At 36.9% G+C, this 68,127-nt stretch overlaps 1 pseudogene; it reads left to right on the top strand.

Moving 5' to 3' along the window:
- The first annotated feature begins 37,006 nt into the window (after positions 1-37,006).
- Positions 37,007-66,404, top strand: LOC145660983 (glucose dehydrogenase [FAD, quinone] pseudogene; annotated as a pseudogene).
- The last annotated feature ends 1,723 nt before the right edge of the window (positions 66,405-68,127 follow it).

Below are 68,127 nucleotides of genomic sequence, written 5' to 3'. Positions count from 1 at the left end.
TCCAGTTCCTTTGATCATTCGGTTTTAAAGACCAAAAGTGTCTAAATAAGTATTGGCGCCTCTCTTCCGGAATGTCAGAACATTTATTTGGGCAAGACTTGTATTCGTTTGGTTGTATTTGCTTCTTCTCCACTCTTTCTTGCCTGTTTTTGTTCTGGCTTGGCCACTTTGCTTTAATCGTTTTTCTCTTTTTGACGAGTTTTCTTTTTAATTCTCAATCCCTTTTCCTCTATGATGTTCTTTTCTGGTATAAAAGTAATATTTCTACTTAAATCTTGATCCGTTTCCTAGCACCGCTTTCCTCATTGTAACCATCACCTGAATTCGACTTTGCAGCTGAATTTCCCGAAACCCTTTTTCTCTTAACATATATCTTCATCTGATGAGATTGGTGTTCTGTCCGACCAATCTGTTTAGTTTTCGGAAGGACAAGCCTGGTTAAATATGATATCATCGTCAGAGAAATAGTCTAAATAGCTCAGTCCCAAATTTGTTATTTTTCTCAAGTTCCGTCTCTCAATGTTCATCTCTCTCTCGATTCTTTTATAAAGTCCCCTCTTCATTCGGGTTTAGGATCTCTTCCTCTACTACTGTCTCCTGATGCGTGTTTGGATTTTTCATCCTTTCTTCGGCCTTCTCCACATCTTCGTTTAGGGTCCCTTCCACTGCTACTCTCTCCTGATGCTTCTTTGGTATACCATTACCTTCTTCAGTTTTCTCCTCATCCTTGTTTACGGACTCTTCCACTGCTACTGTCTCCTGATGTTTGTTTGGGTTTTTCTTCACTTCTTCAGTCCTCTCCTCATCCAGGTTTGGGTATCTTCCACTGCTACTTTCTTCTGATGCTTGTTTTGGTTTTCCTTCCCTTCTTCAGTCTTGTTCTCATCCGGGTTTAGAGTATCTTCCACTGCTACTCTCTTCAGATGCTTGCTTGGGTTTTCCTTCCCTTCTTCAGACTTCTTCTCACCCGACTTTAGGGTATCTTCCACTGCTACTTTCTTTTGATGCTTGTTTGGGTTTTCATTCCTTTCTTTAGTCTTCTTCTCATCCTGGTCTAGGACCTCTTCCACTGCTGTGAGTAAGGCCCCAATTTTCATGATCTCACTCTTTGAACAGTTAACTATAATTGGAATATGTCTCGTTTGGTACCCTCGGCTTCATGATTTGTTCTTCAACTTGCTGTTTGGTTAGATTTAAAATCTTCCTCCCACTGAAAGCAGAAAATAGCAAAAAAAGAAAGAAAAGAAAAAATAAAACGACCTAAAAATGTGATAAAAGTAATATTTTTTGTAAGTGGAGTGCTAAGTAATTCTTTTAAAAGCTTTGACTAATAGTACCTCCTGCCTAATAAATAAAGGTGGCTTTTGAAGTTGGCAGAAATCTTACATCCATTAAAAATTAGGTAGCTTTGATTTCCATTGACTTGAAAGTTCAGCTATAAATAGTAGGCACGTGGAAGTGTAAGTCGAAGCTTTAGGGAAATATTACTCTGCTATTGGTATCACGCCACTTTTTGAAATCGGTTTAATCTTTATGTAATTAACATTGACAATTTGTTACCTGGCCGGTGGAGTAGGGGCAACTTGCCTGCCTGCCAAACAGCATTGGATAGGTCAAACGTGAGCACGAACCTTGTTCTAACCGGTCATCCAAACTGAGGATCTCCGTGATATTCCTCAGTCTTTATAGAACGATCATTACAATACGAATAAAAGCCATGAAATATCGATAACACATAACTTCCATGTCGTGGGCAGGCAACATAGAAGACGCGCACTGCTACCGCACATAATAGAACGCAGCTGATGTCCGTTATGAGCAAACAAAATTATGTAAGTACATTTTGACTAGCGCAAACTGTTGGGGCACAAATAACTGCTGCCAGTACACCTGAGACAGTCGTATGTTCAAGCGCTACAGTGTGAAAGATTTACCAACAGTGTCAATTATCCGCTTGGCGGTCAGTCATCCGCCAAGTGATCACACTTGGATCAAGTACGTGCGGTGGGCAGAAAATGAACAACGAATAGCACTATGGTATCTCACCACAGGCGTATGTCAATGGAGGAATTGACGCACCAGTACAATGTGGGCCAATAAATCCTACAACAAATTTCAACCATGACCATGTAACATACTTACATCGGTTAGGGTATCATAGCCGTCGACCAACACTATTACAACAACATAGAAATAACATACGGGTGACATGGACAAGAGCGAAGGGATCATTGGACTATGGATCAATGAAAGAAGGTTATCTGCAGTGGTAAGTTCCGCTTTTCACTGAACCATGTCGATGAGATTGTTGGAAACAGCATGAGTATACGTCTCCAGGTTGCAGCATGGTAATTCAATAGGACGGTGGCGGTGCTGTTTATTGTCTGGGTCTGGGAAGCGACGCACAGGTATTTCTTTTCATAGCGCAAGATATAACAACCCATACCTCCAAGTCCAAGAGAACAGCGCCATATTCTGGCAGGAGAACGGAAGGTGTCATCGGGTTGCGTTTATTACATAATGGTTGGAGGAACATGAAAGTGAGTTTTCAATGCTAACCTGGACATCCATCGTCCAAATGTGCACCACTTGCAGAAACTGCTGCAACATAGACGGCTTGGATTGAACCTGCAGAATACAAGGAGTATACCTTGAGGAATCTATTCATGAGCGTTTGAATGCTTTGATTACCCAGGAAGATGAACGAATACGCTATTAGATAGTTTCCCCTAATGTAATGCTAGTTTAGTCTTAGTGTATAAAATAATCATTCCTAATAAATTGTCAACAATAGGAATATTTTATATAACATTTTTACTAAATTTTTAACGATTCTTTCACCATTCTGTATGCTGAACAGTTACCTAATGCAAAAAGCTGCGCTGAAATCAGAATTTTCGGAGGTATTAGTGTAAAAACATAAACTACATGCACACATAGAGACATCCTAAAAATGAATTATTTGAAGTCCTACGTGGTTTTCAGTGCATGAAACCGGAATATTGTTCTGCATTTTTCCAAGTAAGTGGTAGGAAGTTTAGTACACATTTTTAGTGATTGTTCATATTTGACCTTGACTTTTATCCAGTTGTACACAGGAAGTTTGTTAAACACTGAAAAATATGTTTACGAAACTTTGACAATCGTTCATTGAGCCGAAAAATGTCCGGGTTTTCAACGATATTCTCAACGTTTTAAAGGCAAAGTTTAAACTTCTAAGACCAACTGATATTCTTTTAAAAAATCTTCAGTCTACTACGGTGAATATCAAGCCATGTATGTTGACAGTAGTTCCCCGCAGATCATAAATGTATCGATCCTAGCAGGCAAGTCTAGGATGGATTACTGGTGGGGACAAAAACCGGTTTTTCGGTTTTCAGTTTTTAGAAAAACCGAAACCGTTTCCGAAAATTTTCAAAAAACCGGTTTCGGGTTTTTTCAACGAAACCGGTTTCGGTTTTTCTTTAAAACCGGTTCGGTTTTTCACCTGATCCGGTTTCGGTTTTCTTCAAAACCGATTCCGTTTTTTTTTTCAAAATTTGTTCTAATTCTAACCAGAATGGTGTTTCGTTGTTCTCCGGAAACCGAATCCAATTCCACAGAAATAGTTTTATGTGTTTTCGAAAAGTTTTCACCCAAACCAGTTTCGGTGAAAAACCCAACCGGTTTTGGAGAAAACCGAAATGTCGGTTTTTCGGGTTTCGGTTTTTATAGAAAGCGGTTTTCGGTTTTTATAAAAACCGGTTTTGCCCATCCCTGGGATGGATACGGTCATGCCGGGGCTATATGGAATGCCCCATCAAAGGGGTCCTTGTATAATTGACATACTAAAGTTAACTGCAAAGCAATGAATAAATAATTTCTAATAGTTCTTAATATAAACTTACTCAATAGGAGAAACAAAATCTCAGTTTAAATGTCTATTTCTGGCTTTAATGAAAATATTTGTGGAAGTGGATGCAACTTGTAGAAATTAATGTCAGAAAATCATAATTATTTTCATGGTTTGAGTTTTCTAGGGATTTTCTAGACTTTGGTTTAGGTTAGGATTATGCCCCCTAAGCCCGCTATTTACACCTAAGCTACAGAAAATAGAACTGCATATGTGAAATAAACAAATCGAAAATTAACGATGGAAAACATATAAATTTCTTTCAAATGTTACGACTTGTTTCAATATCAGCACGAATTATAAATTAAGTTGTAAAAACACAAAGCTCTTTACAACTGAATTTAACGTTTAAAACCTTTCCACGATTTTAGTTTATCTTGCCAACGTATTTTCTTTTTTTTCTGATCAAGGTATATTAGTGATTGGCAATTAGAAATCAACGTATACGAAACATACTTGTGCTACTCGGGAGGCTTATTTAAGCCAGAAAACACCGCAAGTTCCTTCCGGGAAATATTTTGTCTAGGAAGTCAGTTCTGCGACATTTGTCTCTTTTAGCAACATTTAGACACTTTAGTTAATGTTTATCTATCAAACCATTATCAGTTATTGATACTAAAACCAGCTTGGCGCTTGCGCCATTAGTTGATTCCGGTCATTGGCAGTTCTGGCAGAGAACAAAAACGAAGAATCAGAAGAACTGAGCAATAAGCTACAGCAATAGTTCTTACAAACCTGATTATAAGTTTATTTTCTGCCCGACAACAATTACCATCACTAGCAGGACTGGCCTTAAGCCAATTGGACCGTTTGCTCCCAACCGGGCTCTGCGCCTAAGGGGGCCCCGCGCTAGAGTCGTCTACTCTACTATCCAGTCTAATCTACTCTCCAGTGCCGTTTCAACAGAATATTAGGCCCAAAGCAAACAAGTGTGTTGTGGTCCCTATGACTAAATTTTGCTTTTAATACATGTAATTAAAACACGCCATTCTGCTGGCGAGGCCCCAAGTAAAGTGACTATCATACCGTTAAGATAGTTCTCCTACTCTCGGTTGTCAAATACACACAACAGCATATTACAATACAGGTATATCCATGGACTCCATAAGGGAGGGTACGGCCCCTCCCTAACAAAGCAAACTATTTTCTGAATTGAATGCTGCAGTAGTTTCTTTAGTTTTTTTTATGTTTACAACTTCTGTTGTAAAAATAGATATTATGTCCAGGAAGTATCCTGCCCACTCCAACACCCCTAACATTCCCCCAAATTTCCTTACACCTATCCCTGGGCGTAAAAATATTGTTTTCTTTGATTTTGTTTAAAAAAATATATTATTATTCTGGCTGCACACCCTCTTTCATTTTGAACACGTCATTAAGTAAAAGATTTTGGCGTTTTTACAGATTACGTCATGGGATACTACCGAGATATGTATCAAATAAATCAGCCTCAGTGCGACTTATTTGCATATCCTTTCTCTTATTATAGCTATATTAAAAATACAAAAGGGCAAACTTTGCCCTTTCCTGCGAAAAATCCCGTGGATTTTTTTAAATGACGTCAGGAAAACCGAATGTATACTAGTGCTTACCGAACTGGTGGCTGCTTGTGAAGGTTTGTCTTTTAACTGAAATAATCCAATGGAAAATATGTCATTCATCTCCAATCAGTTCCTTAAAGTTTGTAATCGTCTCATCACCATTTAATTTTGTCTGCAGTCGATGACGATTTCAAGCTGATTATACCTTTCATAAGTAGCTACCTACAATATTCTCACTAGCGTACATTAGGTTTTCCTGACTTTTTAAATGTTACAGCTGTTAAGAAATCTTTGAACCAACAAATTCATATCAATGTGCATTTCAGTATTTCTTACAAATATAAATTTATGGAAATATTTACTTCGCGATTGTATTTCTCGTAAAATTCTAGCACCATTACAACGAGATTGTGTATCTAATCCGTCAATTGCTTCCATTTTCTTGTAGTTATTTTGGGCAACGGCGCTTAAAATTGCACAATTTGTTGGTAAGAAGACGAAGAAAATATACAATATATGTGTTGATTTTATATAGATAATTATGTAATGTAAGTTATTGAAAAGAAGATAGGTTTTTGTCTATCGTTGCTATAGCAACAGAATAATATATATTCATAATAATAATAAGAATAAAAAATTAATGGTGTCTAATATTTAATGTGCTTGATTTTCCAGGCATTTAATTTACAATTTCAAGTAACAATAAGTGTGTTTAAGCGTGTTGACTTTATTGATTCGAACTATGGACATATGTAACGCCAAGATAGGTAAGAAAGAAATATAATAACGTAACATAATAAATGGTGGTTCCGCCCAGTACCTTGAGATTTGTTTGAAGGAAAATAAACAGTTTGAAACGACGTCAACACGGAGTATACTTTGTTAAGAAGTAAAAAGAAAATTTATCGTAAGATTAAAATGGATATACCTGATCAACAAGGGTTTGAGGATAATTACGACTTCATTATAGTTGGAGCAGGCACTGCTGGATCTGTTGTCGCCAACAGACTTTCAGAAAATCCCAAGTGGACTGTTTTCTTCTAGAAGTGGGAGGACAAGAACTTGACAGAGTCCTAGTTCCTGGGTTTCAGAATCTTTTCATAAGATCAGAAGTTGATTGGAAATATGAAACTGTACCTCAGGATAACGTTTGTTTGGCATTACAAAATAAAACATGTCCATGGCCTAGTGGGAAAGCACTAGGAGGAAGTAGTGCCATTGGTGGAATGTTGTACACTCGAGGAAATAAGAAAGACTAAGATCGATGGAAAGCTATGGGAAATCCAGGATGGGGATATAAAGATGTTCTTCCATATTTTATAAAATCTGAAAACAATAAAGAGTATACTAAATCTCCCAACATGGCACTAAGGGGTACCTACCTATTCAACATTTTGAACACACTGATTGTAATACTGCAGGTATGATAGAAGCTTATCAGGAGCTCGGAGTTCCATATAGGGATATTAATAGAGAAAGCCAGTATGGAGTGATGTTGGCACAAACTACATCCCATCGTAGTGAGCGATACAGTACTAGCAAAGCTTTCATTGAGACTATTAAGAACAGACCAAATCTCTTTGTTTCAATAGATTCATTTGTAACTAAATTCTTATTGATAAAGGCAAGAAACAAGCACAAGGAGTTCAGTTTTACAAATGGGGTAAAACGTACAACATAGTGGCAAAAAAAGAAGTTATTCTCGCTGCTGGTGGAATAAGATCACCACAGATCCTAATGTTGTTTGGTATAGGGATTAAGGAACATTTAAAGAAATTCGATATTCCAGTCACTCAGGATCTTCGAGTAGGAGACAATTTGAGGAATCACATTAGTTCCGTTGGAGTTTTATTTGCTCTTTCGGACTCAGTAACATATCCTCCCTCGTCCGAGTGAAAGGCTTGTGACAAACACGTTTATGTAATGAACCGCGAAGGTCCCTTGGCTACCACTAACAAAGGTACTGCATTAGCATTTATAAATTCAAAATATTCCAAAGAGGTAGATAACCCAGATATTTTGTTAGTTCAATACCCTTTTATTGATAAGTATGGAAATAATTCTATCCAATCCAAAACTTCTGAATTATCATCTACTTCAATAGAATTGCCATTGGTTCAACTCCATTATACGTGCGAAGCATAGGCAACATTTGACTTAAATCTGCTAATCCTCGAAGACTATCCTTTGATCTTTGCCAACCATTTTGACGATCCATATGACATGAAAATAATTTTGGAGGGGATAAAAATTTTCTCTTCAACTCGCAAATACGAAAGCAATGAAATCCATTGGCGCTCGATTGGTTACGGAACCAATGCCAGGTTGTGAGAAGTACAAATTTGGCACACGTGAATATTTCATTTGTGTTACACAGAAACATAAAATTCCAACTACTCATTATACAGGAACTTGTAAAATGGGACCTAAAAGTGACAAGAGTGCTGTAGTTGATAGCAAACTTCGAGTTCATGGCATTAAAGATTTACGTGTAATTGGCGAAGCTATTATGCCTGTCATTACCAGTGGCCTTACGAATGCTCCAACGATAACGATTGCAGAGAAGGGCTCCGACATGATAAAAGCAGACTGGTCATGCTGCTAAACTTGTAATTATCTTGATATATTTTTTGAGAGAATAAGTTCTAAACTAGGAATGATGTACTATTAAAATGAAAATCCGGACCTCAAAGGCAGAGGGGAGTGTCATTTGTTTCTGAAAATGAGTTATAGCCAGATTTGAAACGCGTGTTCTGATATCTATTATTCTTAGAAAGCTTGTAGTTGTATTATGAATACTTTATCAAATAGCAACAATAAAATTGGATATAAGTTCGAAGGCACTTAAAGGCAAATAGAAGTAAGCCACTTTTTTCTGTCTCTCCTGAAAATGTAATAAAAATTACTTACTCCCCTCTGCCTCTAAGGTCCGGAAATATTCTTTACTAAGGTTTAGTAAAATGCATACATTATTGAGAAAGAAATCAATATTACGAGTTTGTTTGTACGGTTGTTTCTCTAGTTTCTGTAAACAGATTTCGATCATGTGTATTACTATTTTTCTGTGCTTGTAGTCTTTTATACGGTTACACAGCACTAAAAATCTAAGATAAACCTCATTTGATCTTAAATATTCATGCAACACTGTTCGACCTTTTTGAAGGATATTTCATTCCTGAAATTTGCTACACTGCTTTCAGTGTATCTAATTGTAATCGAAGTAAACTTTTAGAATATAATGTATGTTTTAGGATACTATAACTGAAAGAAGCAAATAATTTATATTGAATACTTTTATACGAAGAATGTTCTTAAAATGTAATCAATGTATAAAAATACATTATGAATATTTACATTTCTGTTACTTTTCATTTTTTAGTTTAGTATCCCATTTCAACCCTAAATTATTAAGGTGAACAACTTAACGTAGAATATGCTCGTACATATAGGCTGGCTCTCATACAAAGCTGGTCTCTTCTTTCCTACACCAAAGATAACAATAAAAAGATTGTTTGTAATAACAGAAATCTTATTTTCAGATAACTGTGTTTTATTGTCGATTTTTGTCTTTATATATCAATCAAAGTATGTTCAAATAATCATAATCTATTATACACTAGATGATAACATGTGTAATGTGATATATTCTAAAATCATTTTAATGTTTTACATTCAGAACATGATGTTCTTTTCATCTGTCTATATTAATACCTAGTATATGTATACTGTGAAAAATTAAGATTGCATCTTGTCCCATTCTTTCAGCCTTATTTGTGAAAAAGAGTATGTATATTACTAATACACGGAGAAAAAATCAAGCTCAATTAGAAGATTTCGGCTACAAACGGCTTACTTGGCGCTGCTCCTACCTCCGCGCAAGAACTGCGATTCTATGCGGACACAACCAGATAATGTTGACTAAAGTACATAACCCTAGGAACACCAAGGTAGGTCTAGTTACATGGAACACCAACGGAGGGGCCTCTGAGGCCCACAGCATAAAGGTCATTATTTCTCACGGAAAATAATTTATCTTGTCTGATATGATCTTGGGATGTCTAGGACATCATATATTTCTCTCTCTCTCTCTATTATTATTATTATTATTATTATTATTATTATTATTATTATTATTATTATTATTATTATTATTATTATTATAAGTACAGTGTTGCCAACTATGTGTGTAATTGTTTAAGTTACCATTTTTTATTTATGTCAGTAACTATGCCCTATTTATTTGTTTGTGTAGAAAAGCTATCAAACAGATCAATAGCAACTTAGCACAGAGTAGTATGCCTACAAAGGCGGATTCTAAAAGCATTTTGGTGGTGGGCAGTGAAGTGGAGTAGAATGGAGAAGAGTGGGGTATACTTCAGTATTCCAATAAATTCAGAATTAATCTTTCATAATTCCATCCCTGTTATCCTTGGAATGCCAAAATTCTTTCAAATTTTGTTTACGCGAAAAGATAGACAGAGTGAGGGACGTTCATTGGACACTATAGGGGATGTCACCAGAGGGGCAGTGTTGACAACACAAGTTACAATTTTTCCGGTAGCACAACGTCAGGTCTTTGCACCTATGGAATGAACATGTAAAACGTAAGCAAACAAGCTACGACTTGTCTATTAGTTTTGTAAACTAACACCACTACATCATGAATATTACAAGGCATTCATTGCAAGACACGTATCACTGCTTTCATTTGTTCCATTTGACTTATCAAATAAAATGTTCTAATCACTGTCTTTTGCATCAAAATCTGACAGGATTATTTCCACCTTACTATATTCGAGCTCACTACATTTTATGTCAGATTCATTTAAAAGTTTTTAAAGTTCTTTCTCAATTGAACATTGGCGAAGAGCACGATTTGCCACTGTTCCAATGCTGCTGTAGATTCCCACATACAGTTACAGTCACAGGATAACGAACTCACAATTTCCTATGAAATATGCGTCTTGCGTATTCAGTCAGTGTTGCAGACTGCTGCCTGTAAATTCTAGGGTTAAAATTACTTGATAACACCAGAGGTGCAGCAGCATAGTTCTTTACAATTAACATCGAAATTTGATTTATATATATATATATATATATATATATGGGTGTGTGTGATGATAATGTGACGTATTTATGTGTTAGCAGGTTTGAAGGTATAAACTAATATAAAATAAAATATTTAGGTGCACAAAAATAATCAGAAAAGGTATATACTAAATTTTTATTATATGCAGTTGGCAATACTGCACCAGAATAATATCTCAGAGTGACCCTGCATTTTGTAATATCAAAATTGTTTCAAAGGAAAATTGAATAAATAGCCAAAACACTGGAATATAGCAATTATCATATGCAGTGAATAACCCCTTAATACCATCAAGGGGGGTCCTCCGAGGCCCACAGCACTTTCTTTATTTATAAATAGAAAAAAACACTAAAAACTAAGCAAGTATGTTTTATGATGAATGAGGACAAGCTTGACAATATCAATATTTTTCAGATTTTTATGCAATTAGAAATGTAACAAAATGTAACAAAAATAATTTGTGGTCCCTCGAGGCCCCCTTGATGTACCTAGGGATAATCATGATTTTCTGTAACTTGCATGTGATAACGGAGATTACACATGATTTCCGTCTATTTGCAGCTGTACAGATGTGCGTCTCTGTATTTTTGAAACCATAGGCTTTTGATGCTGCTTCTGTCATTAAATTTATAGTTTGATTGACGGCTTGCGTACGGCAAGGAAACAACATCACTGCAAATTCGTCTTCAATCGCGCAGGTTGGAATATTGTCCACTTTTTCTGCATCTTATAACGTCCTGATAATAGGAGGCTCTGTTATATCGGTCGCAAACCAGTCGATCATTTTGTGGTAGCAGTCTGCTTCAAATCTTAAGCGGGGAACAACAAATTCACGAATCTTTTTCGGGCCGTTTGCATCTTAGCAGAGTTTCCTTGATCCGTTTCCAAGCTACGGCCCTTATTTCACTGCTAGGGTCAGAAATCATCGCTAAAAACAAATTTTCGGGATGCACAAAGAATCCATTTCTTTGAATGATAGTGTGAACTCTTTTCTTGTATCCATGGGTAAAAACTTTGAGGAGCAGATGCTATTCCATAGATGCCTGGGTCCTTCTGTGCATGAAGACTGTTGACGAATCCCAAACCATATCGGTGGGTAGACAAGAATGACATATTCTGGCAGAACTTTAAGATTGTTGCTTCAAATGTGGGTGCTAACGTAAAGTCGTGGAATGCTGCAAGGAAATGTTAGCCACCGTGACTGTACTACGGGATCTGGTTTTCTACTGCCTAGATCTGAGAGGCATATTCCTGATTACACAGCATGGCAGTTTTCGAATAGATACTTCTGATCAGTACTGTGATCGGATGCTTTCTGCATCTCCATTACCCATACTACTGTAATTGGGTGAAACCTCACAGCTTTTGTCTTTTCGCAGCCTCCTAACTGGGCACCTATGAGTCCCGAGAAGGTGTTTGGCCCTGTTGTTACACCATCCAAGATATTCATTATATGTTCTAACGGTAATTCATTTGTATTTAGCATGCAAACAAAATGCTGGACTTCTTTATTTTTCTTTTACGAGACACTACAACACAATTCATTCCTCCAGTATTTACTGTTGTTCTATGGCACCCAACAGCTACCAATTGACACATATCGACTTCCTGTTTTCTAAAAATTACATTAGTAGTTTGCATATTTCACTTCCTTGTCCTGGCTCAGGGGTAAAGTGTCCTAAATAATGTGATCCCGGTTCCTCCAAAATGGTTACATGCAATTCATATTTTTCACCTTCATAGAATTTTTCACCTTTCGTCTCCTGGTACAATGTTTTGTCCTTTCGTCCATCAAAATATATGCTCTTAATCTTTCCCATGCTCGTGGGTTTTCTCGTTTCCTCCCACTTTCTTCATTCCACCATGTCATTCATTTCTCATCATCACCGTCTCCTTTAGCTTGTAAAACTTAAGGTTTTCATTTCATTTTTCTCTTAATCTTTCGTTCTTAAGATCGCCTTCTTGCAAAGATTTGCATAATTACTTTTTTTCTCTAGTAACTTTATATTTGTCTATAACAAGCGTGACATTGTCTATAGTTCCATATCCAATGTCTTTTAAATCAGATGAAGCGATTACTGCTACTACATGTATTGAAGTTTTAAAGTTCGATAAGCAGCGGAAACGGTGCAATGGAGAGATATTCGAGTCATATGTTAACCTTTATTTGAAGATTCGGGCTCAAAATATGAAGCAGATATACTATCAGTTTCGATCCTTTCATGGGACGAATCTTCAGATGATAGAGCTTTCCTTACTCGTGTCAGGATTCCTGAAGAGCCAAACTCACGAAGATCCGTTGCACTTATTTTCAATTTAGCTCCTCTTGTAGCTATTTGTTCTTTTCTTGCATGATTTCTTTCGAGCAGGGCAGTAATTTTATATTCTACTTGACCGATAACAATTTGTCTCACACAATTGCTTGTTTCTTCAAGGGCAATAGGCATCATGTCTTTAGGAATACGTCTTTACTAACTCACTATTTATACTGAGTATTTCTTGCTCTGAGCATTTCTTGCCTTTTATTGTAGACTGTCAGAAGCCGTCACAGACGATGCTACTGTAGAGTGAAGTGGGTTGCGGTTTTAACAAAATCTTAAATTTTCAAGGCGGATGCGGCAGGGTAAGGGGTGATCCGAACAATCCCAATTTTTTGTGCTAAGTCTGTGTCATGGGTAGCAACTATTGCGCACTACCAATTTTCAAATTTCGAAAAAACTTTATTCGACCCACTGTGATGTCCAAGGAACAGGAGGAGAATACCAAGCTGTTATTGGTCCCCTCTACTAGAAGGATATGGCCTCAAAAGTTCATCTTGATATGTATCAATCGTTGAGTAACCGTTCAATTTCTGATCCTACTGTGAAAATTACAGTTGCAGATTGCTGAAAGGTCAAACTTCATTGTTAATGAACTTCGCTGAGGTGAACCTTCAATAATACTGACCCAGAAAACACTGATGTTATCCATGACATAGTATTACAGAACCAATACATTTCGTGTGCTATAGAAATTATAGGCATTTTGTATCAGAAGTTACAATATATTTTATTTGGTATATCTTAGATCCTATACAGAGAGATGCTTCAACTTCAAAGGGAAAAGTACACCTAGAAAGAACACTGAACTCGCTGCCGACTCTGTTCAGCATTCAGATTTGGGAACCTGTCTTGCTAATATTTTCCTAATGCTCTGCCACATATTGGTATCATCAAGACTTCATCAGTGTAACAGTACGGCCTCAACTTGTTTTGATTTCTCCAGACAAACTTTTCTATAAGAAAACGTAAAAGAGAGCTCACTTTTGAACACATCATTTATCTTTATAAAGAGGACACAACCAGGTTTTACCCCAAAAAATCCTTATTCATTGTATGGTTTACATCCACTAGTTTGAACGTGAGACAAAACCGATTTGAAAGCAGTAGACAACACACTTCATCTCCTCTCACAAAATACGTGAGATTGTTCGGGGAAAGGTGATGTCCAAGGTTTTATGAAACTGAGTGCATTCTTGTGTGATAGACTCTCGTAAACAGTGATACTATTGAAAGCTATTACAATGTTTAAGTGAAAAAATACTAGCTCGTCGTGAAAATCTTTCTATAATGGTTGTGATACACCAAGACAACCAAAAGTCCATAGCTGTAACAAGAAGCTGGGAGGAAATGTAATGTCATACCAAATTTAGTATTCTCTAACTTTTTTCTATCCCATACTTAATAATAATAATAATAATAATAATAATAATAATAATAATAATAATAATAATAATAATAATAATAATAATAATAATATATTTGATTTTGAGTTTAGCATACCTTTCAGCAGCGAGGCTATATAAGAATTGAATCTACAGTTTAACATAAGCCCCGAACAACATGAGCTCCCTCCGGAAGTCGAACCCGGGTCTCCCACAACAAAGACAGGTATAACAATAATAATAAATTTGTTTATAAGTTTAGCGCTCCTTTTAGAAGCGAGGCTATATAAGGAGTGAACATATAGCTTAATTAGGACCCCAAAGAACATGGGCCGAAAACCAAACCCAAGTCTCCGACGCCTAAGAAGGGTATAATAATAATAATAATAATAATAATAATAATAATAATAATAATAATAATAATAATAATAATAATAATAATAATAATAACTGCGTTCTGGTAGTGATGAAGCAGGTATTAGGGCTCATGGTGAACTCCGGATTTATTTACAGGTTTACTAAAATCTTATGAATCGATGAAAGAAGTGATTTGCACTAAGGAGGAATCAAATTGGGATATATAGAAAAGGTTTTACGCCTGTACTCCTTCATAGTTTTAGATAAATTAGAATGTTGTCCATCCCCTCCATGCAAAATATATAATTTAAAAGTGTACTGCAAAAATAACTGAAAAATTACAAAACAAAAAGTAAAAACATCGAGCAGGATTCGAACCAGGTTCAAAAGTATTGCATCAACATAAAATTAAACTACTTAGCACGTGTAACCTCCAGGGTGTCAAGTTGCTGTTCGGGCGTCCATTTACTTGTAACCGGCTGGAGTTCAAGTCGCTGTTCGGGCGGCCATTTATTTATAACCAATTGGAGTTCGGGGTCACTGTTCGGGCGGAATGTATTTATAACCGCCTATAGTTCTGTTCGCTGTCCGGGGCTCGTGGTACTACCAATAGGTATCTTCCTGATACTTTAACTTACCTGGACAGGACGATGAAGAACCTCTCCAAGAAAGGTTACAAACTGTTTCCAAATCGCTCGTCGGTCTCAATAATGAGATGAGCATTAGGCGCCGAGAGGTTCGGGCGTCTTGTCTCGAAAACCTCACGGACGATCAGACGGTCATCCAGACCATAACGCACACAAACATCACTCATACAAACAACGAAAACACACTGGATTAAATGACACTATACTTATTTATTAGAACACTATTCTATAAAAAAAATAGCAAAGAGGAATGGACACAACACTGAACACTGAGGATGTATAACAATTTTAGTCGCTGAAATCACGCTTTGCCCTTTTCAGGCAATATAGCCCTTTATATATATATGATTATGATTCAGATATCACCACAAATGCTTCTCTCACACCATTGACACACTTGGGGGGTTAGCACTGGGGGAAAGTTGTCTGGATCGTCCCACGATGAATCCAGTTGTTACGCTGGACAGTCCTGCAGCGTAAAGGTGAATCTTCAGTGAATAAACGAGAAGAAGATCTCCACAGTGGAATACTGATATTGGAGGGCGCGTATATAACTTTTTAAACGCACAAGGTCTGCGGACCTGGGATTTCACTAGTTGGGGCTAGCCGTAAGAAATCGTCCTTCACCGGCTAAATAGCTTGTGCCCCTTCACAAAACTTAACCAACGCAAAGTGCGTGGTGGCTGCGTACAACACCGGAGTCGAACTCCTCGAGCATCCAAGCTCAAGCTACGGGTTGCAATGGTCAACGGAAAAGTGTTGGCAGTTCATTTCAAAAATCACTCAGTTAACTCACCTGTATGCACATACAAACACAATATAGAAAACAATTTATATTAAATTTTAGTCAACTGCCCATAATGCACTAGACACGGCGATAACACTGGCGTGAAAAAGTACAGATAACGAGCTGTAAAAACTGTGAGGCTGGTGCCACTTTGGCTACTGGGACATCTGGTCAGCCCGTATTTCTCTAATCTATTGTAATGTTTCCATAAGTGATTAAAGAAAGCACTTAATTCAGTTCCAAATAACTGCAGAATATATACTGTGCATATAATAAGTCAGGGAGAAACACTGAAATGGTTAGTCACTAACTGAATTGTTCTCAGCAAAAGCAATGTTTTAAATATATATATGAGAAAACGATGAAAGACTTCTTTGTCCAATTGTGTGGGAAAGAAGCAATTCCCACCAAAGAAAGAACTTATGTGCGTTGCAGAATAAAGTATAAATCGAAAATAATGATCACAGTCTTTACGAAATATACAGAGTGTCCACAAAAAATCCTTCTATAATCTGGTAGCGGTTATATATGGTGTCCGAAAGTGGAACGACCTGTCAAGTGCACACGTAGACAGGTTGAGAACCCTTGGCCGTATGACGAAGTATGACTAAAATTAGGTTTTTCACCTGAAATTTAAAATTAGTTAGTTGGCAACACTGTCATATGGTGTGAGACTTACGTGCATAGACGATGAATGGTTTTTCACCTGAAAAAGGGCTATTTAAAATAGTTAAAGAACTTGTCCACTCACTACAAAGTGATGAGGTTCCTGCATGAGCAATGTCCAATTCAAGTGTTCCATGAAGTAATAAGATCCTCTTGAACAATTGATGCAGTTGGGTTTCCTTATCTTCCGTTTCTTCACATGTTGAAACCATGTTGTCTTCCTGTGTGAGTATCCTCCATGGTTCTCCAACGATGAGTTCATGAGGGGTGAAGGGGAGATTTTTTTTAACACTGGTGTGAGAAGCGAGGTATGGTTGAAACACCTGTATGATAACTTTTTTTTTAAAGTTCGCAGAAAGCGTTTGTAGGGCTATTAAAATTCTTACTTTTTTTTTTAAACACACAAATACTTCTCGTAAAATGTTTAAGTGTTCCGTTTCGATCACTTTATTTGAGATAATATGAAGTAAATACGTTATAGGGCTATTTAAATGCTTTTTTTAACACATAAATACTTTTTGTAAAATGTTTAAGTGTTCCGTTTCGATCACTTTATTTTGTGTAATATGAAGTAAATATGCACACTCAATAACTATTCAAGAAAACATCGACTTAAAGAATTATCAAATATCTCAATAAAAATTAGTAAATATACTGGTATCTGTATTTAAAATATCAAAATGTGAATGAATAAGCAAATAGCAAAACATTTTAAAGGTACTAAAATATTAAAATTATTGTTAAGGTTTCGATATCACTATAATATATTTGAAATTATTGAAAAAGTAAAATGAATGAAAATGTAAACACATGATAAACTGACAATATGTAAACAAAATAAGATTTTCACCTGTATGTCCTTTTTTTTTAACTGTGCCTCGTGTTGTTTGGCAGAAAAGAACGAAAAATCGTTTTTCAAAAATACAAAAAATAAACTTAAGTGTCAAAGATGACGTTCATAGTGATTCCAAGAAATAAGCATGATTTTGCATATAAAGAAAAAGATCGTGATTTCGTTGACATGTATGAAGAAAATTCGCCACGCTATAAGATCAAATGCCATCTGCTCGTCGTGAAAATCGAGATTTTAATTCAATAATGCTCATTACAACAAATGGTTTTGTTCTGAAGCAAAGTTATTATTAGCTTAGGCCTAGAATAATGGTTGTTGTTCACTTCCAAAAACAAACATTGTAGGGTTACCAGAATAGATGGGTATTATCTGCAAAAAAAAATTATTAATAAAGCGTTGAAAACTATTCAATATTGATCCAAGTTTTTCGAAGGTCTGAATCAAGGAAGTTGACTCACTAGTCCAAACATTCCTGAAAATAAATGGTCATTACGTCATGAATTGACCAAAACCATAGGTGGGAAAAATGTGTAATACTACACGTACTTACACACGAAATATGCCATCGACACCTGCGAGGCGAAACTAGAAACGAGGAAGGCCTGCAACCATAGGCACTTACAAAATGTTTCTGCAAAAAACTGAAATATAAACATTAATATTCAGTAAACTACGCGTATGTTCCCTGGAACATAACATACGTCTTCCACCTAGAAAAAGTGTGTAAACACACAAAATACAAATGCTTTCGTAGCATCGTAAAGATATGTCACTATAAGACAAAATGCGTGAGACCTGTTAAAAGAAAAACATGAGATACAAACAAGAATATAGTCAACGACATTACAACTTTCTGGTCGGTCTGAAACATCCAATTAAATTCCCTACAAAACAGTTATGTCATACCACGACAGTTAAACTTTCTTAGGCATCTTCGCTAAAATATTCAAAATGGTTTTATTAACACATCAAAATTCAAAGTCATCGAGCATACGAAATAATTGACAGAAAATAATTTTCATAAATCATTATGGCTTCATGCTGTTGGAAAGAAAATAAGTTTATTATTCGGGATCTATATCGAATTCGAATAGTTTCTAGGACATACTGGAACTAAAATACAATTTTCTCAAAATTAACATGAAAAATAAACATTACAACATATTAGCATATCAGTACACTATATAGTTACGATTCATAAACATTAAAATATTTACTGGAATATGACTAAACAATAAAACATGCTAGAAAAAATCTAATCTAAGAATACACATATCTAGTTACGAATTACTATAAAAATGAAAACGAAAATTTAAAAGTAACACTGAAAAAGAAATTCGAGATTGATTATAAATGTAGTATTTCATGTTCTACGCATGAGATTACATACTAAGTTTAAATGACAAATATACAAGTCTACATATAATTAATAACTAAAAATTTTCTCTTCCTGGGCATCTCGATGCATTATTATTATTTTTTAATTCTAAAAAGAAAATCAAACATTAATTAAGAGTCATGCGTATGATAACATTTAAGAATTTCGAAAGTGAGAAGGGGTCCTAAAAGAATTTTTAAAATTTTAAAACACAATAAAAATATATTATAACGCCAAAACATCTTCCCACTGGCTAGGAATACGGAAATCGCGCCAAGATTTCAAATTGCTTTTAAAATGCAATTCCCCTACGTATGTGATATGTTAATTATTTACTAAAAAGTCTAAATTCAAACATCTGAAATGAAAACAAGAAAAATTAATGACATTAAACTAATAGTAAGTCAGTGATAAGGTTTGCAACACTCATACACAGCTGACTGAGGTATGAAGTACTACGTTGAGCAAAGACACACACATACACACACACAAAGAATCAATCAGCTGTGTGTCGTTCGTCATTCATCGACATTAACAGGTGATCGAAAATGCAGCGATTATCTTATCAAAATAAAGAAAGAAAACGTGTTATCTGCTCTTTGCCGAACAGTTAAAAGCTGGAAGCAAAAATGAGTTTAAAAGAAATGCGTAGTTCTTCTTTTCGTATCCAGGTATTCTGATCAAAAGCTGAAAGCAAAAAGGAAGAAAAATGAATACATGTTTGTCGCCTAAAAATACGTCACTCTCCTAGGAGAAAAATTTGTATCAACACACAAAGTCTTGATTACTTTTTTTTTATAATTGCTATTTCTACTTTGATAATTACGATTTGTTCGTCTATTCCTACAATGATTACTACTACGTACAAAAATACTCTTAATGTTGTCACACAAGTTGCGGTTCCTGTCTAGTTTGTGATAACTCAGGTTACGCGGCCGTGATTTACGACTCCTTCTGTTTCTATTACTGCCTTTTCGAGTGCGGTCTTGGTTCTGATTCCCTTTAAATTTCGTATTGTTTACGCTCCGGTCTGCGTATCTTTGCCTATTGCTATAACGGTAATCTCGTTTGCGCCTTTTCTCTCTGTGGTTTGTGGTAGTTATTCTTGTGCGCTTACGACCTCTGTCGTATATAATCATATGTTCATGGATTTCACTACTTCTACTACAAGTGGCGTCAATAGATTCTGAATAGATAAAATCGTTACCAGATTTGTTACGAGGTTGGTTTAGGCTACCTGTCTCTGGTTGGAATTCAGATTTCTGCGTTTCCTTTTCATTAGGAGTGTTAGTCTCTAGTTCAGGTTCCAATTCCAATATTTTGTTTACACTAGGAATATCAGTCACTAACTGAGGTTCAAATTCCGGTGTTTCGTATCCAATAGGAACATCTGACTGTAACTCGGGTTCGCATTCCGGTGTTTTGTTTTCAGCGCTCTCTGTTTCTTGGCTGTTTTCAGTATTTACTGTTTGCTGACTATTTTCACGAAATACGTCCCGTAAATCGTCTATCTTTTGCCCTAATTCGCTCTTCACCTCAGCAAAAGTCTCTTTAAAATCAACTTTCCTTTCCTTTATGTATCTCTCAATTCTTTCATTATTTTTTATCTAGTTTTCGTTCTAACCTAGCAAAATGCTTTTGAAAAACTGAAGCTATCTTAGTAAACAAATCTGCTTCGTTGTATGCCATCTTGAACAAGACAAAGCTTAAAACATACAATTAGAATAAAATATGCTATCACAAAACATATTATTAAAATCACCTGAAAGAGAACTTTTTTTTTCAGATTACTAGTTCTATGCTGGAAAAGAAGTGATATATTAAAATATTTATCTTATGAGTATTCGAGCACAAACGGTCACGATTCGGGTCGGTAGTTCGGGCGCCATTTATTTGTAACCTCCAGGGTGTCAAGTCGCTGTTCGGGCGTCCATTTACTTGTAACCGGCTGGAGTTCAAGTCGCTGTTCGGGCGGCCATTTATTTATAACCAATTGGAGTTCGGGGTCACTGTTCGGGCGGAATGTATTTATAACCGCTCTATAGTTCTGTTCGCTGTCCGGGGCTCGTGGTACTACCAATAGGTATCTTCCTGATACTTTAACTTACCTGGACAGGACGATGAAGAACCTCTCCAAGAAAGGTTACAAACTGTTTCCAAATCGCTCGTCGGTCTCAATAATGAGATGAGCATTAGGCGCCGAGAGGTTCGGGCGTCTTGTCTCGAAAACCTCACGGACGATCAGACGGTCATCCAGACCATAACGCACACAAACATCACTCATACAAACAACGAAAACACACTGGATTAAATGACACTATACTTATTTATTAGAACACTATTCTATAAAAAAAAAATAGCAAAGAGGAATGTACACAACACTGAACACTGAGGATGTATAACAATTTTAGTCGCTGAATCACGCTTTGCCCTTTTCAGGCAATATAGCCCTTTATATATATATGATTATGATTCAGATATCACCACAAATGCTTCTCTCACACCATTGACACACTTGGGGGGTTAGCACTGGGGGAAAGTTGTCTGGATCGTCCCACGCTGAATCCAGTTGTTACGCTGAACAGTCCTGCAGCGTAAAGGTGAATCTTCAGTGAATAAACGAAAAGAAGATCTCCACAGTGGAATACTGATATTGGAGGGCGCGTATATAACTTTTCAAACGCACAAGGTCTGCGGACCTGGGATTTCACTAGTTGGGGCTAGCCGTAAGAAATCGTCCTTCACCGGCTAAATAGCTTGTGCCCCTTCACAAAACTTAACCAACGCAAAGTGCGTGGTGGCTGCGTACAACACCGGAGTCGAACTCCTCGAGCATCCAAGCTCAAGCTACGGGTTGCAATGGTCAACGGAAAAGTGTTGGCAGTTCATTTCAAAAATCACTCAGTTAACTCACCTGTATGCACATACAAACACAATATAGAAAACAATTTATATTAAATTTTAGTCAACTGCCCATAATGCACTAGACACGGCGATAACACTGGCGTGAAAAAGTACAGATAACGAGCTGTAAAAACTGTGAGGCTGGTGCCACTTTGGCTACTGGGACATCTGGTCAGCCCGTATTTCTCTAATCTATTGTAATGTTTCCATAAGTGATTAAAGAAAGCACTTAATTCAGTTCCAAATAACTGCAGAATATATACTGTGCATATAATAAGTCAGGGAGAAACACTGAAATGGTTAGTCACTAACTGAATTGTTCTCAGCAAAAGCAATGTTTTAAATATATATATGAGAAAACGATGAAAGACTTCTTTGTCCAATTGTGTGGGAAAGAAGCAATTCCCACCAAAGAAAGAATTTATGTGCGTTGCAGAATAAAGTATAAATCGAAAATAATGATCACAGTCTTTACGAAATATACAGAGTGTCCACAAAAAATCCTTCTATAATCTGGTAGCGGTTATACACGCATGGCTATCGCAAGAACTACAGAACACTCGTTCAGTTGTATTGATCGAGAACGGACTCCTTAACAACCCTTCTTTTTACCATGATCTTTTTTTTTGTCGAAAAGTGGTTGTTTTTTTGTTTGTTTGTTTAACGTTTTCTACATTATTGCTACGGTACTGTTTTGTATTAATAGTATCATTATATGATGTGACAAAAGAGGAACTGTGGATTTCAAACAGCAAACTCTGACGTGTGGTCGTAAACTTATTTGTTTTTCATTTCTTCAGTTCCTTTCACCTAGAATGCGCTGTTGCCAAAGCTATAATTTTGAGGGATTTAGAAAAATCTTAGTGCAATTATATCTTGGAGAAGTGTACAAAAAGCTATTTACAAGACGCACCGTAGCAGCATGAGCAAAAGAAATATGACCATCATTCACATGCTTATAATAGTTTTACAAAAACGTTATCCACATTCGTGTTCAGACTTGTGTCTTCGCATGTCAACCATTCTGAATGATTCTATGACCACCATGTGTTGCCAGTGCCTAGAAGGCTATTATCACTATCATGGTGTTTCTAGTGCCTATGGTTAAAGTACATAGGCTTCTATTCACTACACAGTTTAAAGTATGTTGTACCTGTGGATTTTTATTTTTTATTTTTTTACTTTCTACGTTTTATTTGCAAATTCTAATTACATTTCTCAACATCTAAATTGATTTCAATTGTTAAATTTTACTTTCTACACTTCGTTTCCTAGGTTGTTTTTAAATTTTCCTTTATGCTTTCTTAATTCTGTTTCTGCATTTTTTAATTTTCAGATTTACATTTTTTGTTTTAATTTGTATTTTAAATTTGTTTCTACATTTTGGTTTCGGTTTTACATTTTTGTTTTTAACTTGTTCTTTAAATTTTGAACTTGCGTCTTTCATTTTCTTTAACAGTTTTGTTTTCAGCTTTATATTTTTGTTTCTTTTACTTTTGTTTCTGCATTTTATTTGCAGTTTTATATTTGCATTTTTTTATCTTGAATTTTAATTTTGATTCTGCATTTTTATTGTTTTATATTTTTAATATTTTAGAATTTTATTTTTTGTTTTTCTACTTAGATTTTAGAAGCAAAGAGTTTCATGTAATGAATCGAACGTATGAAGAATTACATTTTTCACTTTCAGTTTACATTTTTAATTTTTAAACTTTATTAAAAATTTATTTTAAAAAGCATTAATTTTCCAAATCACATTTAGTTTTGTAAACATACATGTTTATTTTTAAGAAATTTTCATGTAATGACCTAAAGTATAAAGAATTATATTTTACAAATTAAAGAGTTTCATGTAATGAAACGAAAGTATGAAAAATCGCATTTTATAATGAAAGTAATGGAACGATAGTATGCGGAATTACATTTTACAATGAGTTTCGTGTAATGAAACAAAAGTATTAAGAATTACATTTTACAATGTATGAGTTTAATGTGATTAAACATGCATATTAAGAATTACGTCTCAAGTTTTTATTTTTCAATTTACATTTTAGTATTATTTCTTACATTTTAATTCTTAACTTGGGTATTTGATTTGCAATATATTAGCAATATATTAAAGGAAAGTATGAATCATTGTAATTTGTTTACTATTTGGAAGTTATGGTTTTATTTTTATGAATACAGAAATGCAAATACGTTGAACAGTAACTTTTAGCAATGTTTATTTTATTTATTGTTTAGCAACATTGAACAGCGAATATGCTATACATTAACTTATCAATTCGCACTCAGCAAGCCTTATGTAAAGAGAAATAAGGAGTTTTCTTTGAAATGATCGAGTTAAATAAATATAACGACAGAATGAAATTATTTAATCGTTCAAATCAAATATTGTTTTCAATTTATCAGAAATCGAAACCCTGAAAAATGTCGCAATTTTAACAACAAGTTTGCTATGAATTCATCTACTAGATAGGAAAAGTTTCTCTATTAAGCGAGTAACAATGTCGTGATTCGTTGAAGCTATTGCAGCATATTGTATAAAGTTGTGTAATATTCTGAAAAGTTCGTGAATTTAATATGTCATTACCACAGTTTAATATAGTTAAGCGTTGTACTAATAAGACGCTCTTGGTAATATTACTATTAGGAATTACTTTAGAAAAATATCTTCACGTGGTTTTCAAAGCATCTGGTTACGATATTACAAACTAAGTGCGTCAGGGTACGAGATTACATTATCAAAGCTATAATTTACATGCAGCGAGCCGGCGCAGTCACTATAGAAAAATCATCGATAACATAAATAAGTCCTCAGTTGTATTTACTGGCCTTTGTCATTTAAACTTATCAGGAAATACTAAGGAATTTACGGTTAAATTTTTAAGCACATCTTTGGTAAACTGAAAAAGTAAAACGAGTGTCTGTTAGTTATTAGAAACACACAGCGATCTCTTGGCAAAGTAACAGCTACATCTTCGGCAAAGAGTGCAATTACAGGAATTATTTTAGAAAGTACAAACGGATCGGGAAACTTGGGCAATTTTCGGAAAACTTTGGAGGAATTCATGGCATTAGTTAAAATTCTTCAAATTCCTCCGGTTTTCTATGCATATATTAGAGCGAGAGAATTGATGACAATTCAGTACAAGGAATCACCAATAAAGTGTCGATGTTCCTGATTGTGATTTGTATCTGCGAAATTCTTGTCACTATTATTGTTGTAGCGTGAATATTGGATAAACGCTACAGGACTTGTGAATAGAAGTATCGGAAAGTACACCTGAGTCTCCAAATAAAGTTACATCTTCCGCAAAGGAAAAAAGTTACGAGACTTTGTAGTTTCGATAAGTACAAAGGAATTATTGATAATTTTCAACTTCATCTTTGATCGAGAACTCAGTTAATTAAATTGTAGTACATAGTTAATATATAACAAGTTCTAAACAATAATTGAAAACTATAATTACATATTTTGTGGAACACTAATAACAATTAAACAATGGAAGGCTGTGCTGTAATGTGCACCATGTCACCGCAAGAAACGCGTGGATACGAAAACCCTAACGAGGGACGCACTGGAATTCTGTGTTTGTGAGGGTAAGCAGAGCTATCAATTCAAAGCTATTGCAACATAGTTCTTGCATTTTGGTTGTGTACTGACTATTGTATTCAAGAGTTGTAAGTCTGCAAAGGATATTGTTGACGTATCACGTAGGCTTCTTTCGTCAGAATAATATGAAGAATTTAGCCCGCGAAAATATAATGGAATTTGTATCTGCAGGGAAAACTGATGGTTTAAATGGGTCCGATGAGTTTATAGGTAATCTTCCGGTGTCTAGCTCTAGTTCTGCACCAGAATATGTAATATATGTTGCTGGAACGGATGAATATTTTCGTATTGTCAAAAGTACATCCAAGCATTATAGTTATTTTGGACTTATAGAAAAAGAAGTTACAATTGAACATATGCGCACAAGTGGAATTGATGATCCTGAAAAATAAATTCATTATGTATTGAAATTTGCCAAGAAAGATATGTTAAATGACGTAGACGATCACATGTATGTTGCCATGATAATAGAAAGTTGTGCTTCGACAATCAAAACCCCAATATACATGCCTTAGCGACAAAAGTCACAATTGAACTCCAATGTTTTCCTAAGAATATTGTCCTTGAAATGGATATGGCTGATCATTAAGTTTGTAAGTTAAAAAATCATCCTGAACGGTTGTTCAAACAAGTAATGTATTTCTGTGTCAATGCTAAAGTTAACATAGACATCCGAGATGGGTATACCATTTATGATGCAATAAAGTTCGAAAATAAACTAGTGCCTCATTACCAAATTGTTATATATGAAAAGAACAAGTCTGAACACGAATGTAGGGAACGTTTTGTAAAACGTGTTACAGGCATGTGAATGATGATCACATTTGTTTTCTTCAGGCTGCTATGGTGGGTCATGTAAATACCTATTTGTATATCATCTTTTATGTAGAAACGATGTTGCTTCCTAACAATTAACGGGTTAAGCAAGAACATCACGTGAATTTCGTGAATTATATTCATGCCTGCTACAATTGTAAGGAGACAAAATTCTGCTTTGTATGAGGAGATAAAAATAGGTCCCACTCGTTTGATTTCCAGGACATTGATGGATTTGTCAATCACGTATTAATAAAAAAGACCATTGTACTTTCTCATAATAAGAGTAACTATGATATGCAGTTCTGTGCTAAAACTTTGATAATGTGCAATAATCCTTTACGTAGAATGATAATGTCAGTGTAAAAAATGTTGACATGAGTTTATGACAAAAGATTTATTTCCGTTGTTTGTTTTTGTATAAGGGAGTTAAACTGTCGAGCCCCCCAAGACTTTAGGTATAACTGGAAATTAATGAAAGGAAATTTCCGATATTTGTTTAACACTTTTAAAACCCAAAATTATGTAGCATATCGCGGAATAGGTTACTTTGACCTGACTCTCAAAGCACGGAAATGCGAGTCGCAACTTATCGCCTGGCACCAACAACGTGCTGCAAGTGGTGAGCAGTATGACTTGCAAAAGGAGATGGTGAAATATTGTCAAAATGTTGTCAAAATTTTAACAGAGGCTGTAATTATGTTTTGAAATTTAATTGAGGAAAAAAACGAATGATATCCAATGTTTTATTTCCTCCACTACTATTGATAATTTAGCAATATTGACTTACTGTTCATTATATTTACCCAAAGAGATTATTCCAATTATTCCACTCTATCGGTTCGACCATCGTGATCGTCGAAGCTTAAAGGCTTCGTACTGGTTACGGTACTTAGGACTTCAAGGGGTAATGGAATCCTTCATGCCGGGAATTAATTGGAAGAACGATTTGAAAGGAATAAGGTCGATGGATTTGAAAGTAAAACAATCAAGTTTCATGTGTGTTATTTACACGGGTGTCCGAACTGATATCCAGCACTTCGCCAAGCGAGTTTGGATTCCATCTCGAAGCAAGGTTCAACGCTATAACACCGGTACGAAAGAACCGCCACGAAACTTGCATTTCTTAAAAAACTAAATCTTAATGTCATTGAGATGTGGGAATGGGAATGAGACAACCTAGTAAAAGACGACAAAAAGTTACAAGACTTTATTCAAACTCAGTGTATCAATCTTGTTCATCACCTGGTACCCAAAAATAGTTTTCATGGTGGACGTACTGAATGTATGAATGTCTTGTACGAATGTAGTAGCAAAGAGACCGTAGCATATTATGATGTAACATCGTTATTCTTTTGGGTGATGGTGTGTAAACCGTTGCCTGTAGGTAAGCTAAATATATACATTGGGCCTGACTTCCCCGAGAATGAAAGCATTGAAGGGTTAGTGAAATATATCGTATTGCCCCCTAAAGACATACTTTCTGACCTACCATATACGTGTAATGGGCGGCTTATGTTTGGGTTGTGAGGTATGGAGGGAAATACTGACAATTGCAGGCATTGCGTCAAATAGCGTGCCTTAACTGACACGAATTGTACCCAAGAACTGCATAAAGCGTTAAAGGCCGGATAAAGAATTCTGCAAATTATTGAATATGGGAATATGAACTGTTTGGATTTAAGGAGGATAATCTGTTCAAAGAATGTGAATTCCTTCCTGAAAACGAAGAACGAATCTTCAGGATTTCCCTGATGGTGTAAGACTACAGAAGACAAACAGAAATACATAGCAGATTATTATGCCTATGAAGGCATACAGTTAACGGAATATAACATTGAATCCAACCCAGACCTGAGGTATATTTTCAAAATATTCCTCAATTCGCTATATGGAAAATGGGAACAGGGAACGGATTTATCGCAATCTGTGATTGTTGATACTCCAGAAAACATTTTGAGCTACCTATGGGCAGCACAATATGAGTTGCAATCTGTATTATCCATTGGAGAGCGACATCTGGTTGTAATGTATAGAAACATTGAGGAAAAAACAAATCATGGAAGTTCTCGAATGTTGTCTTTGCTGCGTTCATCACCTCGTGGGCACGTCTAAAACTTTACGAGTTAATGACAGCTCTGATGGTCTGTTGTACTGTGACACCGTGAGTATGATGTTTGTACAACGACGTGATGCAAAACCTCCACTTTCCTTGGGTTTATACCTGGGTAAACTAACTAACGAAGTTCCTGAGGGGTGGGAAATTAATGCACTCATAGAATTGAGGCCAAACATTACTCGTACCATTTCAAACCTGTTGGGATGGGGAAAGTAGATTATGTATTTAAAATTAGAGGAATAACTTTAAACCATCGGACGCGTCAAGAAATTAATTTTGATCATTTTTATAATTTAGTTCGGATAAAGTTGACAAAAAAACAGTTAAAAATGCTCAGGGAGGATTGTACGAAAGCCAGAGTTTCTCATCGTCTCCAGGCCCGAGAGTAAGACACATCAAAATGTTGTAAATAAAAGACGCCGACTGAATCATGACAGTGAACGGATTATAGATATTACCATATGCCTATCAAGATATTAGCTGTATCGAATGAATGGCATTAGCTGTTTTTGTGTGTTTTGTGTATGTGTATGTATGTTTATTTTTGTACGTATGTAAGTAATTATGTAGTTAGTAAATGTGTGAATGCGATCCTAACATATTTACATAGTCGTGATATTCTCAGATAAGTTACGTTGACAAATTTCATAAATTTTTCATGACTCTTTACATCCCGTCGTTCAACACTTCTACGTGTATATAATGCAAATAAGTAAATGCCTTATTTAAAGAATATTGTATATTGTAAATATCTTATTTAAGAAAGTTGTATATATATAAATAGTTAAATGCCCTTATTGCAAATAATATATAACTTTACTTATATGTGAATAATATTATATATATATATATAAACAACGAACAACACAATAAAAATTTCTATAATGTCTTTCTTCCTATACCTATATACAAAGAATTATTGGTATTATATTCATAAGTATGTGTATTCTATATAAGATAAAGGAAGAATACATGTGCTTCACAGAGCTTCATGTCAAATATTTAGAGATAATACGTATAAGTTGATTTACGTTCATTAATAATACTTTATTGCTATAAGTATGTGTATTATGTATAAGATAAAGGAAGAATATATATGCTTCATGTAGCTTCATATAAATTTATTTATACCTATTTGTAAAACTTTATAAATTACACTTACAAAATTTTAGTCGGTTGGTACAATATATCAAACAAACTGTAAAATATCTTTAAATGAGAAACCTATAGTTTAACATGAATCACTGATGTCATAATGTCTCCTACGTGTGATGAACTCTTTATAAGTATGTTGTAAGTATGTATTTATTTCATATTATAAGTTAGATATTTTTATTAAAATTATACTTTTACCTATTATACTTTTTGCCTTATCTTGGAGTCAGGAATCACCTCCGAAACGTTGTCGGTGTTGTTTTGAAACACCCTATATATATATATATATATGAATTCAGCAAGTTCTCGAACACTGTTAGATTCTTTGCTACTGTCAATATTGTTTATAATGTTTATTTGATTAAAAATATCTTTACTATAAAAATAAAACAAACTTAGATTGACAGGGAATATTCAGTGTATAATTACGAATTACGAGTCGGCCTATAAACTGTGTTTCAATAACTAATGGCATTAATATTTTGTTGAACAACTTAGCTACAATAAACAGATTACATTGCAATTTCAAAATCAGTCAAGTTCACCGGTCGTATCTGTTGATAAGAACTGAGTGCTGTTATGAAGTGTTTTTGCTTTGTCTATCAGCAGGTGTTCAGAAATGTTTCTTGTTTTCATTTGTGATAGTTGTTTTTGATAGTACTTGACAAAAAGGAATGGGCAATAAAAAGGTATCCGGAAAAAACAGCGCAAGGTCAGAAACAAAGCACGGAGAAAACACTGTAAGGACAAAAACAGCGCATAAAAATAGTGTGGACGAAACAGCGCATGATCAAAAACCGCGCAAGGACAAAAACAGCGCATGCAAATACACCGTGGACAAAAACAGCGCATCTACAAAAAACCGCGCCTGTGCAAAAGAGTGCACGCAAATACAGCGTAGACAGAAACAGCGGATGGACAAAAACCGCGCACAGAGGAAACAGCCAAAGGAGAGATGCGGCGTGGACAAAACCTAGGAGTGAAAGAAAGAGCGCGTTTTTAATTAGTAATTTGATCTTAGGTACTTCTTACATTATTTTCAAATGAAGTTCGACACATGTCAATATATTTGACGGTTCTAGATCAAACCGCACAAACAATACCAGCAATGAGTGAAAACAGTGAATGCAAATAGAGCGTGGACAAAAACAGGGCATTCACATACAGCGTGGACCAAAATACGGCATGGACAAAAACAGCGCACAGACAAAAACCGCGCACAGACCAAAACAACGCAAGCAAATACAGCGTGAACAAAAATCATAGATGAACATTTTGCACTAGGCTCGCTAACGCTCCTCGAGCTCAATCTTTCCAACTGGGCTGGCGCTCACCCGGGCTGGAGATCACTTCTCTCAACTGAGCTCGCATTCACTCGGGATAGCGCTCACTTCCATCAACATGGCTCGAGCTCGCGATAACTTCCCTCAACTGGCCTCGCGACCACTTCCCCAAACTTGGCTCGCAATCACACGGGCTTGCACTCAATTCTCTAGAAGGGGTTCGTGCTTACTAATCCTAACTGGGCTAGCGTTCACTCGGACACGCGCTCACTCAGTCTCGTGCTACATTTCCTCAACTGGGCTCGCGTTCGGGATCATTTCTCTCAACGTAGCTCGCGCTCACTTGGGGTCACAATCACTTCCAAAAGCTGGGCTCGCACTCACACGGGCTTGCACTCAATTCCCTCTAATGGGCTTGTGATCACTAACCTTAAGTGGGCTCGCATTCTCTCGGGCTCGCGTTCACTTCTCTCAACTGAACTCGAGCTCAATCGGGCTCGGAGTCACATCCCGCAACTGGGCTCATGCTCGAGGTCACTTGTCTTAACTGGGCTCTCACGGACAAACGAGTAAGCCCCTGGAGCTCATTAATCTCGTTAACGTTAAAAAAATTATAGACTTACAGTGAAAAAGCTATTCCATCAGCACTGTTCATTTGAAGGTAATGTTTTATAGTTAATTCTCTTCAGCATAAAACAAGTACTCCAGAGGTGCTATGTGTTGGCGCCCATAACGTACTTGAACACGAAAAATTGAGATAAAGTCGGAAAAAATTCCATCCAAAAATATCTTCCATCAAATTTCACCTCCTCTGGCGTGGCCCCAGATAAAACCACACAATCCAAATCTATCGTGAAAAATACTATAAAGCTAAAAACTGAGTGCACCAAGTTTCGTTTTTATAAACGGAATAGATATGAAGGGAATGGTTGTATACTAATATATGTATATACAAAACCGGAAAAATGACTTAACCTATAAAGAGGACACAACATAAAGTGTAAAAACGCAATACTATTTATTAAGATGTAAAGAATTGTGCAATGTTTGCTTTCAGAAAGGATGTGTATTGTGGGCCATGCATGCGCTGTTTTTGCCGTAGGTGTCCAAACTCGCGAGCCTGACACTCGTGCTCAGCCGGGCTATGGGATCAATGATTGAACGCGAGCCCAAGCCTCAATGATATAAATGAGCGTCAGTACGAGTGAGAGTGTGCCAGTCAAGAGAAGTAATCACGAGCTGATCCAAGTTGAGGGAAGTCTGCGCGAGCCCGAATGAACGCGAGCTCAGTTGACAGAAGTGAGCGCGAGCCTGAGTGAACGCGAGCCCACTTAGGATTAGTGACTGGAAGCCCGAGTGAGCGCAAGCCCATTCGACAGAATTGAGTGCGAGACCAGTTTGGGTAAGTAATCGCGAACCCAGTTGAGAGAAGTGATCGCGAGCTCGAGTCCGGTTGAGGTAAGTGAGTGCGTGTCCGAGTGAATGCGTGCTCAGTTGAGAGTTGTAAGTGTGAGCCCAAGTGAGCACGAGCCCAGTCGAGAGAAGCGAGCGCAAGCCCAGTTAAGAATACTGACTGTGAGTGCAAGCTCGAGTGTGTTCAAGTCCGAGTGAGTGCAAGCCAGTTGAGGTAAGTGATCGCGAGCCCAGTTGGAAGAAGTGTGCCTGAGCGCGAGCGAGCCTAGAGCAAAATATTCATCTATGATGCTTGTCCACACTGTATTTGCATGCGCTGTTTTTGTCCACGCTGTATTTGCATGCGCTGTTTTTGTCAATGTGTGGTCTTTTCCTAACGCTAGTTTTGCACACGCTGTATTAGCTTGCGTTGTTTTTGTCCATGCGCTGTTTTTGCCCACGGTGTTTTTACACGCACGCGCGGGTTTGGAGATGATAGTTGGCCAGCAAGGTCTCTCGAAAAAACAATTCTTTCCAAATCGAATTCTAATAATGCAGATAAGTTGGGCCCTCTATTCAAACATGTAACTGTAATTTGTTTTTAAAATCAGGCAGTATCTTCATCGCGCGCACCAAAGTCGAAATTTCGTCAACTTCTTAAAAAATCACACTTTTTGGAACTCCATGTATAAAATATAGTTTACTAATTACTGATAATTACCTTGGGTAACTAATTACTGAACTGAAATTTCTTCACGACTAAAGAAGCTAAGAGCAGAGCTGGATTAAACCATCTGGAGGCCCGGGACTAGAAAAAATATGTGGCCGCTGCTGATCTCACCTAACATTTCTGTGAAAGTCCAGTAGGAAAGTTAACGGAATATGTTTCATATCTTAGGTCATATTTTATTTTATGATGATGATTGTATCTTCATGATTCTTTTTACATAGTCAGTTGAGATTTTGATCAGAGTGGAGGCCCCTGTCCACCTGGAGGCCGGGGCTATAGCCCTACTAAGCCCCTCCCTTAGGCCATGGCTAACAGTTTTTCTTCATTAGAAACCCAGACTGCAAGGAAAGTAAAAGAATTAGTATAAAGGAAGAAAGAGTGTAGCCCTAATTGTAACTGCTCAGCACCAAGATGTCACCACATCTAATGAGATTTGTTTGGACAAAGAGAATATCGAGACTGTTAATAGTCCAGTCAAATTACATCAAAAAAGGGCCAAACTTAAACACTTAGAATAAAAAGATGGGACCTTTTGAAATTTGTTTGTGATCTCTTCCTCATTAGCCTCCAGAAAATCCCCCCCAAAAATCCAGTTGTGGGTTTTCCGCTATTTTGAATACAGAGTCTCTCTCATGCACTTAGTTTATGCCACATAACTTCTAAACTAGTTAACGTAGAAAGTTCATTCTTTCTTTATGCTTCGAATATTATAGACAATGTAACAAATTATTATAAATTTTCTCCAAGTAATAATTTTTGCATAATTTTAGGATAAAGTGAAAAATTGGGATCTGTATTAGGGGACATATTCTTTTCATTGCCTCATACAACTTAACAGAGTAGAAATATTAAAAAAGTGCTCGAATAAAAGTAGTTGGAAATTTCATAAGCCATAAAACTATGTGTATATACTGTCACTATATACAATGGCAGAGATGTGCAATGAAGCTTTAAAGGTAATCGAACGGCGCACAATTTTTGTTGAAACATATGAACGAAACATTGAACATGAAGAAGAAGAGACTATTTAGTGATTTGAGACGGATTTCATTGCAATTTCCGGTAAGTATCAACAGCTTTGGAAGTCCGGCTAGTTTAATAAATAGTTTTTAACCGCCACCAGGTTATAGAAGTATTTTTTTGTGGACGCTCTTTATATTCGTAAAGACAGTGATTATTTTTCGATTTATACTTTATTCTGCGACGGAAATAAGTTCTTTCTTCGGTGGGAATTGATTCGTTCCCACGCAACTGGACAAAGAAATCTTTCATTGATTTTTTCATATATACATTTAAAACATTGCTTTTTGCTGAGAACGTTTCAGTGAGCGACGAACCTTTTCAGTGTTTCTCTCTGACTTATTAATATGCACAGTCTCTATTCTACTGTTATTTGGAATTTAATTAAGTGCTTTATTTAATCCCTTATGGAAATATTGCAGTAGATTAGAGCAGACCATAGTAGACCGGGTGTTCAAGCGACCGTATGGCACCAACCACATCCCTTAAGCAGTTCCTTATCTGTACTTTCACACGCCCGAGATATCGCAATGTCTAGTGCGTCGTGGCCAGTGGACTAAAATTAACATATTCTTGTCCGTATTCTGTTTGCATGTGCGTACAGGTGATTTAATTGAGTGGATTTCAGAATGAACTGCCAACATTCTTCAGTAAACCATTGCAGCTTGTATCTCGAACCTTTGCGTTCGAGGAGTATGACTCTAGGTTTGGAAGCTGTAACTACGCACGTTGCGTCGAGCTTCAAGTATGACTTTGTGTTAATGGGCACAAGCTATTAGCCGGTGAAGGGCGTTTTCTTACGGCTAGCCCCAACTAGTGAAGTCCTAGGTTCATATACCTAGTGCTGTAAAAATTTATAAATACGCCCTCCAACATTAGCATTCCACTTTGCAGACTATGTAATTTTACCGAAGACTCACGTCGATTCTTCAGGACTGTTTGGAACAGCAACTACATTTCTACGTGGGATTATCCCGGCAACTTTTCCCCCAGAGCTAATCCCCCAAGTGCATCAATGGTATGAGAAAAGCATTTATAGCGAAATCTCAATTATAATCTTCTATGTATATATCAGAGCGACAAAGGGCTACAGTCCCCAAAATTCAAAGTGCGATTTTAGTAATGAAAATAATTATATAGGCTATATATATCTAGTGTTAAGTGTTGTGATCATTTCTCTTCGTTCTTCTTTTAATAGTATTCTAATAAATAAGTATAGTGTCATTTAACCTAGTGTGTTTTCGTTGTGTGTGCGAATGATATTTGTGTGTGTTATGGTCTGGATGACCGTTTGATAGTCCGTGAGGTTTTAGAGACGAGACATACGAACCTCTCGGCGCTTAATGCTCATCTCATCATTGAGACCGACGAGCAATTTGGAAACAATTTTGTAATCCCTTCTTGGAGAGGTCCTTCAACGTCCTACCCAGGTAAATCCAGATCTCAGGAGAATATTTACTGACAGGACCACGGAGGACAGACTACGATCAGGCGATTACAAATAAATGGTACCCGAACAGTGACCCGATACACTTGACGGTTACATATAAATGGCCGCCCGAACAGAGAAGACAAATCGATTACAAATAAATTGCCGCCCGAACAGAGACAACGAACCGATTGCAAATAAAAGGCAGCCCGAACCGAGACCCTACAATCGGTTAGAAGTTCGTAAACAGTTGCGTCGGCAGGGGTTGTACAAGAACTCTGAAAGTAGACTTTCGCACTACTTTTCTGTATGTAAGCCTACGTGTCCATTGAAATTGATGTTGAGATAAACGCTTCAAAAAGAAGATGAAATCTATTGAAATATATTTTACTGATGTTATACTACAAAAAAAATCAGTTGCAGGTTTTCCGCCTTTTTGAATAAATAGCTTTAGTCCAGTGCAATCACAACAACAATCTATCAAACTTAAAAATTATTTAAAAAAGATTGAACTGTTAGAATATGTTATATGCATTGATATAATACTAAAAGTGTCCCAAAACTCTAGTTTTCCATAATTTTTGCGGTCAGGTATATGAGCAATATGTGAGGTTTATCACCAAACACTATGGTAAATAAATTATTGTATTGGATGGCCGACCTAGCGTAAAGGATATAAAACAGTGGACATAAACAAAGAAATCATGAATACATGTAATAGTTGACGATAACATCCACGTTGTTCGTTTATCTCAACAGCAATTTGTTTCTAACACAGAAAAAACCCGAATTGATATCACTTGTGACGAAATATCTCGAGAAATCTGGTTGTACCGTACATCAATCACCTGTAGATGCACACACACATTAGTTGTGTTAATCACAACAAATCTTGCAAAATTTCGCTCATAGGTAATAATGGGAGAAGGTTCAGATATTTTAGTTCTGATGGTAGCACTCGAAGCACCTAAGAGTTCCATGTTTATTCCTGATATGAAGCCACCAAATAAGATATACAGCAGTAGCAACCTTTAGAGAGCTTTGGGCGATATGGTGAACTGCATTTTATTTCTGCATGCCTTCACTGGTTGTGATACAATTTCTGCTCCACACAGTAACGCGAAGAAATTTGCGTACAAAATACTGGGTAAAAATTAAGAACTGCGCCAAGAAATGGATGTTTACAACAACCAAACATCGTCTGCTGATGTGGCAGCTGCTGGAGAAAATATGTTCTTAGCGTTATATAGATGTGCAGAGAAAGAAAATCTGGGTACAAGATTCTGCATGTACAGAAAGATTGTATCCAAACAACGCATTAGTGACACTTTCAACTTAGCAGTACTATCTCCAACAACAACTGCTGCAAATTACCATAGTCTCTATGTGTTATATCAAGTTAAGCAGTGTAAAAATAAAGAGATGACTCCAATTGAAGGCAGCTGGAGAATTTCCTGTTTGCCTTCTTCCTGTAAGATTTGAACAAACTGTTCCAGAAGATTTGTTAAAGTTTGTAGCATGCAACTGCCAGACGAACTTCGGAAACAATTGTGGATGAAAAAGAAAAGAGCTAGTTTGTACACCATTTTGTGGGCAGAGTAGTGGGCACGGATGCTACGTTAATTGAAGATGCAGATGAAGGGTGTAATGATGAAGCTGTCACCAAAACCAACTTCTTTGAGAAGAAAGTTAAAGAAAACTGTGGACATTCAACTGCAAAACGCCATTGAGAAAAGTAAGTCTCAAAGTACACTGGTATATTTAGAACTTTTGTTCAAGTTCATTTATTATCTCAAGGCGTGGTCAGGTGCTCGGTCAGATGACTGGGTGGCTCGAATTCAGAAGTGTCTGCGATACTCAGATATTCAAAGGCAACTGTGTCAAAGGTGTATCGTGAGCACCTGGCTTCCGGTAAAACCGCTCCCACACGGGCAAACTGCCGCGGTCATTGGCGTGTCGACGACAGGGGTAGACGCTGAGTGGACCGAATCGTAACAGCCGATAGTCGGATCACAGTGTGTCAAATTGCGGAGAGGTTCAATGCAAGACAACAACGCTGTGTCAGCAGCCACACAATTAGCAATCACCTGCTCGCCATGGGGTACAGACCCATCGATCCACGTGAATATCCCTTCTAACAGCACAACACAGGAAACAACGTCTAGCATAGGCAAAGAAACATTGTTCGCTAGTGGTCTACTATACCACGCTTAATTGCATGCATCGAGAGTATGACCGCGACCGTTCGGTCTATTTAATGGACGGGTTAATGGACGAATGGCAAGAATGTAATGCACCCCGCCCGTAGTTCCTCAACACTTTATGTATTCTCGTGCACGAAGTGCACCGTCAGAATTTGTCCCCTAATTCTGACTCGCCGAAGCGATGTAACCCCCGTCTCTGATGGAGTGGGATACGCCCACTGCGCGGCCAGACCGAAGTCCTGAGTGCCTACCAGTAGACCTACTGGTTGAGGCAGACTGCTAGCGAGTCAGTCCTACCATGCTCTGCAGGCATGGCGCCCAAGCGTTTCAAGGCAAGCTCACCTCCCTCATACGCTCACCGTTACCCAGATTCCTTGGATTAGCTCCCGCATGATACCGAATCCCACGGTTTGACCACAGCCCGGCAGAGTCCAACCCAAATCCGGGGCCCCAGGCAATGCCCGAGAGGGCTTGTTCAATCCCGGCCCTGCCTACCTGTATCGTTCAACTGGCAACCGCCTTATCGTGTAGAGGTACCACGCACACGTCGAGATACTCCCTATCTCATCCTGGACCCAATGGTACGTGTTACGTCACCAATTGAGTTTGGTGCCGGCTAACCAACACTCCCCCCCAGGTAGGGTCAAAGGGCAAAGGAACACTGCCTCTAGACCGTAGAAATGTGGGAAAAGTTCTCCTGGACAGTTTCACATTGGTACATACCGATGAACCGGTAAGGGTGCGTCGCCAACCGCAACAGGAAATGGATCCATCGTGACAGCAGGGAACTGTGCAGGCCGGTGGTGGTGGTATTCTCATCTGGGGCACGATTACGTGGACTGAAGTGGGTCCCCTAACATGTGTAACACAATCCCTCAAGGTAAACGCTACCGCGATATTCTGGACGACCATTTCATGTCATTTGCCCGAGTGCTACATCCAAGTGGTGACCTCATCTTGTGCAGGACAATGCGCCGACCCACCGCTTTAGGATGGCAGCAAATTGATTTGATGAGCACTCCTCTGATCTGGCAACAGGGTCATCGGACCTCAATCCGATCTAACACATCTGGAACGGCATGGAACGAAGCTTTCGGCTGTGGGACCTCTTCCAACTAACCTACAAGCTCTGTGGGAGACTTTGCAGCAGATATGGATTGCGATTCCACAACCACACTTCAGGCATCCTCGTGGAGTCCATGCCGCGGCGGGTAGCCTCCGTTATCAAAGCGAAAGGTGGTGTTATACTCTATTAGGAAGCTGTCTATAGTTCAACTGGTGAACAGTGTAAATTGTCTTCCCTTTTATAACTACAATACTTTTAAGTTTAGCAGTTTAATAGAAGTGCAGAAGAATCTAAGCACAATTATAAAAGCTAGTACGTATAGTGAAATAGTGTAAATCATGAAACAGAATATGATGGTATTTGCTGTAAAACGCACCCCAAATAATTCCGGTACGTACATTTTCCTTCATTTTTAATAATTAATTCCTTGTTTCAATCTTTTTTTATTATTTTTAATTTATATTTTCAAACACTAATAGATGAAGCTTTGAGGTACACTGAACTTTTGATAACGCCAACGCGGAGAAAGTGATCACTTATTATATATCCTATAATATTAGACGTATAATAAATAACAAATAATAATTTTACGTTTATTGGCTTAGGAGCTATAAGGCAAAAACTACGTTCTGGAGAAAATTTCAAGATGGCGTGCTGCTTATTTAAAATGGCGGGGAACCTGCAACTAGAGTTTCGGGACTCTTTTAGTATAATATCAATACATATAAAATATTATAACTGGTTTAATCTTTTAAAAAAAATCTTTAAGTTTGATCGATTATTGTCGTAATTCCACTGGACTAGGATTATTTATTCAAAAAGGCGGAAAACCCGCAACTGATTTTTTTTCAGGATAACATCAGTAAAATATGTTGCAATAGATTTCATCTTCTTTTTGAAACTTTTATCTCAAACATTAATTTCAGTGGGCACATAGACTTACATACAGAAACATAGTGCGAAAGTCTACTTTCAGGTTCTTGTGCAACCCTTGCCGACGCCACTGTTTACGAACAAGCTATTTATTAAACTAGCCGGACTTCCAAACCTGTTGATGGTTACCGGAAATTGCAATGAAAAGCCGTCTAAAATCACTAAATAGTCTCTCTTTTTCTTCATGTCAAATAATTCATTCATATGTTTCAACAGAAATTGTGCGTAGTTCGATGACCTTTAAAGCTTCATTGCACATCACTGAAATTGTATATAGTGACAATATATATACATCGTTTTAAAGCTTATAAAATTTCCAACAACTTTTATTCGAGCACTTTTTTCATATTTCTACTCTGTTAAGTTGTATGAGGCAATGAAAAGAATATGTTCCCTAATACAGATCCCAATTTTTCACTTTATCCTAAAATTATGCAAAAATGATTAATCGGAGAAAAGTTATAATAATTTGTTACATTTTCTACAATATTCGAAGTATAATAAAGAAAGAGTGAACCTTCTACGTCAATTAGTTTAGAAGTTATGTGGCATAAACTAAGCGCATGGGAGAGCTCTTTATTCAAAATAGCGGAAAACCCGCAACTGGATTTTTTGTAATTTTCTGGAAGCTAATGAGGAAGAGATCACGAACAAATTCCAAAAGTCCCATCTTTTTATTCTAAATGTCTACCTCAAACCTTATTTTGACTGCACTATAAACAAAGCACTGAAGGAAACATACAATCATAATGTTCACCAGCACAATCTGAAATGCGATTAACACTGGCTGCTACAGCGTTAGCAAGCGATCGGTTCAGTTTATCGAACAGAGCAACCACAGCAGTTGCTTCCAGTGTCTTACCAGACTTGGTTTAATTGCAGAATTAGACACGTCCTTGATTGTAGATAAAAGAGAAAAGTAGCAGATAGAAGATCATTATAAATTGATTTGAAATGTCACTTAAAGATATATATATACTTTCATGATAGGAAAATGAAACTCTGAAAAGATAGGCAATAAAAGATACCGCAGAATAAGGAAAGATCATATATCCATACCTGAAGATACTGATGGTCAGTTTATTGGCCATGTTTCGCCTAGAAGTGGATCTGCAAAGAATATATCTGAGAGAATATTTTCTTATTTAAGTAATGAAGACTTGGGCTTAACTGATCTTGTTGCAATCGGCTGTGATGGCACATTAACTAATCCTGGACCCAAAAGTGGCATTATTCATAATATTGAGATCAAACAAGGAAGACCACTCCAGTGGTTCACTTGTTTATTACATTTTAATTACCTGCGTTTCAAACATTTATTTGAGCATCTAGATGGTGATACTTCAGGCCTCAAATCATTTTCTTGAAAAATCGGCAACAGTTGAAACACTGTGAGCAGTTTCCTATTATTGGTTATGAGAAAATTCCATTCGAAGGTATTTCCGCTAAACAAAGAACAAAGGTACTTTCTTGATAGTGTGAGAGCTAGAAACAATCGTGAGTGTCCAAGATATCATGCAGTAAAGGATCCAGGCACTGTACGTCATTCAATGTGACTAACTGTAGCCAATCGTATTTTGAGATTGTATATTTCGACGAAAAGATCCTTCATTTGAGCTGAAAACATTAGCTACATAGATTATAAAAATGTTCGCACCAGTTTGGTTTGATGTAAAGGAAAAAGATTCTTCTGTAATGATGGTGAGAAATATGTGTTTAAACTGCTTCAGACATCACGGTATCTAAGGGAAATCTTACTAGAAATTATCAATCCTGTAATATAGCCGAACGTATTCTCTGCGCACCGGGAAAATCTTCTTGTGAGTATGGCGAAGGATGAATGTTTACGAGGGCTAAAATCTAGAAATCAACAATCATTATGTAAAAGAGTGAGAAACTTTCTGCCACCTGATCTTAATTTTCAAGCTACTGACTATACAGCTTGACGAAAATTTGATCTCAATGCGTGAACTGAAGATACTATATCCGATTTCGATTTCCTTCCCTTCTGTGTATTGTTACATGCCTACGAAAAAACTACCGCCTATTAGAACTATAAGAAGGAAACTATTTTATACAGTCTGTTCCAAAGATAGTACAATTTTTGTCAATTTGACGAAATTTTGATTTCTATGTACTAACTGAAGGTATTGCCGATTTCGAAACCAAATTATGGTTACAGACTTGGATAGACGGTCCAATGTTTCCGCACTATAAGAATTCGAATTTTTTTTATAAAAAATCCTTTTCAACCTACTTTATTATCCAGGTCAGATTATATTAAATTGCATACTCAATGTGGATCATACTCGGTTCGTTCGGCATGAAAACAAAAATCTATTCCTACATAGCACAGATCTTTCATCTTCTTTTTCAATTGAAGACAACTTGTTGATTACGACATAACGAGGTCGTCCTGCCGTGTTAAGCAACAGGTGCAGACTGATCCATATAGTCACACTAGCCCTGTGCGATGTGAACAAATATTCTCACCATCACATGTTATGGATAAAAATAAGTTTACAATATCTAACATGATAATAAGTATATAGCCTTGATGCCTAACGGAATTCAAATAATGAAAATGTAAATACAGTGAATAAGTTTACAACAGAAACAGGAAAAATCTTTAAATTTTACGTCCCATGGTTATGCCGGCTAGCCTAAAGGAGACGGTGTTGACGAGAAATGAATGGGGGAATAAAGAATGCGGGAGGAAACTTCAGAAGTCCGAGAAAACCCACGCACATGGGTTTGTCCACCACAAAGTTACTTGGCACAAGCTGGGATCGAACCAAGGACCCCATGCACCAGAAGTGAACGCTCTATCATTGAGCCACCGCAGCCCCAACAGAAATAGGAATAAAAGTAGGTCATTAGGCAGGTTTCACACTTTATAATAAAATGGAAAGCTCACTATTGGAGAATTTCTCAACATAGCAGATACCAATGTGTGATGGATTGAATGATTGCGTTATTTTTGAATTCTTATTTTATGTTTATAAATTAGAGAACGCAGTATTTTTCGGAATGAATCCCTGATCATGGCCGCATTGGGTAGAACTGCAAATTCCTTGTATTCTGAATTAATTATCTGTAACAAATAACTGAGTGAAATGCTCACATTCTTTGTTTACGAAGTTGGTTAATGAAGTTGGGCGTAAACATATTTTGGAGACCTTTATTTATTGTCGTCAACGATCACATGAGAGTGCAATAGACTGCATAGATAAAGTCTGTGATAGTTATACCATTGTTAATGGTTTCCTACACGAAAATGTGGTGAAAACACAATATTAAGTAGACTGAACTCTCAGTTGAGGTGTTCTATGTAATAGGGGCTTATACCGGCATAGTCCCTTTTTAGGGACATTGCATTTTTAAATTATTTGGTATTAATTCTATAAACCTGCAAAATTTCATTCCAATATCGTAAGTCTCGATGTTGCTACAGTGAAGGAATAGAGGTAGTCGTGAGACGAAAGCGAGTGTCTGCTGCAATTATGTTGGCGAAATTGTCGTTTGAACAGCGTCGAACATGTCGCAGTGTAATAACACGATTTCGAGTATAATCCCTAGAAACAGAAGGAACAGTTAAACATTTTGCTCCTGGATTACCATGAAATTTGGTGTTACAGTGAAAAATGTATTTCTTGTCAGAGGTCATTCTTGTAACCAGTGTGATAGAAATGTTGATTTGTGCTGCCTGAAAGCGGTCAAGGATGAAAAAGTACTTACCCTCGACAAGTATGTGGAATTGGTCAAAGCAAGTCGAAAACACCCCTATCCTTTTATGGTAAAATATGGAGCACCAGTTATCAAACAATGAAAGGATGGATTCACAATTATAATGAAAACTAAACCATCAACAACTCGACATCCTTTCAAGATTCAGTTTTGTGTACGACTTTGCTTCAAACCATCAGGTGGTATTCTAGCTGCTGATGCATATACTGGTGCGTATATGCCGATTAAGTACTCTACTCGATCGGGCTGTGACGTAAATCTTGCAGATACTACGTTAGGAAGTCAACCACTGCAGCCGAACCCAGCTAAAGAACGAGACGTACGGAGTTTGTCCGATTTCTGGATCCAGATGCTATTGCTTGCTACGACCAAGTATTTCATCAAGTCAGACATCGAGGATGCAGAGGATGATCAAAGTATGTTTTACCACCCCTACGTAATGCATAGACTGTTTCCAATGTCCAGGTCTGTTACATGTCCAGTTTTTACATAATGCATGGACTATTTTACACTGGCCTGCGAAGATTTTTCGGCAAAAGTAATTTTATGTGATATACGTTAGATTTTAGTGTCCTTATGTAAAAAATAATAATACCAGCTGTTTCGTATCACGTACAGATTTGTCAAAAGTCCTTCTCGTATTTATGCTAATGGAGCTTCGTTTTTGTAAATAAGGTTTGGATTGAGTATATGGAATGCAGGTATGGACATGTCTGAGATAAAATATTGTATGTCCTCTGTTTTGCAGCGGATTAGGTAATTATCAAGTAACACCTGAACAACAAATATAACTTGGCCAGACAAGGTCAATACACCAAGTTCTTTTGTCTAAGAGAGGATTCTGGGAACGTGTATCACGCCTTTGTCTACAAGTTACAACGTGCACTTGAAGTCCATTCGTGAGTGAGCTTGTGTTAAAAGTGACAAGTGGCAGTGATGTTCGGAGGCGAAAATATATGAACAATCCAAACTCTTTCTGTTATATTCGTGGCCAGGCCCGTATCCACGAGGGGGTAGGGGGGCCGGGCCCCCTTAAACGTTGGCTGGCCCCCTAAAAGTTTCACGGTAAGCTTGCAAATGAACTATAATATGGTGATTAAGTATAATGTGATTCGGTCGGGCCCTCCTAACTTCTACCGCCACCCCCCTAAATTTTTGGGCTGGCTACGGGCCTGTTCGTGGCCATTATACAATTAAAAACCAGAAGCGAGATATTACGCCATTTATAAAAAGCTTGTACTCGTCATATTTTAACATGAAGTTAGGTGATCAGGACAAGAATTTCGCACCTCATATCGTGCGTCAAACTTGTTTAGAAAACCTGCAGCCATGGTACAAAGGGTTGTTGCCATCAATACCATTCGGAATCCCAATGGTTTGGCGGGAACAAAGAAATCATCTTGACGACTGTTATTTTTGTGTATGTAAAGTGTCCGGTTTCAATACAAAAAACAAAAAGCACATTGTGTATCCGAGCCTTCCATCAGTCATAATCCACATGGACACGATATTCCTGTCCCAAAACTACTAATACAGTTACCAGAGAGTGTGTCTTCGTCATCTTCACGTGCAGAGGATGGTAATGATAAATTTATACCGGATGTTGAAGATAAATCTCCATGTCTTTATAATCAGTGTGACTTAAATGATTTGGTGCGTGACCTAGGCCTAACTAAAGGAAAGAGTGAACTTTAAGGATCAAGATTAAAAGAGAGAAATCTTTTAATTCCTGGGACAAATTCATACTGTTACAGAAATCGGGAGGAAGAATTCGGGCAGTTTTTTGTTCAAGAGGAAGAACTTGTGTTTTGCTCTGATATCCCTGGCTTGATTCGTCGCCTTGGAATAGTTTACCAAGCAAAGGACTGGTGTCTATTTATTGATTCGAATAAAAGAAGTCTCAAAAGTGTTCTTCTACACAATAGGAATAAACTTGCTTCAGTGCCAGTCTCATCTTCAACATCCCTTCGTGAAAACTATCACACTTTATCCATGGTTTTGCAAAAACTGAAACACAATGAACACAGATGGTTACTTTGCCGTGATTTAAAAGTGTGCTGTATCATATTGGGACAGCAAGCGGGTTATACAAAGTTCCCGTGTTTTCTGTGTGAGTGTGACTCTCGGGACAGTCATAGACTCTGGTTAGTTTCTTAGTGGCCCAAGAGGAAACAGTTGTGCCAGGAGCAAAAACATTGTAAATCGTCCATAAATTGATCCTCAAAATAAGTTATTGCCTCCTTTACATATACAATTGGGAATTATGACGCATTAAGTTAAGAGTTTGGATAGAATAGTCCTTGCTTTCGGTACCCTCTCAGAAATTTCCAGGACTGTCGGATGCCAAAATTAAGGAAGAAATTTTTGATGGCTCCCATTCGGAAGCTTATGAAGGATCCTACATACATTACGATGATGGGGATAATATTAAAGACGACAACTACCAACAGAGTGTCGAAATCATGCTGTACAATTTCCAGAAATTAGGTTGCCATATGATCTTAAAATTACATTTCCTGCATAGTCATCTGGACTATTTTCCTGCAAATTTAGGAGCATTCGGCGAGGAACATGGCGAGCGGTTCCATCAAGACATAAAGAAATAAAACGAAGATATTTATCAGGGGATATGGGACGGCTGCATGATGTCAGATTACTGTTGGTGTCTAGTGCAAGATAACCCTACTCCGGAACACAAACGTAAATCAACACCGAGTTCATTCACATCAAACCGCAGCAAAAAATATTGTTCTTATAATGAGATTCATATATTCTAGCAATAATTATTAGGGTGTCCCTTATTTAGGGTAATTTCGTGTTGCGATATGCACACCCCCCAAAATGTATTCTATGTGACCGTAAACAAGCATTAGTGAAATAGCAGCTCTCTACGAGAACGTTAACCCGTGCCGACTTGACGACAGTCATGAAATGACGTTTCCACATTATAATATAATGTAGAATTTCCAATCGTGATAACAAAGAAACTAAAAGAGACAGAGTAACGAAACTTTGCACAACGCAACTAGAGAATGGACTACATCTGTTCGTGTATTGGCGAACATCATCGGATCGACAGTGTTGCCAACCTAAGAGAAAGTTATATTTTGTAAATGGAATGACCTAAATTCGATATCATCTTTGGAAGCAGCAACTAAAGTAGAGACAAAAGAGATGATAAACACAGATCAGTGTTGCAAACTTTTCAAGAAATCACGTGAAACATCTGCTAAATACAAACACCGTTGGCGCACACAAGAAGTGAGGTACTAACGTTTTGTACACCTTAAACCAGATATTGACCAGAACTGGTACGCTGACTGTAAGTCTACAAGGATCCACTGAACAGTGTTGCCATCAATATAAGAGAAAAGTTCAGTTTGTAAAGGGAACAACAACTTGGAAAATGTCACTAGTGCTCTATGGTTTAAAACCTATAATGAAAGGCGATAGAACATGAGGACTAGTTCCGTGGCTATGTGAGATCGATAAGTCACGTACTGACCGAGATATACGGTATCTTGTAAAAGCTGACAAGGAAGGTTTATAAAAGATGGCAACGCTGCACAGTGGGTTGGAATACCAACAACCTGGTTAAATATGAGAACAGCGTGCAATTTGTATGGGTTCATGTATTCGTGGGCTTTTGAGGTCGCCGATGACGATTATGACGTCAAGAGTAAAACAAACTGCCGCTGTGCAACGTTGACATCTTTTATAAACCTTACTTCCCTCATTTAACAAGTTACCGAATACCTCCGTCAGTACGTGACTTATCGATCTCACATAACCAGGGTACTACTCCTCATGCTCTACTCCCTTTCATTACATGCTTCAAACTATACAGCATTAGTGACCTTTTCCGAGTTATTGTACCTTTTCCAAACTCAACTTTTCTCTTCTATTGATGGCAACATTGTTCAGTGAATCCTTGTAGACTGAAAGTCAGCGTAAACAATTCTTGTCAATATCTGATTTAAGGTGTACAAAACGTTTGTACCTCACTCCCTGTGTGCGCCGACGATGTTTGCATTTAACAGTTATTTCTCGAAAAGTTTGCAACACTGATCTCCATTTACCATCTCTTTGTCTTTATTTTTATTGTTGCTTCCAATGATGATATCCAATTTTGGGCATTCAATTTACAAAACATAACTTTCTCTTGGGTTTGCAACACTTTCGTCCGGTGATGTTCGCCAATACACAAGCAACGTCGTCCATTCTCTAGTTGCTTCCTGCAAAGTTTCGTTTTTCTGTCTCTTTTAGTTTCATTGTTATCACGATTGGAAATTCTACATTATATTATAATGTGGAAATGACATTTTCATGACTTTGTCGTCAAGTCGGCACGGGTTAACGTTCTCGTAGAGAGCTGCTAATTCACTTATGCGTGTTTACGGTCACATAGAATACATTTGGGGGGGGGTGCGTATCGCAACATGAAATTACCCAAAATAAGGGACACTCTAATAACCATGTTACATTAAGTAGTTTTTTTTTATTTGTTACAATTTGATCATGTTCTATTCACATTGCAGATATTGTCTATTATGGTGAACTTTGTGTTGAAATTAAAATAGTATGAAAAAATTGATTTTATATAGTAGCAAACTGTAGGCCTATGCAATAGACAGGAACACAAACGCTAATCAACCCCGCGTTCGTTCACATCAAAGCGCAGTACGAAATAGTGTTCTTGTATTGAGATTCATGCATTCCAGCAATGAACATGTTATATTAAATACAGTTTTTTTGGGGGGGGGGGATACTCGTTACAATTTGATTATGTTCTATTCACATTTCGATATTTGAAATTAGCATCCCTAAATTAGGTTAAATCACCTCTTCAAACTTTTGCCAGGAAAAAAAGTTTTACTTAGCAGGCCGGTGTATTGTTACACATATATTGTTATGTTTACTCTATATCGTGTTCCTTACTTTACAATTAGTTTCTTAATTCATTTTCACAAAGTGTATCACACAACCGCTGCGATACATATATGCGAGAATCCTGCAAAGTCGTTTCCTCTAAAAAGGGCATATGTAAGTCTTTTTAAAAACATTCATATTTATGTTATAGTGAAATAAACTGTTAGTTTCTTTGTATTTTATAGAAGAAAAGAATGAACCATGTTTCTATTGTAGAGTGGACATGTACAAACGTTAAATAAAAAATATATCTATGTTTGAAATGTTTACACGTAATTTTCTTAAGAACATGGTTTCCTGTTATGCGCTCTTCTTACATGGAACTTCTCAATTATCGTATGATCTTTCCCGTCACACTCAGCCAAATAGTCTTGATGCAGTAAAAGATTCAGTCAAGCAGCAAATGTTACATCTTAAAAATATTTCTACGTATTCAGCATTAGTGGAACATATTGAAATTTTACGGTTGGGTGTTCAAGACCACAGTGTTTTTAATGTGGGGGATCGCATCTTGTTACAAAGTTTTGGGTACGATGCCAGCGAGTGGTTAATGGAAATAACCATAGTAAACGATATCATGTAAATAGAAAACAGTATAATAAGAATTCGGCTAGTTCTAAGAATATTACGAAGTGGTTTCGGGGCTGAAATTAAAATTAATTGGTTTGGTTAACAATGCTAAGAAGTCTTCTTAATAGACAACTCTAAAATGATCGCTGCATTTGTCTACGCATACATACTTGGAGGAACATTTCTTAGGAGCCTGAATTCCTGTGTGTCTGTTCCCCTTCTTAATAAAGAGCAGATCCTCGGAATAATAAACTTAAATGTTCGTTTAACATAATTACTGATAAATTTAGTGGAGTTAATGTGGACAATAATAAAACTGAATTGGAGTGTGCTGTTCACATACCTTTAAGATTTCATACTCGTGTTTACAGATTAAAATTCATTTTAGTATCGCAATTGAGACCAACCTTCATCATTGATATACTAGACCTTACATTTATAAATGCATCTACAGGTCTTAATAATAATTTATTACATCTAGGTCTTGAAAGTAGAACAGTGATAAGTCTTCTTCACCTTCTTCTTCCATCAGTGGAGATATACAGTTGATGAGTCTTGACTCTTTTAACCAGGGATCATCTTGTAGTAAGAACATGTTCCGGTGTCACGTTTCTTCGTGCAGACTCTATGATCTTAAGTGGGGATGCGTGTGGTGAAGATGTGGATGTTGCGTACATCCGAGTGTTGAGCCATCTTCAGTTAGCATCGTTGGTATGAAACACAACTTCCCAAATATGATGGAACCAAGTGAACGAGTTGTTTTCATGGTTACTAAGCTACATGGAATGAGTAATTGAACCAACTCACATAGAGATGGCAGACTTGTAGACTCTTCGGGTGATTCTGTGCATTTCAAGGTTCAACGTGTTATCAAAACGTCTCGACGTTGGAAAGGAATGAAATGTCTGGAACAGTAGAGTGTTTCCAGCGTTGCCAATTCTGATCGATCTTCTTGTGAGACCAACGTCCAAAAGTTTCAACACCCATACCTTCATGGGACAAATCGAGAGGATCAGCAAACAGGTGCTTCAACCTTGGTCAAAGAGATATCAGTTCATCCCATCGTCGGAAAGGAAAACAATGGTGGAGCCAGCCGAGTGTCTCCAATGTTGCCAGCCTAGGTCAAACTTCCATTAGTGCTGATTTGCAGATTTTTCCAGTTTTTCCTGATCACGGAACCAATGAAATGGGCAACAATCGAGGATTCTAACCAGTGTTGCCGCATCTCCTAGTGTGTATGGTACTTCCCCAGGGTTCTTTCAGATGGTCGGAGAGGTTTAGAAGGAGATTTCCATAGATTTTGATCCAGCTGGTTTTGAAATGGATCCAACATTATAAGGCATGTACAGAACTTGTCATAAATTTCTTACTGTGTTTTCTAATCGTGTAGGCGAAGCTCCCAATTATGAATATGAAATCAGCTTAAAGGTTATTCTCTTATTCGTCATAAAGCGTATCCAATGTCTCGAAAGGCATTAAAAGAAATGGAAGTTTTGGATTATCTTTTACACCAAACATAATACGTCCGAGTAATAGTGAATTTTGCTTTCCTTGCTTTATGGTGGGTAATAGGGATGAATTTAGTAGACTTGTATTTAATTGCACTGATTCAATCATCGATAAGTGGTAAATTCTCATTGCACTCTGAGAAACGAGGACGTATTAACTGAGCTTTCTGATATTTTCAGTTGATTGCATGTAATGAAAACACATGCCATCAAACTTAGTGGGGACTAAGTTTACTGCCTTTCTTACACATCAAGGATTGTTTGAAAATCGGTATGTTCCGTTTGGAATTGCAAGCGGGTCGTTCCAATTAAGCCAAATTATTACAAACATTCTCCATACCATGCAAGACCACGGTGTAACGTGGTATGCAGATGATTATAATTAGTCCAGATTTAGAATCTCTTAAGAATGTATTAGGAATAGCATTATGTTAATTGGAAGAGAATGGGTTAACGTTGTGTGTAGATAAGTGTAACTCTTTTCAAAAGCAGATTTCATATTTGGGTCAAATTGTAAAAGCTGGTAACATGTATACGGATTAATCGATATTTGAAATTATAAGGAAATAACTTCTCCAAGGAATAGGCATGGGGTAATTACTCCTTGTTTTTTTTTTTTTTTTTTTTTTTACCCAATACTATAGCCGATATGTTCCAGGTTTTGAAGAGATTCTTGAGACTATTTCGAGGTTAAGAGCTCCCAAGATTTCACTTGAATGACGTGATGAGCAAAAACCAGGCACTAACTAAATTGAAAGGGTTATTCGAAAGTTGTGTGGTCCTTAAACATCCTGATCTATACTTGAGATTCGTGGTGTCGTCTCATGCTTCAGCTCATTTATTGGGCGGAGCAATTTCTCATAATGATATGGCTACAGACAAGTTATTTTGGGTACCATTCTGTTTCCAAAAGTTGCGTAAATATTATGCGAATGAGATATTAGAATTTACAGCTGCTTTAGAGATGATGCAACAATTCAGAACCTTTTTTCAGGCACCCTCCGAATTGCATGTATATAATCTTGGATTAGCGTCCGCTTTGGAGAATTTGAAAAGAGTTTTAAAAAATAAGGTAGCATGTTATATAAATTATTTGAATATAATTTTAGGGTGAAATCTGTTCTGTCTTCCTTGAACGCATCTGATGACTTTATTTCCCGTATACATGACAGAAAATTTCCCGAAGGTGGACCCTTCTTTTAAGAGAAAGTAATTAATATGCTGATGGTAAACGTGTGCATAATGCTTTATGTTCAGTTATCGATAGAAGTGTATCAGACAAAGGTTTGAAATATCGATTTTCGTCTTTAAAATTATCGTATATTACAAAAAAATTATCGTATATTTGTTATGTACCTGACAATTGAAGAAACAACTATAATACTACTAATAATAACAATAATATATAAAATAAATACCTAGCAATCTTTAGTTTCGACTCCAAATCGGCGGTACTGCCGTCATAACAATAATAATAGAAAAAATATAAAACTACAAGAAGAACCAAAATTAACAAAACGAAACTTAACTGCAATCCGAATGTTCTTTCTCAAAAGATGTTCTATGTGTAGCGCGAGAGACGACACTGACAAAAATTCATGGATGGTGGTTGACGATCGGGACATACCCTTGCATTCAATTGGGTAGTGAAATTACTAAATCTAAGTCAAGCTTCACGACTCCGTGCGGTTATGGTATTACAAGAACTTGGTAAAATATGCCTTTGTTGTTTTTTTATAAATTGTATTGACCTCTAACTTCCTCCATGATGACCGGAATTATTATTTAAATACCACTGTTCAACAACGGAAATGTAAATTGAACAAAATCAGCTGATTCTTATTGATTTTGTGGTGCTGATCACCAATTTGAAAGTTATTTTCGAATATTAGCTCTACTTTTCGTTTTACAGGCATGTCTAATAATAACGCTTTAAAAATAAATATATTCGCTTCGTTTAGGATAAAATGTTACACTGATCCGGCAACACTGGAGAAACTATATGAACGCTTGGTTTCAGTGTTTCTTATCTCAGTAGTGTTCTGCTATTGTTAGAAAAGACAGGTTTAGTGCAGTTATCAGCATTTTTGGTGTGACGTTTGTGTAGTGTAGTACATAAAAATACAACTACAAGTACGCAAAAATACTGGTATTTCGAATGTATATTTATATAAATAGTTGTCGGAACTATTTCAAGTGACATTTTGAGGATTTCAATAAAAAAAATTCCGCGAAATTGTGTAAACAGTGCGAATAGCTTCTGCTACGTGTATGGGGAAGTGACATTTTCCTCACAAAGCAGACTAATAAGAATAGCCTATCAATATTACTTTGGTTGTAAAATTGGAGACCAAGATAAATCTTGGGCACCCCACATTGTGTGTAACACTTGTGGCAGCAACCTAAGAAATTGGATTAATGGGAAGGGGCGCTCAATGCCTTTTGCAGTGCCCATGATTTGGAGGGAGCCAAGCGACCACATCAGAGACTGTTATTTTTGTATGGTTCCTTCCGTCAAGAAGGGAATTTCCACGAAGAAGAAGCGGGCCTTGATCTATCCTAACATTCTTTCTGCAATGCGCCCTGTTCGACATGGAGAAGGACTACCTGTTCCTGACCCACCTAAAAAATACGATCTTTTTTCTGATGATGATCAAGAAGTTGAAGCTCCTGAATCAAGTACTTCGAAGGACCCTACGTTTTTTGTAGAAGAACCTCCATGTGAACCACATAGACTTACTCAAGAGGAACTAAGTGATCTAATCAGAGACTTGGACCTCTTGAAAAGCAAAGCCGAAATTTTAGCGTCACGCTTAAAGTAATGGAATTTATTGCAGGAAAAAGTAAATATTTCAGTGTATCGGAATAGGGAGAAGATGTTCACTTCATTTTTTACTATGGAAGACACACTTGTGGCATGTACAGATGTAAATGGTCTAATGAGGGCACTTAAAATTAATTACGAACCTACGGAGTGGAGGCTCTTTATAGATTCGTCCAAGGTGAGTTTAAAGGCAGTGCTTTTACAAATTGGAAATGAACTTCCTTCAATTCCTGTAGGTTACGCAGTTCATATGAAGGAATCTTATGAAAACGTTTACTTCAAGCCATTAAATATTACGATTTTCAGTGGCTCATTTGTGGTGACCTTAAAGTAATAGCACTGTTGCTAGGTATGCAGTTAGGGTATACAAAGTATTGTTGCTTTATATGTGAATGGGACAGTAGAGATCGTGGATCTCATTACCGCAAAAGTGATTGGAGTACCAGAGAAACTCTTCAGCCAAGAGTGAAAAATGTGCAGCATGAACCACTGGTAGATCGTAACCGAATTTTGCTTCCCCCTCTATATATTAAATTAGGTCTTATGAAAAGTTTTGTTAAGAGCATGAACCAAGAGCATGAGACCTATAAGTACCTAAGAGGACAATTCCCTCGATCAAGTGATGCCAAAGTTAAAGAGGGGGTTTTCATAGGGCCACAGATTAGGCAACTATTCAAAGATCACAAGTTCGAGTAAATTCTCCAAGGTGAGGAGAAAGCTGCGTGGGAAAGCTTGAAGAGTGTTTGTTCATAGTTCTTGGGAAGACACCGAGCAACAAGTTACAAACAACTGGTAGCGAAGTTGTTATTGTGCTACGAAAATCTTGGTTGCAATATGTCTCTGAAACTCCACTTTCTTCATTCACATCTAGACTTCTTTCCCGAAGATTGTGGAGCAGTAAGTGACGAACATGGTGAGCGTTTCCATCAAGATATTGCAGCCATGGAGAAGAGATATGAGGGAAAGTGGAGTTCTTACACTACTGTTGGACTATTGCAAAGGATGTTCCAGATGTAACCTACAAAAGGCAAGCCAAGCCAAGTCAAAATAAAATAAACATAATCCTGTACAAGGGATCACTTGAAGCTTTTGTCTACATTGCAGTGTAGTTCTTGCACAAAAAGGTATTTGCACATATTTTCCATGTTTTGATGTTAATACTGATTTTTATTACGGAATTGTTAATGTTAAACTTGACCACGGTTACTTTATTTTCTGTATCGCTGTGAAACTGGTATTTGCGCAATTTTGAAAAAGGAAGTATAAGGGTATAGAAAGCTATAGGTTAGGGTACTTCTTAACTCCCCATCTTATCACATCACAGAGAAATAGATAAAAAAAAGTGAAATGTAGGTTTTTACAAGGATTTTGCTTAAATGTTCTATAAATATTAATACATTTGTATATATACAGCTATTGTTGTACAAGGGCGTTTTTTTCACAACCTGAGCTAAGAAAATTTTTCTATTATCATTTCCTTTCATATTATGCTTAAATGAATGTAAAAATAGCAATTTCAAAGAATTTACATACTTTCGATCAAAATTTGTTGAACAGTGTAATTAATATTTTTCTGACTAGAGTATGCACTTCTTTATTAAAATTTAAAATGTTTCTTAACAGTTTCCATAACGTAACGTTATCTTCCTCAGACGTCAATATGTATGTTCATATTTATGTAGGTAATAGAGACATCATAATAATAATTGCCTACATAAATATGAACATATGATACATATTAACGTCTGAGGAAGATAACGTTACCTTATGGAAACTGTTAACGAAATATTTTAAACTTTAAACAAAGAAGTGCATGCTCTGGTGAGAAAAGTATTAATTATGTGAGTGACCTGCCTACAGTTTTCTTTCTTTGGCTCCCTCCAAAGAAATTTCCATCATTGTTCTGAGATTATAATCACCCACAAAAATACAGTAAATCCTATTTTTCAACTTAAATCTTAATTTTCGCCAACTCAGAAAACAAATATCAATAGAAATGCCTTTGACATATAACAACAAAAATACAGGTAATGAAAACTGTGCTTTTCTTTATGGTTTACACCACACGTCAAAACAGAAGAATTATCAGTGTAGCTTGCACGATTTCACAACTAATGTCCATAACCATATAATAAGCAGATGTCTAGAAACAACAAACACATTTCCCCAAACACGTGTTACTTTCAGCCCTTATACTTTCTCGCCTACAACAATCGCAAGAGAAAAGACTATAGATAAAGGCAAAGCATTCATTTGTGAAGAAAAGATAACTATTTACAACCTAGATAACATACGCACGCCTAAGCATATCAGCATCCAAGAATTATGAAACACATGGAAATCTGTATGTATAGGCTATATCACCATATTCTACAACGGTCAGACCTAGTAGTGGTTCTAATACTATCGGCAACATATTGTGAAAAATTAAATGGCATCTATCATTCAGTTATTACTTTTAATCCTTGTAATGGCAGTTTTAGCATATTGTATTGTTCTAGAAAAGCGTAAGTAACATAAAAATTGCATAATTGGGTAATAACTAACTTAATTCTGCGACTTAAGGTGGATTTACACTAAAATATGAATTTTTGACATTTAAATGTAAAAATATATCTAGACTGCGCGAGAAAAAACACAGGTTTTCAGGAGGCGAATTTTTATTTTACCAAGCATAAGTATGAATCCTTATACTAAGAGTACCAAGACAAAATTGTTTGTTTCACGTTTAGAATTGACTTATACCAAGTTAACCGGAGGTGTACCATGACACATAGATCTCCAAGTTTGACTTATCTCATTTTGGACAATTTCTGACTTATACTTTTTCTCCCGCGCAATCTAGATATGTAAAGCATTGTTATAAAATGCTCCTTAAACTATTTGTTCACGCACTTTCCAATATGCAATGATATCAAAGTAAGAAATGCCGTCCGACTTCTCTTTTTAAGAAAAAGAAAGAAACAAAGAAAGAAAAGAAAACGCGATTTTATTGGTCCACGTCATAGTAGAGACTGTAGTCGACGTCTATCTTTGCCTAGCATGGATAGTGTGTGAAAATGCATAATCATATGATACTACAGACGAGTATCTACGTATATAGTTAGGGAAGAAAGATTTTTAAAAGCTAATCCATCTCCATACCGATTACTGTGGAGAGTAAGTAAAAGGAGAAAATACGAAGAGCACTAAGGCACTAAGTCAATGTTATTGGCTTCCTTACCCGCACGAAGAGCCTCTCATAATGTGAAGAAATGAATTGAAGTGAACGAGGAGGCCCTCCCGCTGGTCTTGTGGCTAGTGCGTGTGCCTTTAGTGTAAATGGTCTCGGGGTCGATTTCCGATGGGACAGCACAAAAATTTAATTTCATTTTCATTCATTCTCAGTAATCGTTCGTCTCCTTTAGCCTAAAGGGTATAAAAGTGGGACGTTAAACAAATTTCATTTTCTTTTATACGAAGAGGTAAGTCAACTATAAAAGCAATCCAGAAAGTTCTGTCGCTTTCTCATCCACCCCTTCGAACATCGATATGCCACCTAAGACGAACCTGGAAGATCAACAACAGACCTCATCAGCATTGGCGATCATCTGTTAACGTTCTAGAAGGCCATGCATTCCATCGCGGTAGAACTTGGTGGCCCGTGAACCGAAGAAGGAATCAAATGCATTTTGCACCTCTATTAGGGATTTGAACTGGCGTCCTCTAAGGTGATTGTCCAAAGAATGAAACGGTATTGCGGATGCAATAGTGTTTTCCATCCAAGGCGTACAATGGTGTCTCGGGTCATCCTAGCCACGTAGGGCTTAGCGTTGTCCTATAATCTTTTCAGGGCGGATAGGAATTTCAAGAAAATCGTAGACCTTTACGTTGGTGGCCCAAATACCTCTTCTAATTGTCACAGGTACAAGAACTATACCTCGTTGTAAAGTTTATGGAACGTACATTCTAATGAGCTAACTTTTGTGATCCCCGTTTCAAACCCGTAGAAGAAGAGAAAGAATATTTTTTTAAAATGAGATTTTTTTGGTTTTGGAAATTTGTGAGAGGCTGGCAACACTGTTACTCGTCATGCGAAGGAAAAAATATCTTGACGAGTACGTCAGACATCGGGTACAATCATGTAAAAAAAAATTAATGACGAAAGTTCATTTCAATTTCCGAATCTGTTTCCTAGGAGAATCACCCTGTACAATTTTTTTCGAAATATACAATGTGATTCTTTTAAAACTCACGGATTTTATTTGGGTCTAGAATTTTTAACTGAAGTCAGATTTTCATTATGTTTCTGGCAAATGATCAAGGAAGGGTGGGAGATTTATAGGACTATGTTTACTCGTTTAAATTCATCCGGGGTAATATCGATTACGCCTCAAGAAAACAATAAATTTTTCGCCAGTGTACCTTTCAATTGGAATGAAGTGCGGTGTGGTGTAGAGATTTGTTTCCTTCGTTAGATAGTAACCTTGCCAAAGTCAATAAGAAACACTAAACTGTGCCAGCTATATTGGGAATTGTGCTGTACAATTCTGTGCTACTATGTGAGTATGATCAGCGCACAGTAAGAATAGTGTACTTTTTGAAAGAACATAAGTTTATCGTTAAAACTTTGGAGAACGGAATTTGTTGTTGCTAAGCAAAGGGCATTCAGAAAAAAAATTGCATAACATTCTTCTCCAGACAGGAACATAATGTGGTCACTAGTGAATAATTTGGAAGAAACAGGATCGGTTCTGAGTGAGACAGGGAAGCATCGGATCCCGCAGGCAGGTGTTATGAAAGATGTCAGTTATCGACTCCGTAGGTCACCCAAAAAATATCTCCGGCGTTTGTGAGAGAAACCGGCTATAGCTAATCAACATGTGATTTATGGGCGTTACCACTAACACTTAATTTGTATTCTCACTAACAATTTGTTCTTTGCAGTTTCGCTTCAAAAATCCAAAACCTCGTTCTAATTGTAAGGTATACAGGCGAAAATTTACTGTTTTTCTTTAGGCGTGATCGATATTATTCCGGATGAATTCAAACAATCAAACATACTCCCATAAATCTCCCATCCTTCCTTGATGATTTGCCACAAACAGCATGAAAATCGGACTTCAGTTAGAAATTCTAGACCCAAATGAAATCCTGAGTTTTAAAAGAATCATATTGTATATTTCGAAAAAATTTGTACAGGGTGATTCTCGTAGGAAACACATTCGGAACTTGAATTGAACTTTCGCCTTTAATTTTTTTTACATGATTGTACCTGATGTCTGACGTACTCGTCAAAATATTTTTTCCTTCGCATGACGAGTAACAGTGTTGCCAGCCTCTCACAAATTTCCAAAAACAAAAAGTTCTCATTTAAAAAAATATTCTTTCTCTTCTTCTACGGGTTTGGAACGGGGGTCGCAAAAGTTAGCTCATTAGAATCTACGTTCCATAACCTTTACAACGAGGTAGAGGTCTTATATTTCCTCTTTTCGTACGCAAGTTCAAGGTGTAACTGAACTGCCACAACCAGGTAGTATGTTGGATACACCCACACCAAGAACTGACCATCGCCTTATCTCCATTCGTATTCAACTTACGGTGTAAGGGCCAATGGAACACAGACCTCCACAAAAAGCGACAGAACTTTCTTGGTTACCTTTATACTTGGTGGCTACCTATGTGTAAAATACTGTATGTTCAAAGACAACCACAAATACTTTTTATTAGTAATTATATTCGTTATTAGTCTTATTATTGTTTCGAATTCTTGTAAGCAGCCGCAATGGATCAGTGGTAGAGAATTCACCTATGGTGCGTAAGGTACCTGGTTCCATCCCATCTTGCGCCAAGTGAGCTTTGTGATGAACAAACGCAATGCGCGTGATCTTTCTCAGGCTTCTCTCGTTTCCTCTCATCTTTTTCATTCTTCCATTTCATTCGTTCTTTTCATCACTGTTTGAAGCTTCCACAGTATAACCGTAAGACGTAACTAAAAGATTTCATTTTTTCCGACACTTGATTGTAATAATAGTTATTTAAGGACAAATCTAGTTTTGTTTGAATCGTGAATTACGTTGAATCCACGAGAAATTGGAATATAAAATTTACATATATTTCAAACTTGAAACATGTGCGTGGTGTGAAAGTGAAATAGTCAGGGCCGGATTAAAGGAGGGGGCTTAGGGACCTATAGCCTCGGGTCTCCAGGTGGACAAGGACCTCCACTCTGATCAAAATCTCAACTAGCTATCTAAAAAGAATCATAAAGATATAATCATCATCATAAAGTAAAATATGATCAAAAATATGAAACATATTCCCGTAACTTTCCTACTCTACTTTCACAGAACTATATTAGGTGAAGTCAGCACATTTTTTCTAGCCTCAGGCCTCCAGATGGGTTAATCCAGGCCTGGAAATAGTGTATTTGTCCTGTATATTTTACGCATAATGTAAACTAATGTACAGTAGAAGCAATTATGTTTTCTTTATTATTTCAAATTGTTTTTCATGAAATAAGAGCTTAAAATCAAAGTTAATACAATTTAGCTGTGATAGTCCAAAGCTAATTTGTTAACGAATCATTTGGAATAAATGTAATTCAGTATCTTTACAGTTTGTATCTGGAATACTTAAATATTGCACACAATATTTATTTGCAATATTGATGGTTAACTATTACAGTAATATAATTTAAGTCTGTTTCTGTAATCATAAAATTAGGAGAACATAGTGTACTACAGTGAAACCTGTCAACTTGGCCACCTCTCTAAGTTGGCCATCTTCTTATCTTGGCCTGGTTCGTCTTGAACCTGCATTTTCCCATAAGACATTCGTTACTTGTTGCTCTGTAAGTTGGCCACTTGTCTATCTTGGAAGTTGGCCGCATTGACGCAATGTTTATCCTATGTTGATAATGATAAATTTACCTGCGTATCTTGCCCACGCGAATACGTTTTGTTATTTTTCTTAGCTCTTTCGTATCCCCGTATGAGATGCATAGAATAGTACACAACACACGTTCGCTTAATGCACCACTAATAACAATTAAGTACTGTATGCTACACCCATTCTTCATATTTCCCTCTCACACATTTTTTATGTTGAATTCTCTATATGTTCCAATTACTTTCATAGCCATATCAATGCACTTCTTTAAGGCGATCATCAACATTTTGAATGATAGACTGTACAAATAGTCTCTCACTTTTTCAGGCTCGATTTTACTGCTGAACTCTCTCTCAAAACTCATTAGTAACAGCGTTTTTAAATGGACCTGACTCAATGAACTCTTCAAACGGTTCTTCATTATTTTTAGTTTGAAAAATGCTCTTTTGCAACAAACCTATGTAACAGGAAAAGTTAAAATGAATTTGTGCACTCTGAACAAAGTGTCTAATTGTGCATCAAACAACCTGTACCTTAAGAGGTCAAGAAAAGTGCAATAAACACATTTGGTACAGAATATCTTTGTGTTGTGAATCTGATATCCCATATTCCACCTCAAAGAATCATCAGTCTCATCATAGTAATTATCTTCTTTGAATGCTTAATTGCCTTTTTACGGGTGAGTTACATAGTACAACAGACTTGTATTTAAGTATTCCCTACTGGTTGTAAAATCCTAAGAGTTGCTCTCTAATTGTAGCAACATCCATCTGGCAAAGTTCATTGATTTTATACAGTGCTCCATCTGGTAATCCCTTGGAGAAGTCTTCAAAATTGGGTGGATCTAAACAGGATAAGTCACCTTAAAGTTCTTTGTGTGCTGCGAAACGAGTCTCAACATTCGCACTGACAGTGTCCATGATTCCGTTAAATGCGTTTATTCTGAAGCGATCGGCCAGAGTTCTAAGTTGTGTTGATTGGTCTCTTGCCTTTTCAGCACGTAAATATTTCGCATTGAAATTTGCTACCCTCTAAACTCATTGTTTATTTCCACACTGGAATAAAGGGCCCTTTAACCACTTTTTAAGAGACTCAATAAAATTGGCTGATGCACTAAGAACCACTGTGAAGTTTCTGCCTTTCGCAATTTTCTTATTCCAGACTTAGATATAATGCAAAATCTGACTTTGCAATAATATTTACGCGTTTGACATAATGAAAACACCCGCATATAACTAATAGCAGTAACACTATTCTCATAACCGACAAAACACTGCAAACTTTTCGCAGCATCAAATCTAGTAACGGCGTTGAAGCTCGATGAGTGGCTGGTGGTATCAAGAAACATCTTAAGTTCTACGAAGATACGGTTGAGAAATATCGTGATGTTTTGCTGGGTATCTTTGAGCTCTCTTCTAGATTATTTCATCGTTTTTCCTTCAGATATTGACCTCCGCTTTTCCGTTTCTTCCTGGTTGGAGGTGACAGCTTTTCAGTACACATTGTATGGAATGTAATACGAAAAATACAGGATGTATAAACTACATCTTTATTTTTGTGAGATCAAGGCACAGCCGAAGATTAGCAGTGGGTATACGGAAAAGGTATATTTCCCTTAAGAAGTATTCACAGTCTCAAAAAAATTGCAAATTGAAATATTTTCACGAGTTCAAACTTACAAGACGAGTTTAAACCTCTATCCCCTTCTTTGGAGCCCAATTCTCTCCCGCGAAGGCAAGGGTATGTTTATCAAAGGTCTTTATATGAGATACACCGACCAATGAGGCTGATGTGACCACGGAAAGTACTGACCCTGCGCCATTATGGGACCTAGAGTTCTCCATATAAGCACGGCGAAACAACATATTTTGGAAACATATTTGCGTTTTCTGCAACAATTAACTGTTTAACGTAGAAGGTTAAACTAGGCAAATAGGCGGATTGATTGATAGCAGTAGACTATGTGAAACGTGGGTCTATAGCTTAACGTGAGTTCCGAATCATGAGCTCTAGTCGGGAATAGAACTCGGGTCTCCTGGGCCAAAGGCGCGTATGCTAGTGATCTAGCTATGAGAGAGTCCAACTTATTTACATTAGACCTAATCTAATTCGGAGCGCTATGATTCCTTAATAGTAAAATGTCTATCAGTTTGATATTTTAGCGTAAAATAATATATGTCGTCGACCACGAAAAATATATCTACCAAACCTTTTTTCAGAGTGGTAACAAACCATAAACTTTCTTTTCTCAAGAACTTCAAAACGACTCTGACAAATTTCAAGTCATGCCTCTTTCATGTAGAGGAAGGCTTCTAATTACTTGTACAGCACTAGAACATATTCTTGTTTTACACATTTCTTTAAGTATATAGTCTCACATTCTTATATGTTGTACCTATTGCAATTTCTGCCGACAAAATTATAAGTTGTATTGTAACAATAATGATGGGAAATTAGTAACATTCGTCCGGTCAATTACATCAAGATAAGTCATTCGTAGAACTTGGCCAATAGTATTAGCTTTATCTATTTCTTCCACGTTTCTTTAATGGTTTCTATGTTCATTACCAAATAAACTCCAGACGAATATGGCATGCTTTCATTCATTTTAAGTTGAGTTGAGTTGATTTTAGTTTAGCGTCACTTTCAGCAGCGAGGCTATATGAGACGTGGACCTACTGATTAACGTGGAATCCGAACCACATGAGCTCCCGCCGGGAATCGAACCCGGGTCTCCCACGCCAAAGGCGCGTACGCTAACCGCTTAGCCACGGAGGAGCTCCTTTTATTTCATTCATTCTGTATACTATATAAGCAGAAGTAGAAATAATCTTTAAGTGAGTTAGCTCGTAACCTAAGTAGATTGAATTACATTCTTTGCGAAATGGTAGGTGGATCAAATATGAACGAGCCTCGGTTGGCTAAGCATCGTAACAGGTAGCGAGGTGTGATTGGGCAGGTGCAGTCAGTGGGTGGGTCTGTCGAGAGTCAGGAACAAGAATAGCCGGCTTGTCGCATGCTCCGTTTAGCAGAAGTCACGATAAGTGAGAAAAGTGTGAGAATGTCTGTTGCGCAACACATAATTATCAAGTTCCTGACCCTGGAAAACTTCAAACCAGCCGCAATGTACCGCAGACTGCAAGCCTAGTTAGGGAAAGATACCCTTTCGTGTGCAAGAATGAAGGTGTGGTGCAACGAAGTCAACGCAAGTCCACGAACGTGTTGCAAATGAAGTTCACCCGCGTCATCTTCGCACCACTGCACTGCAGTGTGACCATTGACAACATGGCACGTGTTCGTGAGCTTGTTGGGTGGGATCGACGCGTCGCTGTGCGTCAAATTGTGGCGGAAGTTAGTATGAGCTACGGAAGTGTTTAACCAATTATTACAAAGTAGTTGGGCTTCCGCAAAATTACAGCTCAGTGTGTTCCCAAGCTGCTGAATGATGATGAAAAAACTGAACAAGTTCGCATTGCTCGAGTGCTTCACACTTGTTTTGACGTGGAAGGGGAAGCGTTTTCGGATCGCATCGCTACCTGTGTCGAAACTATGTAGTGCGTAACTACACCCTAGCGATTTGCGATTTGCAACCAACGATCAAGTAGAAACCTTCGTGTGCAACTGGTTGGCTACCCGCCCAGCTTCGTTCTACTAGAATGACACTAAAAACCTACCAAAACGTTGGGGAAAATGTATCCGTAAAGGCGTAGAGAAACTATGTAGAAAAATAGGATGTGGCAATGTCTCTGTTTCCTACAATACGTATCTGCATCCATAATCTCAGTCTTCACTGAATAAATATATTATTAGGAATGGATCCTGCAATTATTGGGAAAATCCAATACTGCTTAAGTGATAATCCATAGGTGATACTTCAATATATCAATACAACTTTTACTTATGTACGAAGTTATTCTATCAGATTCTTACACTGTATAACTTCAGCATTCTTTTCTTATTCAAATTCGATCCCCTTCTTCGACTTCTGTGCTATTTTTCTTTGTTCTCATTTTCCTGTCGAATGTCCAGATTATAACTTGCTATATTTTATGATGTATTTAAGACTTCATTCGCCCGACTCATCGAAAGTTACGGAAAGTTTGTCGGTCTAAATTACCTAAAATTATGTTAGTGTAACGAACAATTTTTTAGATATTCACAGATTATAGACATGAAACGTGTAAAATTTCAAATTCTTTTACGTCATCCTGTCAAGTTCTATCTCTTAATTTTGTAAATTCATCTGATTTCTACTATTTCTTTCGTTTCACATTATATATATATATATATATATATATATATATGTGTGTGTGTGTGTGTGTGTGTGTGTGTGTGTGTGTGTCTACATGTATGCCTTTAATTACACAATAGCTGCATAATTTTCATAATCAGTTTACTAACTTGATTTTTATCAATTTTTGGTATTGTAAATACAATAAACGCTTATATATTGTGAACTTAAAATTAGATATTTAAGGAAAATTGGCTGATCAATTTTTAATGTTATTATTTTATGTATTTATTTCTCATTACAGACATTTCTACACACAGTTTTCCTCAACGCTACACTAGAAGTACATTTCAACACTGCAATTTGAATGGCTATGATGCTTCATGTGAAGATGCTCCAGTCATACCTTACATAGCTATCAAAGAAAAGAAACTCGAACATTTTAAGAAAAATTCCCTCAAAGACACTGTGCATTTCGACAACGAATATGACTTCATCGTAGTAGGTGCAGGAAGTGCAGGATCTGTTGCAGCCAACAGACTCACCGAAATCCCACAATGGGAAGTATTGCTTTTAGAAGCTGGAGGAAATCAACCATATGAAGCTGATATACCTGCGAAACAAAGTTTCCTTTTAGGAAGCAATATTGATTGGCAATACAGAACGGAATTTCAAAAGAATGCTTGTCTCTCTCAAGAGAACCAAACATGTCCTTGGGCTAGTGGGAAAGTAGTCGGAGGAGGTAGCACCATCAATAATATGAATTACATACGAGGAAACAAATTTGATTATGACAGATGGGAATCCTTGGGTAACAAGGGGTGGGGCTTCAAAGATACTCTTCCATATTTCTTAAAATCTGAAGACAACAGAAATGAAGAATTTGCGAATTCCCCCTATCATGCCAAAGGAGGATACCAACCCGTTGAACAGTTTCCATATATTGATTGTAACGCAGCGGCATTAGTAGAAGCTTTTGAAGAGATGGGACTTCCGAATAGGGATATCAATGGTGAGAGCCAAATTGGTGTGATGCTTGGACAAACTACCAGTGCCAATGGGGAACGTTACAGTACAGCAAAGTCATTTCTGAGGTCTATTAAAAGTAGGAATAATTTGCATATCTCAATCAATTCCTTTGTAACTAAAATTCTCATTAACAAAAAGGAAAAGAAAGCCGTAGGAGTTCAGTTCCATAAAGGAGGGAAAGGTCATACAGTATTTGCAAGAAAGGAAGTTATACTTTCTGCAGGCACAATACGATCTCCTCAACTGCTGATGCTATCTGGAATTGGACCCAAAGACCACCTTCAGAAACACTGTATATCTGTTATCCGTGATCTCCCAGTAGGTTACAATCTCCAAGACCATATTAAGATTGGAGGATTAGTATATTCTCTGGATAAGACTGCTTCGTATCCAATACCTGAAGAAATCAAAGCTTGTGATAAATATAACTATCACCTTAAGCAAGTAGGACCATTCTCATCGACTGGAACCGGTTTCGTTATAGCTTTCCTCCATAGTAAAAAGTCCGATTTACCAAATTATGCCCCAGATATCCATTTTCGGATTGATGGAACCACATATTTGGTGAAAAACACCTCACTTGCTGCTGAAGAGCCGAAAGAACCTCTTGGTTATTATAATCATCTTATTGTCCATCCTGTATATTTACATCCTCAAAGTCGTGGAACAATTCGACTAAGGTCCAAAAACCCTTGGGACTACCCTGTAATTAATCCAAACTATTTGGATCGTCCACGAGACATTGAGATGATAATAGAAGGAATAAATATCGGTGTCCAGCTTGAGAAAACTCATGCCTTCAGGAAAATTGGAGCTCGACTGGTAACGGAACCTCTTGAAGGTTGTACTGACCATAAATATGGCACAAATGATTACTGGAAATGTATTATTCAACATTACACAAATTCGTTTAATCACTACGTAGGCACATGCAAAATGGGTCCTCCTAATGACAAAACAGCTGTCGTTGATCCCAAGCTGGGAGTCTATGGTATAAAGAGTTTACGGGTTATTGATGCTTCTATTATGCCCTACATAATAAGTGCTCATACTAATGCTCCTACTATTATGATTGGGGAGAAAGGGTCCGACATGATTAAGTCTGACTGGTTGTAACTTTAAATTGACATGAACATATTTTAATTAAAATGGCAATAAAAATTTAATTAAACTTGGAAAAGTATAACTGTGTTGTTCTTTGAAGAATTAATGTAATTCCCGACACGTAGGCTTACTGGTATTTGGCTGAATACCAGTAAATTTGTATGTCCATATGTCACACAGTGGATTAAACTACAAAGAATAATCATCCATTCATAGTAAATTTGGTTTGAATATTTCGACACGACGCTGAAACCAGATTTGACTTTGGATTATAGAAGCTAGAAACAGCTGTATAAAAATGCTTGGCTCTACTATTAAAATGCTTGTTTAGGGGTAAATTTGATATGAGTTTGGATTCAGTTTTTCCATTTCTCGATATAGATGCAAACCCTTTGGATTTTTCAACGCTCATACTCTGATTACAAACTCATCGTTTAATGCAAAGATACAGATATTATAATATTTTCGGCTTATATTTGAAAGTTATATAATATACAGTAAGCATAGGGAAATTCTTATATCAGATGGCGAGATTACGAAAATTCCTGGTAGGAAAAGAAGAAATTTTGCGTATGGAAATTGTTGAATTATGCATAGTATTCAATATTGAAGTAAGTTTCTACAATAAATCTTTGTGTATTTGAATAAAGTATCATGCAGATTCATCATATTATTTTGAAATATATGATCAATTTGATCTTTTTAATTCAAATTATTTATTCTGTTAAATGGTGAAATCAATAACTACCTTATCAAACGCTGGACTACTAGGCATACTGAAATAATAACGACTGGAGTATAGAAGTTGAGAGAACGACTTTCGGATGATTGATAAATGTTCAGCATCTCTTACAGCAGTGAGGATATATGAGGCGTGCACGCACAACTTAACGTGGAATACAAACCACATGAGCTACCGGAAAGAATTGATCTGGAGTTTAATGTTCCGTTCACCATCGAGACAAGCTCAACGTGAGACACGACCTACAGTATATGAGCTTCCATAGGGAATTATACCTAGGTCTGCTCGTATACTGATCATAAATCTACAAAGGAGCTCAGCACTCAAGTCTACACTACCTCTCTTTTAAAACCTGGAATTCTTATGCTTTGGTAACATTGTAACACACATAGGTATTATCGTATTTCCTTATTATTCTCCTTGCTTGATAATACATAAAACAATTATCATTGAGAATGAGAGAAAATATCTGTAGAGAGAATAACGACATGTTCAACTTTATCTTTTTAACCTACCTATGTTATCCAGTTATTCTTTTTTTTAAGTTTTGTAAGTTAACTCGTATTAAATTAACATTTAAACATGTTAATCGTTCACTTCCTATCAGTGTTCGAAGTGTAAAAAAAGGAGAGGCGGAATGTTTTGCTACGATTTGGACTCGGCATTCCGGCTATCTAAATGTTGAAATGCAGTGAGGCTATGTTGCCTAAAAGATTGCATTTATATTTATATAATGACTCAAAACCATTGGAGAGCTTTTCTGTAGTAACGGGGGGTGGGGGATATGTGGAGACTTTGGTCCCAACCCAAATACTTTCTGGCCAAGCTAAAATATCCCGTTATCTTGTATTGTAGAGAATTATACACGAAAATGCTCAAAAACCGAATGAGGATATGAACTATTTCCTGCGGGAAAACTCCTGGTCCCTCTACTCGACTATGGGGTATTAAAAACTACCAGAAGGTTCGCACCCCTTCCGCAGTACAGAACCC

Source organism: Thermobia domestica, chromosome 9 (genome assembly GCF_964235325.1).
Source record: "Thermobia domestica chromosome 9, izTheDome1.hap1.1, whole genome shotgun sequence".
NCBI lineage: Eukaryota > Metazoa > Arthropoda > Insecta > Zygentoma > Lepismatidae > Thermobia > Thermobia domestica.
This window is presented reverse-complemented; position numbering and strand designations above follow the sequence as displayed.